Source organism: Acomys minous (assembly GCF_964271855.1).
Source record: "Acomys minous genome assembly, chromosome: 20".
Classification (NCBI taxonomy): Eukaryota; Metazoa; Chordata; class Mammalia; order Rodentia; family Muridae; genus Acomys; species Acomys minous.
Window position 1 is genome coordinate 7,709,876 of NC_140502.1, and position 72,089 is coordinate 7,781,964.

Sequence of the window (72,089 nt, forward strand, 5' to 3'; positions counted from 1 at the left end):
TGCTTTGCACCATGTCCATATCTCTCACCTAGGAATCTCCAGGTCTTGTGGTCTCTAGCTCCCTTCCTATCTCTAGGCTCAATCCTGCCTCTCAAATAGAGTGAATAATTGGTACTGCCATATTTGATGTCCCCAGGAGATAATATATTTAATGAAACTTTTAAGATTCTAAAATATATTACAAATAACAAATGAATATGCTATGAATATGATATGAAGGTAAAAATCACAAAATGTTTGATGTTATTTTTTATTCATTTTATCATCTGTTGTGATCCATTAAATTTTATTACATGTATTGGTTATTATGAATAATGCTTAAATAAACATGGCAGACAAGTATCTATGTTCAGTGCTAACTTATTAAAATAAAAATTGTTCCATGAGAGGCTTAATGGAGCAAAACTTACTCCAAAATTTGCCAAATAAAGTAGCTGTATCCTGCTTACCACACTGGAGCCCTCAGTTTCAACTCACACTAGTAACTCCCCTACTCTCACTAACCTATTTGGTCATTTTTATTTTTTAATAATTTGCTTAGATTATATCCCGAATGTTGTGTCTTCCTTTGTACCTTCCTGCTCCCCCTCTCTCTTTTACCCTCTTCCCTTCCCCTAGACCTGTGACAGAAAGATAACTCTTTCACACACCCTAACATCATAGCCTATCAGGTCTCATCAAGATAACCTGCTTCCCCTTCTTCTAAGTGCCACCATGCTTCCCCAACAAGAGGAAGTGCTCAAATTAGGGGCACCAGTGTTCATGTCAGAGGCCGTCCCCACTCTCACCACAACCATGGAGAATGAGCTGTCCATTAGCTATATCTGATAAGAGTGTCTAGAATTCCTACATGCGTTGACCTTGCTTGGTCCAGCAGTTTGAGCAGCAGCCCACTCCCTGAGTGTCTAGACCTGCAAGCATTGCAGTCTTCTTGTTGGGTTCCTAGACTCTCTGGAAGCTTCTTTTTTTTTTACTTTATTAATTTATTCTTGTTACATCTCAATGGTTATCCCACCCCTTGTATCCTCCCATTCTTCCCTCCCTCCCTTTTTCCCCTTATTCCCCTCCCCTATGACTGTTCCTGAGGGGATTTCCTCCCCCTGTATATGTTCATAGGGTATCAAGTCTCTTCTTGGTAACCTGCTGTCCTTCCTCTGAGTGCCACAGGGTCTCCTTCTCCAGGGGACATGGTCAAAGTTGAGGCACCAGAGTATGTGAGAAAGTAAGTGTCCATCAGTAGAAGAATGGATAAAGAAACTGTGGTACATATATACTATGGAATACTATTCAGCTATTAAAAACAAGGAATTCCCGAAATTTGTGGATAAATGGATTCACCTTCAAATGATCATAATGAGTGAGTTAACCCAGAAGCAGAAAGACTCAAATGGTATATACTCACTTATATCTGCATATTAGCCCAAGGGGCATGTTCCCCGAAAGCCTTCACTTACCAGGAAACTGAGACAGAGGGGAGGAAATTCTAGTGGGACTCTAGATGAGAGAAGCATGGGAGAATGGCAAAGTAGAAGGATTCAGAGGGTCCTAGAAGCCTACAAGTAGAACATTATGATAGGCAGATTTGGGCACAGGGGTCCCGCTCAAACTAAGGCACCAGCCAAGGAGGATACAAGGGATGGGATAACCATTGAGATGTAACAAGAATAAATTAATAAAGTAAAAAAAAATAGAATGAAAATACTCAAATGGATTAAAATTGGGCTCTGATTTTTAGATATTTATCCAAAATGTGCTTTTTAAAAGAAGTTTAAATGGGAGGGAGGGAGAAATGGGAGGATACAGGTAAGTGATAACCATTGAGATGTAATATGAATAAATTAATAAAATTTTTTAAAAAAGAAAAAATAATACAGGCGGTAAACCTTAAACCCCTACCAGATCTAGACAATGGACAGAGCACTCTCCACAGTAGAGTGGACTTTCTGGAAGCTTCTATCTCTCCATTCTTCCACATCACTCTCACCTGGAGTTCACTAGAAAGTCCCACCATCTGATTCGATCCCTTGTGAATGGGCACTCTCAGAAGATATCCATGTCAGGCTAATATTCATTTATGAGTTAATATATGCTATGCATATCTTTTGAGTCTGCGTTATCTCACTCAAGATAATAATTTGTAGTTTCACCTACTTGCTTGCTAATTTCAATTTTTCCTTTCTTTTTAATAACTGACAAATATTCCATTTTATAAATGGACCACAGTTTCTTTTTCCATTCTTTAAATGAAGGACATCTAGGGAGTTTCACAATTCTGGCTATTATGATTAAGGGTGCCATCAACATACTTGACCAAATTTCCTTCTTGTGTGGTTGACCATCTTTTGGATATTTGCCAAGAAGTGTCCTAGGTGGGTCTTGAGGTAGCATTACTCCTAATTTTCTGAGAAAGTGCCAGATTGATTTCTAAAGCGGGTGCACAAGTTTGCACTCATACACACAGTGGAAGTGTATTCCTCCTCTTTCTACACATCGTCACCACCGTGCACTGTCACTTGAATTTTTGAACTTAGCCATTCTGATGAACGTAAGTTGGAATCTCAGAACCATTTTGATTTGCATTTCTCTAATGACTAAGGAGGTTAAGTATTTCCTTAAGTGTTTTTCAGCCATTCAATATTCCTCTGTTGAGAATTCTCTTTTACGATCTGACCCTCATTTCTTTTTTTTTTTTCAATATGCTCAAATGTCATTTTATTTTATTTTATTTTATTTTTTTAATTTTATTTTATTTTTTTATTAATTTATTCTTGTTACATCTCATTGGTTATCCCATCCCTTGTATCCTCCCATTCTTCCCTCCCTCCCATTTTCCCCTTATTCCCCTCCCCTATGACAGTTCCTGAGGGGGGTTACCTCCCCCTCTATATGATCATAGGGTATCAAGTCTCTTCTTGGTAACCTGCTGTCCTTCCTCTGAGTGCCATCAGGTCTCCCCGTCCAGGGGATATGGTCAGAGGTGAGGCACCAGAGTGTGTGAGAAAGTAATATCCCACTCTCCACTCTACTGTGGAGAGTGTTCTGTCCATTGCTCAACCATGTTCATAGCAGCCTTATTCATAATAGCCAGAACATGGAAACAGCCTAAGTGTCCCTCAATAGAAGAATGGATAAAGAAACTGTGGTACATATACACTATGGAATACTATTCAGCTATTAAAAACAAGGAATTCCCAAAATTTGTGGATAAATGGATTGAGCTAGAAATGATCATAATGAGTGAGTTAACTCAGAAGCAGAAAGACTCAAATGGTATATACTCACTTATATCTGCATATTTGCCCAACGGGCGTGTCCCACGAAAGCCTTCACTTACCAGGAAACAGAGACAGAAGAGAGGACATACTAGTGGGACTCTAGATGTGAGATTCATGGGAGAAAGGCAAAGTAGTAGGACCCAGAGGGTCCTAGAAGCCTACAAATAGAACATTATGATAGGCAGATTTGGGCACAGGGGTCCCACTCAAACTAGGCACCAGACAAGGACAATACAGGCGGTAAACCTTGACCCTCATTTCTTAATTATGTTGCTTTTATTGGTGATGTTCTATTTCTTGAGTTCTTTGTAAATTTTGGATATTATTTGTCAGGTGTAGGATTGGTGGTGGTCTTTTCCTAGAATGTAGGCTCTTGGTTTGTTCTGTTGGCAATGCCCTTTGCCTTACAGAAGATTTTCAAATTCATGATGTCCCATTTATTAATTGTGACCTTAGAGCCTGACCTATTTATATCATCTCAGGAAGTTTCCCCCTGTGACAATAGATTAAGGCACTTTCAAAATTTTTCTTCTGACAGATTTAGTGTGTCTGTTTTCAATGTTGAGGTTTTTAATACACTTGACCTGTAGTTTTGTTCAGGGTTATAAATATGGACCTTTTTGCACTTCTCAATGTGTAGACATGCAGTTAGAGCAGCACCATTTGTTGAAGACCCTATGTATTATCCATTGCATGGATTTTACTTCTCTGTAAAAACTCAAGTGTCCATAGGTGTGAGGATTTATTTCATGGTCTTTGATTTGATTCCATTGATGAACCAGCATATTTCTATTCCAGTACCATGGTGTTTTTATTACTGTTGTTGTATACCACAGCTTGAGATCTGGGGTAGAGATTCCTTCACAAGATATTTTATGGCAAAGTATGGTTTTAGCTACTCTTGGTTTTCTGTTTTTCCATATGAATTTGAAAATTGATCTTTCAAGGTCTGTAAAATATTCTATAGCTGTTTTGATGGGAATTGCATTGAATCTATTGATTTCTTTTGGTAACATGGCCAGTTTTACTATGTTGATTCTTCTCATCCATTGACAAGGACAATCTTTCCATCTTCTAATATATTCTTCTATTACTTTTAGAGAATTGAAGTTTTAAGATTGTTTTGCAAGGGGTCACATGTCTTACATGATCCAGCCTTGTTTTAGTAGGATATCTGCATTCTGATGAATCTGTATTTCCCTGGGTTTTGTGGAGTATGTTCCTATGCTATTCATTAACCATCTAGTTTACCCTGGTTGTGGCACACTTGAAGATCCGTGGTAGTCCTTGGTGGCTGATGCTTCTGCAATTGTACGTAGAATTGGGCCCTGGGAATTGGCATGATGTGCTGCTGGTAGTTAATCCCTGTTGGGTACTGCCAAGGAAGTCCCTGATAGCTGCCACCTCTGAGATTGCAGGCAGACGTGGGACCCTGAAGGCAGTACATGGAAGTTGAGAGGTAGATCTCACAGTTGCTGGCAATCTCCTATGAATGCTGCCTCTGGAGGTGCAGACATATCTGCGGCCATGGTAATCATGCAAAGAGGACACAGAGAAGTCCTCATCTCTTCTGATAGACCCCAATGACTGATGTCTCAGCAATTGCACATAGAGCAGGCGATTGGGTAGTGGCATGCAAAGATCAAGGACATGCCTCACTACTGTTGGTAGTCCCCAATGCCTTTCACCTCTGGAACTGAAGGCAGAGTGATCCTGAGATTGCCTAAGTCTGCCACCTTTGGAATACAAATGGGTGGAACTAGAAAAGATCATTCAGTATGAGGTAACCTAGACCCAGAAAGACAGATATGGTATATAGTCATAAGCAGATTTAGCCATATAGTTCATGATAACCATACTACAATTCATAGACTGTGGACTGGTGTGGAGATATGAGATCAGATCCACACTCTAACATCCCACTGGACCCACTGACTCTGATGCTATTACTGTGTGACTCACACATCAGTCAGAGAGGTAGGGAGAGGGCGCAGGTGAGGCAAACACATTCGGCTGCTTTGGGCTTTGTATTTTGTGCTGGTGTAGTTGCCAGCACCTGGGTCTTTCTGTGGACTCATGGGTGGGTGTGAGGTCAGATCCACCTGTTTTCCTGAGATTTTTCTAGGAGACCATCTCTGGAGTTCAGCGCTTTAGCATGCACAGTTCAGTCCCACATACCAAGTCCATACTATAGAGCACAGCTGCAGATCATCAGAGCGGGTGCACACCTAGACTCTAGGGACTGTCTCCTTGCCCTCCGGGAGCCAGTTGGAAGACCAGAGGCCAGACCTACCTGTGCTCTGCACTTTGTGGACCCATTTCACCTAAGGCTCTTCAGGACTTATGGGTCTGTAGGCTCCATCTTGCAGTGCTCGGGATCACCCTCTTGGATCTTCCTGAAAAAAAGCTTGCTTTTGCAGACTCTTTAAAATATTATCCTACAATGTTTTAAAGACTACATGTTTTCAGTTATATATGTCAATTTGTGTATACATGTTTGTTTGTTTTTGTTAGTGTGTGTTTTCTTTTTTTGTTTTGGTTTGGTTTGGTTTGTGAGACAATTTTTCTCTGTGTAGTCTTCGATGTCCTGGACTCACTTTGTAGACCAGGATAGCCTCGACCTCTCAGAGATCCACTTGCCTCTGCCTCCCAAGTACTGGGATAAAGGCGTGTGCCACCATTCCTGGCTATGTGTGAATTTTCAAATCTTGTTTTGTACACAGGTGAGCTCGCATAACCATATAAGCCAGAAGAGGACATCTTCTACTTTGGAGCTATTGTAACATAGTGTTGATAACATAATTTTTTCAAGGCTGAGCAATGAATCAGGCCTTATTACAGAGCTAGGTATGTTATTAACTGAGAAGGGTAAGACACAAAGCCATCTTCTTTAGTATTCTTTATGTTTGTCAAACAATCAATCTTCTAAGTTTAAATCTTCGACTTCCTTGGATAACATCAATATTCCCTTACCTTCCCCTTGTAAGGAATAAAATTGGTTTACCTTCATGTGCAAACATGAGTTCACACTCCCACAAACTTCCTCAAATTTTTAATCACCATTCCACTGGCATCAAGGTCATTCACCCAGAGATTATAAAGTTTGATTTGAGTTTGAATGTTTTTATTCTAAAGAAGAAAAGAACATCTGCACTCAGCACTATGCCCCAATAGTTATAAATTGTGAAATAAGTAGATCAGGGCAAGATGATATGGAAAACATAGAACTCCAGTAGCCATCAGACTGCTATGCAACGTCATTAGAGGAAACAGTGAACATCATCCTAAGAAGAGACAGATCATGCTCTACAACCCAATATTTGGTGGTTATATACCAAATTTATATTTCTCAGTTAGATTTCATTTACCAGTCAGACTACCTGGCACAGACCAAGAATCAGTCCCTGGACAGATGCAAGCCCTGACATTATTAATGAGACTCTGCTGTGCTTGTAGACAGAAGCCTAACTGTGTTGTCCTCTGAGAGGCTGTGCTAAACACAGGTTGAAAACAAGTGCTGAGACTCATAGCCAAACATTCGGTGATAATAGGGAGTCTTGTGGAACAGTGGTAGGAAGGAGAAATGGACTTGAGGTGACAGGACTTCCCCAAAAAGACCAAAAGTACCAGCCATCCAGGGCACAGAGAGGCTTGCTGAGACTGAGGAAACAACCAAGGACAATGAATGAACTGGACATGTGCCAACAACATATATGTAGATGATGGACAGATCAGGCTTCATGTGGCTCCTCTAGGAAGAAGAACAGGTACTGTTACTGATATGGATTGTGATGCCAGAGTTTTGATCACTAATCTGAGGCATAACGGAGAGGGAATGGAGAAAGGGAGGAAGGGTAGGACTGGAAGGAGAGTAAGGATAGAATCGATAATCACGATAAAAGTTGGATAAATGAATTAACTTAACACAAAATATTAATGATATACAACCTTACGAATATGATTTCTCCCTGATCTTTTGAAGAGAATTTTTGTCGGGCCTTAATAATATTATGTAACACTTGGGAAGAAAGATGCAGCACAGCATGCCTGCACTGGAAGACAAGATGGAAAAAATCTCCACAGCCACCATGACCTTGCCCTTGGTGCTGTGGTAGACAGGGAGGAAAGTAATCCAAACAGTGCAAAACACCAGCATGCTGAATGTCAGAAACTTGGCTTCATTGAATGTGTCAGGCAGGTTCCTGGCCAAGAAAGCCACAGTGAAGCTTCCCAGGGCCAAGAAGCCTAAGTATCCTAAGACACAGTAAAATGCTATAACAGAACCCTTGTGGCAGACAATAATAATCTGGCCATGCTCAGAGTGTGCATCAGTATTAACAGAGGGAGGAGAAGCTCCAAGCCAGATTGAACAGAGAATAATTTGGATGAGTGTACAGAGAGGAATGATGTAGTTAAGTGTTCCTGAAACCAGAATGTACCTCATCCTTCTTGAAGGAGCTGTGATTTTGAAAGCCAGAACCACTGTGATTGTTTTGGCCAACACAGTGGAAATAGTCACAGTGAATACAATTCCAAATGTGATTTGCTGCAGGATGCAGGAGACGGAGTTTGGATGGCCAATGAAGAGCAAGGAGCAGAGGAAACAGAACATGAGTGACACGAGTAAGATGTAGCTGAGAGCACGGTTATTGGCCTTCACGATGGCTGTGTCATTGTGCTTCAAAAATACCCCAAGAACCAGAGCTGTGAAGGCAGAGAAGCCCAAGGCCATTAAGGCCAGAGCCATCCCTAAGGGGTCTGCATAGCTCAGAAATATCACAGCCTTTGGAATGCAATGATTCTGCTCTGTATTGGCATACTGGTCTTCTGAGCACTTCACACACTGGTCCATGTCTGAATGAGAAAGGAAAGATTTGTTTGTGCAGCTTCAGCAGTTTATTGACAATATATTTCAATAAGTCTGTTGTGAAAGCTTTGCAATACCTCCATTTTATTGCTGATAATATAATTGAAGGACATTGCTGTACAACAATGATTCTATTTATTAATTCTTATTATTTATATTAGTGTGTCCAAATAAATGTATCATATGTGGGGAAAATTTAGTAATCATTTGGAAGAAGTAGGAATGTACGTATGAGAAGTACAGTTTACCGGTATATAAATGTAATATAAAGGATTTAAAACTGTAGAAAATTAAAAATTATGATTAATATGTCCTTACTTATGTTCTAATCTGGCAGTATTGAGAAAGAATTACTAAGTCTTGATCATAAGAAGCACTAGCTCTATCACTGAAGGTAGAAACCTCTCTACAGACTGAGCACTACAAAGCCCTTCATCTTGACTCCACCTTCATGGGAAGCATCCAGCACATACCCACTTCCTTCGTTTCAATCTCTTGAGACCCAGACTCTGTGACTATACTCTGATGTAAATACGTATATTGATAAGAAGCATGGGAAAAGTAAAACAAAAACCCACATACAAAAATGACCTAGTTTTTTTTGTTGTAGTTGGTTTTTTTCGGGTCAAGGTTTCTCTGTGTATCCTTCACTGTCCTGGACTCGCTTTGTAGACCAGGCTGGCCTTGAACTCACAGAGATCCACCTGCCTCTGCCTCCCGAGTGCTGGCATTAAAGGCAAGTGCCACCACGCCCGGCAAATGTTCTCACCAAAAAAATCCTGAGTTCAGTTCCCAGAACCTGTGTGAGGTGTTTCACAACAGCTGCAAATTAATTGTAGAGGTACTAGTTGCCTTTCACCTACATCTGCCCTTATGTTCACACACCAACACATCACACACACACACACACACACACACACACACACACACACACACACCTATAAATAATATTAACATTTTCTGTTTTGATGTAATTACCATTAGTTCTTATTCAGTTTTACATTTAAAACAATTTTATTACAGTTTGTTTAATAATTATGGATGTGATTTGAGCACATAGATTTCAGAAGCCATTTCTGAGAGTTCTTTGCCTCCTCTTACTCTATGGGTCCTGGGGATGAACCCCAGCTATCAGTCTTAGAGGCAAATGATTTAAATGTTGAGCCATGTTATTGGCCAGAAATGTCTTTTAAGAACTTAATTTCATTGCATAGTATGACAGGCAAATGTGGAAAAACTATTCATTGTCCATTTCTATTTAGCCAAATAAATATATAATCATTTTACTAAACTGGCTTTGTAGGTTGCAATAAAATGTTACTGTTTGTGATTAATTGTTTTCAATACAAAAGCATTCTAATCTATTCTTTCATGAAATTATTAATTGGACTCTATTTATAAAATATTTGACATAAGACTCCTTATATTTTGTACACCATGAACAATTATCCTCACACTCCTAGAAAATATTACATCAGACATTTGAAAATGGGTGCGGGAATAACAATTGGGATATAATCAGAATAAATTAAAATAAAGAAGGGAGAAAAATAAAATGGGCCTCTACAAATCACACAAATTCGGTCTCATACTAAGCAGTTTCTGATAATTTTGCAAGTAATTTTTTAATCTCTATACTAATTTTTCTAAGCATAAAGACTTTGTTACTAGCACCTCCATTACACAGTCCATCATATCTGGTGACATATTCTGTCCTCTGTTAGATTCTGTGCATATGCAGTGTACATAAACATATGTAGGGACACATATATGCATGCAAAAGAATAAATACACAGATTAAAACTTTGTGACTGGAATCTGCCATTCATTTAGTTATATGAGAAATTAATAACAAGGACAGATCTCATACAGAATGTGTTCACAATACAGTTAGATTTTGTTTCTTAGAGAAAATATGATGTGGCAGAAATTGAATCAAAATATACATCTAGGCAAAACGGTTTTTTCTTGTTATGACATTGTTAGTGTTTGCATTCCTATGACTGAAAACAGAGAAAAAGGTATGTTTTATTTTTGAGGTTGCTTTTTGGACTCCTTCAGCATCCTTTTGTTGGTTGAGAGGATTATTAATGTAAAATTACCACAGCAGCAAACACTCACTTGTTCCATTAGAAATTTCATTTTCCGGGCAGTGGATACAAATAAAACAGCAGGCTGACATTCCCTCCTGCCTGAATTTTCTGAATCCAGGACGACAGTCAGCACTACATACAGAGGTCACCATCTGAGGAAATAAAATTCATATTAAGTTTTACCTACTCCATTCATAGCAATATTATATTAGGATGTTGAGATATCAATAAGCTTATTTTATATACAGAAGCTGAGGTACCACATGTCAGTTAGCACTTTATATAATGCCAAATGTGTGAATATATTAAAACAAGTTGATGAAAAGTGGAGTTCTTTACCAAATTTTAGACATTATGGAAACAGAATTTTAGTGTACTTTGTGCAGACACTACAGAGCTTGCTACCTGGTCTTCTTGTTGATTTACATCAAGCTGACACAAAGTCCAGTAAAAAGATAGGGAACATGGAATGAACCTTTCCTGAGAAATTCTCCCTATCAGAATAGCCTGTTCTAACACTAATGCGTTTTATTACTTGGTATTCATTGTAGGCATGCCCTGTCTACTAAAGGCAATGCTCTTGCTAAGCAAGCGTGTGTGAGAAATGACACAGGGCAAGCCAGTAAGCAGTGTTCTCTCAAGGGCCTGTGCTTTTGTTTCAGTGTCCAAGGTCTTTCCTTCTCTACCCTTGTCTATAACCCATGAGCCAAAGCAACCATTCCTCCTCACTTTGTCCTTGGCCAACATTTAATCAAAGCAATGACTTAGCAAGATAGGACTAAACCACATCTAAAATGGGAAATATCTCAATTCTAAATTGTTATCCCATCCCTTGCATTCTAACGTTCCTCCATCCCTCCCACTTTCACCCTAGTGTCCTCCCTTATGTCTGTGATTGAGGGGGACCTTCTGCCCCTCTATAAGATCATAGAGTATCAAGTGTCTTTTTGAAATCCTGTTATCCTTCCTCTGAGTACCACCAGGCCTCCCCATCAAAGAAACCAGATTAAATTGGGGCACTAGAGTTCATGTAAAACTTAGTCCCTGCTCTACACTCCACTGTGGAAAATGCCCTGTCGATTCTCTAGATCCGTGATGGGGTTTGATGATTACTGTACATATTGTCCTTGCTTGGTGCCATAGTTTGAGCCAAACCCTGGGGCCCAGATCGGCCCATCATAATGTTTTTCTTGTAGGTTTCTAGGGCCCTTTGGATACTTCTATTTCTCCATTCTCCCATATTTCTCTCACCTAGAGCCCCAAGAGGATGTCTTCACATCTGTCCCATTTTCCTGGTAAGTGAAGACTTCCATGAGACACGCCCCTTGGGCTAGTGTCCAATTATATGTGAGTATATATGACTTTAGTCATCAGGGAAATGCAAATCAAAACAACTCAGAGGTTCCATCTTACAACCATCAGAATGGCTAAGATCAAAAATTCAAGTGATATCACATGCTGGTGGGGATGTGGAGAGAGGGGAAAACTTCTTTATTGCTGGTGGGCATGCAAACTTGAATAACCACTTTGGAAATCTATCTCAGAAAATTGAGATCCAGCAATTCCACTCATTGGAATATATGTAGAAGATGCTCTAGCACAAAAGGGCATATGCTCAACCATGTTCATAGAAGCCTTCTTCATAATAGCCAGAACCTGGAAAAAGCCTAAGTAGTTCTTAGTAGACGAATGAATAAAGAAACTGTGATACATCTACACTATAGAATACTTCTCAGCTATTAAAAACAAGGAATTCCCAAAATATGTGGACAAATGGAAGGAACTAGAAATGATCATACTGAGTAAGTTAACCGGAAGCAGAAGGACTCAAATGGTATATACTCACTTAAAATTGGACATTTTCTCTGTTTTTAAAATATATTGGCACATGGTAAAAATTACTTTATTGAAGTAATTTATTCAGGTTAAATCTAATTTTTATCCCTTCACTTGTATCTTTCAATTCTCCATCCCTCACACTTTCATCCTATTCCCCTCCCCCAAGTTTGTGAAAGAAAGGGACCTTCTTCTCTATTATAAGATAACAGTCCCAGGCTGGAGAGATGGCTCAGTGGTTAAGAGCACTGCCTGCTCTTCTAAAGGACCTAGGTTCAATTCCCAGCACCCACATGGCAGCTCACAACCGTCTGTAACTCCAAGATCTGAAACCAACGCACATAAATTAAGAAAATTAAAAGTAAAAATTAAAGAAAATAAAGATCACAGCCTATCAGGTCTTTTCCTGGGAGCCTGCTTACTTTTCCTCTGAGCATGAACAGGTCTCCTCACCAAGGGGAAGTGGTCAAATAGGGGATACAGAGTTCATGACTGAGTCAGTCCCTGCTATCCCCACAGTTGTGGAGGTTGTGGTGTCCATCAGCTAGATCTGGATAGGTGTTCTAGGTTTTCTATATGCATTGTTCTTTGTTGGTACAGTATTTTTAGCTGACCCGCCTGGGTCCAGATCTGCCAGCCTTAATTGTCTTCTTGTTGATTTCTAGGACCCGCTGGGTCCTTCTATTTCACCATTCATCCTTACCTCTCTCACCTAGAGTACCAATAGGAAGTCCCAGTATCTATCAAAATTTCTGGCTAGACACTTGGTAAGAATTTAATGACCATTTTAAAGAAGAGTGGAGACAGTGGATATTCTTGCCCTATTTCTGTGCAATATGTTAAGGCGTGGTCTCTATGTCTCACTGCCAGCCTTGGATTAGCTATCTAGGCCAAATTGGTCACATATCAACAGAGAATTTTCTAAATCTACCAACAAACTGTTTGTTTTAAAACATGGGCCACACATACCTGGCTTCATTCTTAGTTTAATTGAATTTTTTTTATATTTTCCCCTCCATCTAGTACAAAGCTTTCAGTCAGCTTGCCATAAAATATTTATTCTATCAAGATATTACCTGTTCTACCAACAGCCCAGGCCTTAACATCAACAATTAATAAATGGGACCTCATGAGGCTGAGAAGCTTCTGTAAGGCAGGTGACACTGTCAAGAGAACAAAGTGACAGCCTACAGACTGGGAAAAGATCTTCACCGACTCTTCATCTGACAAAGGTCTAATATCCAAAATATATAAAGAACTTAAGAAATTAAACACCACCAAACCAAATAACCCAATAGAGAAATGGGGCGCAGAGCTAAACAGAGAATTCTCAACAGAGGAATATCAAATGGCTGAGAAACACTTAAAGAAATGCTCGACCTCCTTAGTCATCAGAGAAATGCAAATCAAAACGACACTGAGATTCCATCTTACACCCATCAGAATGGCTAAGATCAATAACTCAACTGACACCTCATGCTGGCGAGGGTGTGGAGAAAGAGGAACACTCCTGCATTGCTGGTGGGAATGCAAACTAGTACAACCACTTTGGAAAGCTATCTGGTGCTTCCTCAGAAAAATGGGAATAGGGCTTCCTCAAGACCCAGCTATTCCACTCCTTGGAATATACCCAGAGGATGTACTACTACAAAACAGGGACATATGCTCAACCATGTTCATAGCTGCCTTATTCATAATAGCCAGAACTTGGAAACAACCTACATGTCCCTCTATAGAAGAATGGATAAAGAAACTGTGGTACATTTACACTATGGAATACTACTCAGCTATTAAAAACAAGGAATTTCCAAAATTTGTGGACAAATGGATTGAACTAGAAATTGTCATAATGAGTGAGTTCACACAGAAGCAAAAAGAGCTAAATGGTATATACTCACTTATATTGAGACACTAGTCCAAGGTGTACGTCCCCATGAAAAACTGTACCTACCAGAATAGTGGGTAAGAGGAGAGGACATCCTATTGAAACTTTAGGTGTGAGAAGCCTGGGAGAAAGAGGAAATGGAAGGACCCAGTTGATCCTGGAAAACTACAGGCGAGTCTGGGCCCTGGGGCCCTCCGCAAACTGTGGCAACAGCCAAGGAAAAAATAGGCAGTAAAAACCTTGAACCCCTACCCGGACTAGCCGATGGACATTCTCCACTGTTGAGTGGAGAAGGAGATCTAACTTTCACACAAACTCTGTGCCCCATATTTGAACATGTCCCTTGGACGGAGATGCCTGGTGGCACTCAGAGGAAAGATAAGAGGTCACCAAGGAGAGACTTGATACCGTATGAGCATATTCAGGGGGAGGAGGTCCCCCTCAGACACAGACTTAGGGGAGGGGAGGGGAGTAGGGGGGAAGTGGGAGGAAGGGAGGAATGGGAGGATACATGGGATGGGCTAACAACTGAGATGTAATATGTATAAATTAATAAAAATGTATTTAAAAAAAAGACAAGTCCTTTACCCTGAAAAGCATTCTTAGGGTCCATCAGAGAATTCATACAGGAGAAAAACCTTACAAATGCAGAGAATGTGACAAATCCTTTACCCAGAAATGTAGTCTTGGGGTTCATGAGAGAATCCATACAGGAGAGAAACCTTATAAATGTAGGGAATGTGACAAATCCTTTACCCATAAAGGCCATCTTAGAACTCATCAGAGAGTTCATACAGGTGAGAAACCTTATAAATGTACACAATGTGAAAAATCGTTCACTGAGAAAGGCAGTCTTAGGGTTCATGAGAGAATTCATACAGGAGAGAAGCCTTACAAATGTATGGAATGTGACAAACCCTTTAACCGGAAAGGCAGTCTTACGGTTCATCAGAGAATTCATACAGGAGAGAAACCTTACAAATATAGGGAATGTGATAAATCTTTTACCCAGAAATGTAGTCTTGAGGTTCATGAGAGAATCCATACAGGAGAGAAACCTTACAAATGTGGGGAATGTGACAAATCCTTTACCTATAAAGGCCATCTTAGAACGCATCAGAGAATTCATACAGGTGAGAAACCTTATAAATGTACACAATGTGAAAAAGCTTTTACCAAAAAAGGCATTCTTAGTGTTCACGAGAGTATCCACACAAGAGAGAAGCCTTACAAATGTATGGAATGCGACAAATCCTTTACCCAGAAAGGCAGTCTTAGGGTTCATGAGAGAATTCATACAGGAGAGAAACCGTACAAATGTAGGGATTGTGACAAATCCTTTACTCTGAAAAAAAGTCTTAAGGTTCATCAGAGAATTCATACAGGATAGAAACCCCAAGGGCTGGGTGTGGTGGTGCAAGCCTTTAATCCCAGCACTGGGAGGCAGAGGCAGGCAGATTTCTGTGAGTTTGAGGCCTGCCAGGTCTATAAAGTGAATCCAGGACATCAAGGCCATGCAGGGAAACCCTGTTCTGAAAAACCAAAAAATTAAAAAAAATAAAGGAGACAAGCTCCACAAAGCTATTGACTCTGACAATTCGTTTATCAAGAAAAGCTATCTTAGAACTCATGAGAGAATAAGAGAAACCTTAAAATGTAGTGAATATGGAAATCCTTACTATCGGCTCAACTCTTAGCATACATCAGAGAACACTACAACAGGGAAACCTTACATAATGTATGAGAAAATACCTGCATCTTGTGTGTGAGAAGCATTTGAAAATTCATGAGAAGAAAAGTTTCCACAGGAAGGTATGTGTTATGTGCTTTATTAAAGCCCTGTTGTGTGTGACACTTGATGCTCCACAGTAGAGAGTTATGTGCATAAGAAACTTGTGAAAGCATCAAGTATTTATGCTGAGGAAATTTCTCAAATGTGACAATAGATGAATTTTTCAAAAAAACGTTTTGTATTTGTTCACCCATAACTGCTTGATAATGAAAACAAAATTGAGAAGGCACAAGAATGTTTTTGTTTGACACTTTCCAGTATACTAAAATGATCCATTTTGAAGGGAAGCTGATTAAAAGCAGCAAATACATCCCTCAAGATTGCTCCAAGAGATCTCTGAGACTGACAGTATTCAGTGTCCTAAATTCAAATGAAGAAACAGGCAAATGGTACCAGTTTCAAGAGGATTAAACTGACTGAGCCAACAAGACAGGCTGCTCTTTAACCTGTAGCTATGCCTACCAGATGCAATGTGCTTCCAGGGATCAATGTTCATGAGCTGTATCACATGCTGTTTCCAAGTTTTATGTTAGCAATTGTCTTTGACCTCACAGTCCTGTAAGTAACTCTAATAAAAGTCATTGGTTCAGCAAAAAAAAAAAAAAAAAAAAAAAAAAAAAAAAAAAAAGATATTACCTGTTCTTTGTATTCTGACATGTTTCTTTTTTTACTCTGAAGAGATAATGGACCTTATAATAAATTTATGAATATTTTATATAATCATATAATTCCATCTTAGAGTGCATTTACGTGACTTATCTCACTTAACTGTATTTTTTATTCAGACTTGCATTTCTGAGTGAAACACACTTGGGTGTAGAGAACAAACATTTTGTTGTGTTGTTGAACTGTTTTGATAGGTGCTTATGTAAGAATTATTCCATCCATGTCCATAAAAGTGAATGTTTTCATGGATTTTGTTTGTTTCTTTGTTTCCACTTCATAATGATGTATCACCTACATTTATATAGAAGGATTCCATTCAGGTTAAAAATAACATTTTCCCATGGAAGTAACAAAACATTTTTGGGGTGTTGTTGTTGTCTTATTGAACCAATCTTGTTGTCTATGGATTTTTATTAGAGAATGTGATCATTAACAATAAATTATTATTGTCGATTATTTGGTGAGTATTGTCTACTTGTTGATATTGTAGTATTTGATCGTTTTCTAATAGTTGCTTTTCTCTGGAGCTTAGTGCTTTCTATGTGTTCCTTGGATCCTTGCATTCATCATGTGAAGTGGTTCAACTAGCATCTTTCATGGTAATTTTTCTGTGCTTATAAATTCCTGTGATTGTGTCTATTATTGAACTCTGTTCTGTATCCTTCTATTATGAGGAATAACTTTTCTGTTTTAGTTACTGTGGTTGGCTGTTAAATGTTTGAAATACATCACTCTTACTCTCCTCCTGTAAGAATGTCCATGGTGACATTGACTGATATACAGATGGGAACTTGCTATGACAGAGTCTTCTGTACTTCAGCCTTCAATGTTATGTCTTTGTTACAAAATAAATTTTAAGTTAAATATGCCAAGGTGTGTTCATTTACTGATCTTAAATGTTTGCTATATAAATGACTGTTGTATCTCGATGGGCAAACATCTCACATGAAATTTATGATTACATTATACTGGATATAGTGTTGATGATTTGAGTGTGTCCTTCTTTTCCCCTTGTGACTCTGGACTGTAAATCTATTCTTTTAATCAGGAACCCTCAAGTCTCCTATATTTTGACTCTTATGTTTTGTTTTATTTTTGTTGTAGTCTGAATGTTCTAATATTATGCCTAACATTCAAGCTTTGCCATCCTGTCTTTATCTCAAACTATTGTCTTGCTGAGATTTTTTATTTAGAATTTTATTTCATTTATTTTATTTTTTCTTTACATATTTTCTGTTTGAATATTTTTATTATTTTGTACTTTCATGGAATTCCTTTTTCTCATGCTTTTTCAGTGACTTATTTTATGTTAGGTTTTGTGATCCCTTTTATCCTTCCCGAGGTAATTTATGTCACTTCTTCCTACTTTTCATAGAACATTCAAATAATCATTCTTTGAATCATATATTAAGCATATCATTGAACATACTCTCATTTAAGACTATGACTGTCACATTTTGAGCTAGGTAGATTTGATATCATCATTTTTATGTTTGTTAGTTAGCATGTATCGTCATATGCATAACTGGGAGCAGAACAATGGGTCTATATATTTTTAGTATTGAGTATTATTCCGGTGCATGTTTTTGTAATATGCAATCAAGCTGTGTTTAGAACACATGTGATATTTCACTGCTGCCTTTGAATATATATGTATTTCAGTAGCTAAATTTCAGATCCTGTGTTCCTTTACATAACAATGACTCCCCGTATCAATCTGAGAAGGACTATTAACTGCAAATGCCAGAGTACATGAGCAACCAGAATTCCTGGACTTAACATCTTTAAAATTTAAACAACTTTGCGCTTGTATAGTTCGAATAGAATACCCTAAAAGAAACCACTTCAGAATTCACACCTATAACATACCCTGAACATATGATGGAATTTTTTATTCACAAATTTCTGCACAGCAAAAATATATTACTACCAAATACCTCCAAACACAGAGAAGGAAACTAGATACTGCTTCCTTAGTTTGAATGAACTATACAACAATTAAGAGGACCAAGCAAGGATACTGTAGTGAACTGTTTCTTTACATGTCATAATTTAGAGCTGAGTCATGGAAAAACTGTGAATAACAATTGATTTCTTGCACCCATTCTGCATATCAAGCTGTCTGACATTTCCATGAATATGCATCACCCTTCTAATGTCCATATACACCACATACACCAGTGTTGCATGGTCATACATCCAGACATAAAACCAATAACATATAAAAAGGAAATAAAATACAAAGTAATAATTCATAGAATATTTAATGTGTATCAAAAATTATGAATTTATTATTAGAAGGGTTGACAATTTAGAGACTCTGTGTCAGAGGTTTAAGGAAACATATAAAATAAAACTGTTGCTTTCTCTTTGAACATGTCCCCATGATGGGGTACCTTATCATCTCACAGAAGAAGAGTATGCAGGCAGTCCTTATGATGCTTGATAGGCTGGGGTCAGTGAGTAGGGGAGAAGGGTTCCCCTCTCTGAGGACTAGAGAAGGGGCATAGGGGGAAGGAGGAGAGAGGATGTGCCTGGAAGGGCACAAGGAATGGGGCTAGGGCTGGAATATAACATAAATAAAATAAAAAATTAAGATAAAAAATAATTAAAATTAAAAGACATGATGAGTTTGTTTTCTAATGCCTTTGGATTTTTAATTTACTACATCATTACACTTAGCTTCAGTCTCTGTAACTTTTTTATCACAGATTCATAATAAGTGAGGAAATCACTATATGGTAATAAGAATGGTACCATGAGTCTATTGCTCTATTTATTGGAAATATTATAAATAAGTGGTCAAAAGTTGTTTCATATTCCTATTAAAAAACAAAAACACAGTTCTTTGATAGTAAAATACAGTGTAACTATTACATGAACTCCTCGAAGGACTAACAAAAGGTCACATAAGAAATAGGAAAATAAGAAACATAACATAGGAGACTAGAAGTAGGTTCCTAATGTGACAATTTATTTCATTTCACTAATGTATAAAAAAGCATAAATGGACCAACTAAACACCCAGTGTTTACTGGTATGGAATGGAAATCAGTACAGTTCTTTCAACCCACCTGTCGACTTCCTGTGGCCCACTCTAGCATGTCTTCAGATAAATGCAGCTGTTGACCATGTGGAAAATCTAGGCTAAACTTTCCTATCTTCACCTTAAGTTCCACATCAGGTGGGAGATTCCAAATGTAGAAAATGTCATACTCTTTCTGAACTTTTTCTTTCTTGTTCATGGTAACTTTGTCTCCATTAGGGCTAGTAAAGTGTGTCTTTCTCATCAAGGAGTGCATCTGAAATGAAGACAGTATTATATACTACATATGCCCTTCATTAAAGGAAGAAAATGTATAATGATTTTATCTGAAAAGCAATTTTATTGAAGGTATCAGGTGGAAAATCTCAATAAAAGCAAAATGATATATTAATTTGTCATAATGTTTGTAGAATTTTAGTTCTCTGTAAGTAAACTAACAAACACAAGCATAGAAAAGCACATATACATCATAAAGATGTGCAACACACACACACACACACACACATGCATCTGCACACAAAAAGACCCACATCTATATAGAGATATTCATATGATAAAGCCGCATATTTGTTTATACACATTAACATACATGGACACATCTGAACATACAGGAATAGACAACCTTATACACCCAAACAGACACACAAGTGTAGAAGTATATCAAACACATGCATAGACACACACATGCACAGACAAATACAGGGAGAAATAATGAGATACAAACATTCACAATCAGAGAAATTGAAACAAAATCAAATTTATGCTCACAATATCAAAGGAGAGACAGACAGAACACACACACACACACACACACACACACACACACAGAGCAAGAGATATACATATTGCAATCCAAGATACACAACACACAGACACATGAATTAACAAATACAATCAGAAACATACACAAAAACAGAAACAAACATACACATGGGCATTGAAACACAGACAATTTAAGCTCACTTCTACAAACAGACAGATAGACAGATGGACAGAAACACACACACACACACAAACACGAGTGCAATCATATCTCTGTACACACATAAACACAGATATACACAAAGACACACAGAAACACACATAGAAACACTAATACAGTGAGAAATATATATTCACAAAATGAGTGTGTGTGTGTGTGTGTGTGTGTGTGTGTGTAATAAACTGATTCACATAACTCTGCCTGTGTAATTACACTAAGCCTTGGAGGTAGGTGAACAGAGACTACATTTGGGGAGAATCAATTGAGAAAACAATCCCCTGAACTTATTACCTCAATTTTCAGAATTAATGAACAAACAGTCATCTCTTCATCATGGTGACAATTAATGAAAGAGACTAATTATCTCTCCAGTATTAGAACAGGTATGATTATATTCAGTGGCTCTGGTACAGAGTCACTTATTTTCACTGATAAATGGTGTCTTTCATTCCAATACCTGTGTATTAAATTTTATACAAAGCTCTAGATTTATTGTGACAGCATAAAAACATTTAGAAACCTAGGTTTTTGGGAAACATTTCCGAGTTCACTCAGTTAAACATCTGAGAGACTCTTAAAAACTATGACATTGATAAGAACATGGATAATCCAATAGAAAAAAACAGTACCTTTGAGCAGCTATGATCATGTATTTTTCCATTGTCAATTGGCTGATTTTCTACTTGTTGAAGAAGCACCTCATGAATAACGTGCACCAAAAAATATGCAGCATTGTATATGTCATAACTGCTATCACTGAGGGCCATGTCAAAAGTCTGTGCCATTAGCCATTCCAATGACACATTGGATGAGCAGTTCTTCGTTGTCTTACAGTTAGATCCTAAGGATTCACAGTTAACGTTCATCCACTTCACACTTGCCAGATATTTATCTGAGTATTTGAGAGGGTTCAATGTCTGGACAAAATGTTTAAAACCTGAAATCTTACCATGGTGGTGTGTAAAAGCAAGAGTTCCATGGAATGGGTCAAGTGTGAGATCTCTCTTACTTGTAGGAACATCCCACTGTGAGGTGGTGATCCATATTCTCTGTATACCTAGAGATTCCCACATTTTAAAGGCCACAGCAAGAGTACTGTCTGTGTCACCATAAAGGATAACAACATCTGTGGAAGATGTCATGATTTGGTTATAATACACGTCAGCTTTTGACATGTAAACCTCCGTGTTCACTGGGATCATGTTCACAAAGGCAAAGCAGACTATATTCTTTTCCATTTCTCTTTTGAAAACTGAGAGAAATTGTGTACCCTGTTCATTGTCAGAGATGGCCAGCCCTACCCAGTTGCAGTTTACATAAAGTAAGAAGGCGACGAGGGCCATGGCGATAGATGTATCCGCATGGGCCATCTGATAAATATAGGAAAATTGTACACGGTCATTCAGGAGAGGATGGAAAGGCCCATAAGAAAGATGGAGGGCCTAGGACACAAGAAACAGCATGAGGTAGCATGTACTTTTAAGAACTTGTAAACACATTTTATCTGTAAAAAGTTCTAGAAATCCCCCTTACCAGTTACTTCTCCTCTTATCCCTATTTCACACAGAGAAATTCCAGATCCCCATCAAGTATCTGAATAACACCACTGAACTAACAGGTTGACATAAGGCCAGTATGACCAATCTCCTCTTTACACCCTTTTTCCATCTTATCAAAGCCACCAATGGAGACACAATTTCATTAATTTTAACCCCACAAAAATTTCACCTGCTGAGGTTCACGGCTGTACATTAATCTGTGATGTAGTACAGATGCTTCCCAGTTTGGTCCTGTAAGAAGTATTGTACAACCGCCACCTTTGGTACAGTCATAATTAGGATGAGTCCGATCAGGTGGTTGAGAAAGATGAATAAGATCTTTTACTAGTGAAACATTTAGACAATATGTTACTCGAAATACTAAAGACATGTTTGGTAGAAGATCAGGGTTTCTGTTTATTTCATCCAAGGAAAAAGTCAAAACCAAGGGAAACAGGCTTTCAGCTGGTGCTCTGTAAAATGGTACAATATTTATTATGTACAGAAGTATACACATAAACATTGGCATTCAATACAATGACTATCCTGTACTTGGAGATATTGTCTTTATCCCTATGTTTGGGACAAGTATCCCAAGTAATAAGGTTTACAAATAAGAAAATATGGAATTTTATAACACCTATAAAATTTCATGTGAGTTCATCTACACAAAACATGAATATTTCATGGAAAGCTTTTTCATCTGTGGTTGTTGAGTACTTGCTCGGAAGGGAAAGACAAGGCCACAGGTTATGACCAAGCTGTAAACCTGATCAATCATTCATTTATTAATTATAAAGAAATGTGAAAATTACACATGATGTTTGAGCCTCTGATTTTCTGGTATTTCCATATGAAATTAACTGAATTGGCTAAGGTAGTGAAAGAGTGACTGATGAGTGCACACGAGTGTTTCTGGGGCAATATTTGGTACCTGTACTAAAGATAAATTATAATTAGTTGGAAATATATCGTATTCTTCTCTATCCATCTTCATATTGTTGTTTTTCTTTTTAGATTATTTTTCAGAGAGAGCATCTTTTTACTGGTTTACTTTCAAACACATTCACACACAGGAGATGCATATTTGAATAGATGTATGTCTAACTTTGGAATTCAATCTGTTTCTTTATCAGAAAACTGGTAAAAGCTTAACCTCCAGACATAGCTATACTATACCTGGACATATACCCTATGACATTTGCTCAATTATGTTCATAACAGCATTAATCACAATAGCTAGAACCCAGAAAAAATGATGTCACTCAAACAATGGAGAATAAACAATGAAACACTACTCCAATATAAAACAAAGAAAATCACAAATTTTTCAGGCAAGTAAACTAGAAAACATCTGCTGAGTATGAAAACTCAGACTAACAAAAACACACATGGATGTATTTACTTAGCCATATAGTACAGGATAAAAAAATACTGGAATTACTGATCCAAGGATAATGAGTAAAAAGGAGGAACACAGACAAGATGCTTTATTCTAACTCAGAAAAAGAAATATAATAGATGGCAGAAGAAGTTGAAGATAAGGACAATGTAGGAGAGAGAGCTCAGATAGAAATGAGGGTGAATGACAGACCTGGGGAGAGATGATGCAGCAGGTCAGAGGGCCTGAACAGTAAAAATAAGGCAGGGGTAGAGATAACTCTCTGACAAGATGGATAAATGAGACACTTCTGGGATAATATGGTGGTGACTCAGTTGAGAGGACACCCTCTAACTAGACAGAACTCCTAATGGAGAGAGGGGAATACCAATCAATCCACAAGAACTAGGACTCAAAATTTACCTTTCCTACAAGATATACAGCGATAAAAAATAGAACAGAGCTTTAGGGAATGTCCAAGCAATGCCTGGCCCAAACTGAGACTCAGAACACACGAGAGAGACAACCTCTGACACTATTATTGATACTCTGCTGTGCTTTCAGCCAGGAGCCTGGCATAGATGTCTCCTGAGAGTTCCAGACATCAGTGAATCAAAACAGATGCTGAAAATAAAACCCAAATATTAGACAAAGAGTGTTGGGAGTCTTATCGAAAAGTAGGGGGAACTGCAGAAGAATAAAGAACTAACACGAACTACACAAGAAAATCCAGTGTCAATTTATCAAGGCACAGAGGGGGTTGTGGAGACTCAATCATCAACCAAGGATCCTCAAGAGTCTGGTCCTAGGACCCCTAAACAGATGTAGGTGATGTGTAGTTCAGGCTTAGTGTGGATCCCCTAGTAAGAGGAACTCGACTTTCTCTGACATGTACTCTCTTGCCTGTCTTTTTACTCTCTTTCCCTTGGTGGGGCTTCTATTTCAGGCCACATGGGAAGAGTACACACTCAGTCCTGATGTGATTCATGAGTTAAGGTGACTTAGTCGGGGACTCCCCTTCTTTGAAAAACAGACAATACACCTGGAGTAGATGGAGAGAGCATATGACAAGGAATAGAGGAGGGCGAGGCCATGATCAGTAGGTAAAATACATGAACAAATATATTATTTTAAACTGATGTACGCCTGTATGCATCTAGATGTATGAACCTAAGCAATGTTCTTTTATGACATGAGCAAAAATTAAATTGAGTGGTTTTTTTATTCTCTTCTTGGGAAAAAATCATTCCTGTCTATTGCTAGTTATTTCCTACCATCTGAACAATAAGTGTCAAATATAATCCTTCGCTTGGAATGATTCACTCATATTTAAATATAATTAGATTTTCACTTTGAAATTGTACCTTTGAGTTATCTGTCTCTATACAAATAGCTGCTTTTAGAAGACCCTTCATACAGCACAGAAAAAATTGCCATTGGAAATTTCAGTAGAACACATTAGAAAGTGAGAGTAGAACTTGTGTGACACAAACACTAACTCTTGCATACTAAACATAAACAGCATCAATTACTTGGGCTACCAGAGTGGCCTAGTAGTCTAAAGTGCTTGCTGTGCTTGGAAACAACAGTCAGAAATCCACAGAGTAAAAGTGTGTAGAGTATTCACGTGGTAAAATGTGCAATTATACATAGTAAAATTACTGAAAGAGAAATATAATTGGCAAATGTGATAGAAGTATCAGATATAAACAACTTAGACTTAAAAAGGAAGACACAAATTTTTTTCTTTTTCTTTTTATTATTATTATTATTAATTATTATTATTATTATTATTATTATTTATTATTATTATTAATTCATTCATATTACATCTCAATTATAATCCCATCCCTTCTATCCTCCCATTTCTCCTTTGCAATTTCTTGCTATTCCTCCCTCCTATAACTGTGACTGAGGGGGACCTCCACCCCCTTTATGTGATCCTGGGGTACAAAGTCAAATCTTGGTAGCCTGCTATCCTTCCACTGAGTACCACCGAGCCTTCCCATCATGGGGAAATTGTCAAATATGGGGCACCAGAGTTCATGTGAAAGTCAGTCCCCACCCCTCACTCATCTGTGAAAAATGTCCTGTCTATTGGGAAGAACTGGGTAAGGGTTTGATGTTTACTGCATGTATTGTCCTTGGTTGGTGCCATTGTTTGAGCAGAACCCCTGGGCCCAGATCTGCCCATCATAATGTACATAATTCTTAAATAATTGAAGAGATGAGCTACTAGGAAACTCCTCTAATCATGTTCTCAAGTACTGTCAACTACCTACACATGCTACAAACGTAACCCAGTCAGATCACAAGGAAAGTAAGTGATCATCACAATTAGAGATAGCCTCAATTTTCAAACATAAAATTGATAGTCTAAGCATTCCTTCTTTTTGCTAAATAGAAAAGGAAGAAAATGAAGAACTGGGCTTTCTAATACTTAAAAGCCAATAGTTGGGTATGTATACAAGTTAAGATGGAGATATAAGGACATATTTAAAGTTCACATTGGACAGAAATCCTACTTACGTTTCTGATGCAGGTTCAAAAGTCATATAGAGTGACCACATCCAGATAATTTTAGAGAGTAAATGAACATCTATGTGAAAGCTTTCTGTGTCTAGGTGTACTCCAAATAGGAGGTGCACACACACAGGAACTGATAGATACACACTGACAGAAACACACTCTATGGCCATTTAATTTTACCTTCTCAGGATGAAACATATTGAAATAACACGGGATATCATTTGATAATAATGGACTGGGTACTGTGTAATGGAAACTGTCAAAAACAGGGCTAATATTTATGATCATGGTAGAGATTGTTTGTCCACTCAACTCTTGTCCTTGAAATCAGGAGGCTAATTGGAAGAAACATAATAGTTTATTGACCAATTTAAGTTCATAAAATAGCATTGAGTTTATAAAAGAATTTGGTGTTGTTTCTTTGAGTACACATTGGAAGAAAAAGACAACATTCAAAGCATTGTTCTGTTTCTCATCTTCAAACCTCTCCAGAAATACGTGTGATGAAATCTACAAGAGAATTAAAAAGCACTTACAGCTTATCCAGAATGTTGCTTAAATAGTCTTTCTCCACAGACCATTGCACTGCATAAAGGAAGATAATACACACGTCCCTTAACTCTCTGTCCTTTTCTTCATTCTTCATTCTCCAAAAGCACCTGGAAGGAGTGAAACTCATCATGAGAAGTGGAGTGTTCCGAAGCAAGGAGAACAAAATCAAAGTAAACATCTTTGTCCTACTATAAGCCTCAGTGTTGTGGATTGTGAAGTGTCATGCATATCAGTCTAACAAATGGACACCCATGTGTTCCTATCTTCTTTTATGTTTCTGGACAATGGAAAGTTTACTTGCACATTCATGATTCCTTTTTCCCTTAGGCCCTTCCTCATTCCTGGAGGAATCTTCCCTGGGACTTGTCATCTGAGGTCCACCGTCCATGTGGTAAACATGAGTTGATAAATATATTTGATAATAGTTCTGTCTGTGGTTCCATGACATCATTCAGGTTTATTGATGTTAAAATCCCTGAGCAGAGGCTGTTTAGTGAAAGTTTTGTTTCAGTGCTATCTTATATATCTGTTTATGTGTACATCAATAGAAATTATGTCAGTAGATATTTCTTAGATTGTGCACAGTGAAATATAAATTATTGATTCAGAAGGGGCATATAAGATGGTTCATGACTATATAGTGAGCACTGTATCACCAAGTCTATATGATGCACAGGTACCCACTTGTCTGGACCATCTTAGAATCTCAGAGCATACACACTGTGAAATATGTCACACCAGTGACAAATAAAGAATATCTACCCAAAGTCTATGTTTCTAGTTTTGGAGAACCAACAATCAGGTGAAATACAGAAATTTCTTGAGTCCTGTTGTACCATAAACCATCCCACTCCTCACCCAATAGCACCTCATGCACACTTTAAATGTTGATTTTTAAAAGTTCAACAATATGCACAATATTCAAAGAAACCCAAGACTTTTGTGTATCATTTCAAATATTAAATGAGACTTATCCCTCAACCAATGTCTACATTATTAGTAATAAACTAGGTTAAATGTTTTAATTCTAACACATGATCTCCATCCTAGAGCTTCGGTTCTCACAGATCAATAAAATGTGATAGCCCATTTCTTGTACTGAATCTCTGCTTTTCAGTATTGTTTTATACTCATTTCTATTCAAATAGTATCTGTAAGGAATTCTTGTGCTGAGTATCTTAGAAGCAAATAATAACTGGGAAACAACTGTGGTTTTAATGTGTAAACTCTTTCTATACAAATTGCAAAGTAATCTATTCTTCGTTGCAGTGTAAAATCTGCATTGCCAGTATAAATGTATACTGCTGATATTTTCTTCCCACTAGTGTCACAAGATATTCCATCCCTAATTCCTGTAGGCCTTTGCACTTCTCACATAATGCCTGACCTAATTTTTGGTGTAAAGATGTGTGTGTCACACACACAAACACACACATCAACAAACACTCCTACATACATAGATACAAGACATACACTGTTGAAACTGGAGTCAATGATAATTTAGAATTTCAAAAGTCTGCATGTGTAGCTTAGCGTAATGACCTTCTGTTCCATTACAAATTCCTGATAATAACATCATTATTTTTTCCATGTTGAGGTCAAATCCGTTATTTACATATAGACTACCATGTGCTTTTCCTCTGAATTCAAATAGGTCTAAGAAAAGTATGGACCTAATAATTGTATTTCTTTAGTTTCTTCTTTTATTTGTGCTTTAAATCATTTATGAATTATATATAAGCTAATTTTAAATATCTGTCTGTTGTATCATATAATTAAAAAACAACACTGTATGTATTTAAAATATAAGAGATAATATATATTTAATTTTATTTAAGTAATTCATTCAGATTACATCTCAGTTGTTATTCCCTTGCTTGTAACTTCCCATTCCTTTCTCCCCCACTCATTCACCATGTTCTCTGCCACTAGGCATAGGCCAGAAGGGAACTTCCTCATCTACCACATGAATATGGCCTATCAGGTCTCATCTGGATAGCCTACTTACCCTTCCTCTGTGTGCCACCAGGCCTCCCCACCAAGGAGAAGTGCTGAAACATGGAGCACCAAAGTTCATGTCAGAGTCAGTCCCACTCTCCATACAACTGGGGAGAATGTGCTGTCCATTGACTACATCTGAATAGGGAGCCTATGTTTATCGCTTGCCTTCTCTTTGCTTGGTACAGCAGTTTGAAAAGACCCCACTAGGTCTCAATCTGCCATCCTTGATGGTCTTCTTCTAGGGTTTCTAGAACCTTTGTGTCCTAATATGTCCCCATTCTCCAAGGCCCCTAGCGCCTGGGGTTAAAATAGGAATTCTCAGCATCTGTCCCCATCTCCTGCTGATTTAAGACTCTAGAGGACATCCCTGTGGGGCTAGTGTCCAGTTATTAGTGAGTATGTACCATGTGTATCTTTCTGGGTCTGCATTAACTCACTCAGTACGATCATTTCAAGTTCCATCCATTTGCCTGCAAATTTCTATATTTCCTAGTTTTTAATACCTGAGTAGCATTCCACAGTGTAAATGTGCCACAGTCTCTTCATCCATTTTTGACTGAGGGACATCAAGGTTCTTTCCAGAATCTGGTATTATGAAGAAGGCTGCTATGAAGAAGGTTAAGCATATATCCTTGTGTGGTGGAGGATATTTTGGGTGTATTCTAAGGAGTGGAATAGCTAGGTCTTGAGGTAGTCCTATTCCTAGTTTTCTGAGAAAGTGCCAGATTGGTCAGTTGGATCAAAGTGGTTGTACAAGTTTGCACTCCCACAAGCAATGACGAGTATTCTCCTTTCTCCACATGCTCAGCAACCTGTGCTGTCACCTGAGTTTTTGATCTTACCCATTCTGATAGATGTAAGATGGAATCTCAGAGTCATTTTGAGTTACATTTCTTTGATGACTGAGGACATTGAGCATTTCTTCAAGTGTTTCTTAGGAATTCGATATTTATCTGCTGAGAATTCTTTGTTTGACTCTCTACCCCATAACTTAATTGAATTATTTGCCTTGGTGGTATTTGGTTTCTTGTGGTCTTTATATATTTTGGATTTGGACATTTGTCAGATGTAGAGTAGGTGAAGAACTTTTCCTGATCTGTAGGCTGTTGCTTTTTTCTGTTCACAGCATCTTCTGCCTTACAGAAGCTTCACAACCTCACAAGGTCTCATTTATTAATTGTTGACCTTAAGTCCTGAGCTATATGGTCTCTGACCAGGAAGTTGTTTCCCGTGTCAATGGGTTCAAGGCTCTTCACCAATTTTCTCTTTTTTTCTCCTTTATTAATTTATTCTTGTTACATCTCAATGGTTATCCCATCCCTTGTATCCTCCCATTTTTCACTCCCTCCCATTTTCCCTTTATCCCCCCCATGACTGTTCCTGAGGGGGATTACATCCCCCTGTATATTCTCATAGGGTATCAAGTTTCTTCTTGGTAACCTGGTGTCCTTCATCTGAGTGCCACCAAGTCTCCCCCTCCAGGGGACATGGTCAAAGGTGAGGCACCAGAGTATGTGAGAAAGTAATATCCCACTCTCCACTCTACTGTGGAGTGTTCTGTCCATTGTCTAGATCTGGGTAGGGGTTTAAGGTTCACCGCCTGTATTGTCCTTGGCTGGTGCCTTAGTTTGATCGGGACCCCTGGGCCCAAATCTGCCTATCATAATGTTCTATTTGTAGGCTTCTAGGACCCTCTGGATCCTTCTACTTTGCCATTCTCCCATGATTCTCTCAGCTAGAGTCCCACTAGAATGTCCTCCCCTCTGTCTCAGTTTCCTGGTAAGTGAAAACTTTCGTGGGACATGTCCCTTGGGCTAATATGCAGATATAAGTGAGTATATACCATTTGAGTCTTTCTGCTTCTGGGTTAACTCACTCATTATGACCATTTCTAGCTCAATCCATTTATCCACAAATTTCGGGAATTCCTTGTTTTTAATAGCTGAATAGTATTCCATAGTGTATGTGTACCACAGTTTCTTTATCCATTCTTCTATTGAGGGACACTTAGGCTGTTTCCATGTTCTGGCGATTATGAAGAAGGCTGCTATGAACATGGTTGAGCAAATGTTCTTGTTGTGTGCTGGAGCATCTTCTGGATAAATTCCAAGGAGTGGAATAGCTGGGTCTTGAGGAAGCCCTATTCCCATTTTTCTGAAATAGCACCAGATAGATTTCCAAAGTTGTTGTACTAGTTTGCATTCCCACCAGCAATGAAGGAGTGTTCCTCTCTCCCCACATCCTCGCCAGCATTGGTGTCACTTGAATTTTTGATCTTAGCCATTCTGATGGGTGTAAGATGGAATCTCAGAGTTGTTTTGATCTGCATTTCCCTTATGATTAAGGAGGTTGAGCATTTCTTTAAGTGTTTCTCAGCCATTTGATATTCCTCTGTTGAGAATTCTCTGTTTAGTTCCAAGCCCCATTTCTCAATTGGGTTATTTGGTTTGGTGGTGTTTAATTTCTTGAGTTCTTTATATATTTTGGATATTAGACCTTTGTCAGATGTAGGGTTGGTGAAGATCTTTTCACAGTTTGTTCTCTTGACAGTGTCTCCTGCCTTACAGAAGCTTCTCAGCCTCATGAGGTCCCATTTATTAATTGTTGACATTAATGTCTGGGCTGTTGGTGTTCTGTTCAGGAAGTTGTCTCCTTTGCCAATATGTTCCAGGCTCTTCCCCACTTTTTCTTCTAAATGACTTAGTGTCTCTGGTTTTATGTTGAGGTCTTTAATCCACTTGGATTTGAGCTTTGTACAAGGTGACAAATATGGGTCCAGTTGCATTTTTTTACACATAAACATCCAGTTAGACAAGCACCATTTGTTGAAGATGCTATCCCTTTTCCATCAAATGGATTTGGCTTCTTTGTCGAAAATCAAGTGACCATGTGTGTGTGGATTCATATCTGGGTCTTTGATTCGATTCCACTGATCAACCAGCCTGTTGCTGTGACAGTACCATGCTGTTTTAATTACTATTGCTTTATAGTAGTTTGAGATCAGGTATGGAGACTCCTCCGGAGGACCTTTTATTGTACAACATTGTTTTAGCTATTTTGAGTTTTTTATTTTTCCATATGAAGTTCAGAATTGAACTTTCAATGTCTTTTAAAAATTGTGAAGGTATTTTGATAGGGATTGCATTGAATCTGTAGATTGCTTTTGGTAGGATGGCCATTTTTACTATGTTAATTCTCCCGATCCATGAGCAAGGAAGATCCTTCCAACTTCTCCTGTCATCTTCTATCTCTTTCTTTAGAGTTTTGAAATTTTTTTCAAACAAGTCCTTTCACTTGCTTAGTTAGAGTAACTCCTAAGTACTTAATGTTGCTTGTGGCTAATGTGAAGGGTGTAGTTTTCCTAATTTCTTCCTCTGCAAGGTTGTCATTTGTGTATAGGAAGGCTACAGACTTTTTTGAGTTAATTTTGTATCCAGCCAATTTGCTGAAGTTGTTTATCAGCTGTAGGAGTAATCTGGTGGAATTTTGAGGGTCACTTATGTAGACTACCATATCATATGCAAATAGGGATAATTTGACTTCCTCCTTTCCCGTTTGAATACCCTTCATCTCCTTTTGTTGTCTTATTGCTCTGGCTAGAACTTCGAGTATTATATTGAAGAGATATGGAGAGAGTGGGCAGCCTTGCCTTGTTCCTGATGTTAGAGGAATTTCCTTGAGTATCTCACCATTTACTTTGATTTTGGCTATTGGCTTCCTATATATAGCCTTTATTATGTTGAGGAAAGTGCCTTGTATTCCCGATCTCTCTAAAACTTTAAACATGAATGGGTGTTGGATATTATCAAACGCTTTCTCTGCATCTTAAGAGATGATCATGTGGTTTTTTTATTTTCAGTTTGTTTATGTGGTGAATTACATTGATGGATTTCCGTATATTAAACCATCCCTGCATACCTGGAATGAAGCCTACTTGGTCATGATGAATGATATCTTTGATGTGCTCTTGTATTCGTTTTGCAAGTATTTTATTTAGTATTTTGCATCGATGTTCATCAGAGAAATTGGTCTGAAATTCTCTTTCTTTGTTGAGTCTTTGTTAGGTTTATGTATCAATGAGACTATAGCCTCATAGAATGAATTTGGTAATGTACCATCCCTTTCTATCTTTTGGAGTAGCTTGAAGAGTATCGGTATTAGCTTGCCCTTAAAGGTCTGGTAGAATTCTGCACTGCAACCGACTGGCCCTGGGCTTTTTTTGGTTGGGAGACTATCAATGATTACTTCTATTTCTGTAGGGGAAATGGGACTATTTAGCTTGTTTATCTGTTCTTCACTCAACTTTGGCAAGTGAAATTGATCAAGAAAATCATCCATTTCCCTTAGATTTTCAAATTTTGTGGCATATATGCCTTCAAAGTAGGATCTTATGATTCTTTGTATTTCTTCAGTGTCTGTTGTTATGTCTCCCTTTTCATTTCTGATTTTGTTGATTTCAATACTGTCTCTCTGCCTTTTAGTTAGTCTGGCTAATGGTCTGTCTATCTTGTTGATTTTCTCAAAGAACCAGCTCTTTGTTTTGTTGATTCTTTGGACTGTTTTCTTAGTTTCTAATTTGTTAATTTCACCCCTGAGTTTGAATATTTCCAGCTGTCTACTCCTTTTGGGTATTTCTGCTTCTTTTTTTCCTAGGGCTTCCAGTTGTGTTGTTAAGGTGCTTATGTGAGATGCTTCCAATTTCGTTTTAAAGGCTCTTAGTGCAATGAATTTTCCTATTAGAACTGCTTTCAATGTATCCCACAAATGTGAGTATGTTGTTCCTTCATTTTCATTGAATTTCAGAAACCTCTTGATTTCTTTCTTTATTTCTTCCCTGACCCAGGTGTCATTTAGCAGAGAGTTGTTTAGTTTCCTCATCCATGTAGGATTTTTGTTATTTCTGTTGTTGTTGAATTGCAGCCTAAGCCCATGATGATCTGATAGGATACAAGGTATTATTTCAATCGTCTTGTATCTGTTGAGGCTTTCTTTGTGAACTACAATGCGATCCATTTTGGAGAAGGTTCCATGGGGTGCAGAGAAGAAGGTATATTCTTTCTTGTTTGGGTGAAAGGTTCTATAGATATCTGTTAGATCCATTTGACCCATGGCCTTGGTTAATGATGTTATTTCGCGGCTTAGTTTCTGTTTCAATGACTTGTCCTTCAGAGAGAGTGGGGTGTTGAAGTCTCCCACTATTATTGTGTGGGGATCGATGTGTGGTTTAAGCCTTTTTAGCAAATCTTTTACAAATGTGGGTGCCCTTGTATTGGGAGCATGGATGTTCAGAATTGTGATGTCATCTTGGTTGACTTTACCTTTGATTAGTATGAAGTGTCCATCCTCATCCCTTTGGATTAATCTTGGTTGAAAGTCTATTTTGTTTGATATTAAAATGGCTACGCCTACTTGCTTCTTGTGACCATTTGCTTGCAATATTTTTTTCCAACCTTTTATCCTGAGGTAATGCCTATCCTTATGGGTGAGATGTGTTTCTTGAATGCAGAAGAATGTTGGATCCTGTTTATGCACCCATTCAGTTAGTCTGTGTCTTTTTATTAGAGAATTGAGACCATTGACGTTGAGAGATATTAATGACCAGTTACTATTTAGAGTCTTAATTTTGATGTTGGTTCCAGTCGAGCGTTTGTGTAGTTGTGTTTTTGCCATGGTATAGTTATCTATTTCCTGAGTAGTTTTGGTTGTAGCTTGACCCTTTGGGGTAGAGTTTTCCTTCTAGTATCTTCTGTAAAGCTGGGTTTGTGGATAGGTACTGTTTGAATTTGGTTTTGTCATGGAATATTTTGTTTTCTCTATCAATGGTTATTGAGAGTTTTGCTGGATAAAGTAGTCTGGCCTGGCATCTGTGGTCTCTTAGGGTTTGCAAAATCTCTGCCCAGGCCCTTCTGGCTTTGATGATCTCTGCTGAGAAGTCGGGTGTAATTCTGATAGGTTTGCTATTAAATGTTATTTGGCAATTTTCCCTTGCAGCTTTTAATATTTTTTCTTTCTTCTGTATGTTTTGTGTTTTGATTATTATGTGATGGGCAGTTTTTCTTTTCTGGTCAATTCTATTTGGTGTTCTGTATGCCTCTTGTATGTTTATAGACATCTCTTTCTTTAGATTGGGGAAATTTTCTTCTATGATTTTGTTGAGAATAGTTTCTGGGCCTTGGAGTCTGATATCTTCTCTTTCTTCAATGCCTATTATCCTCAGATTTCTTCTTTTCATGGTGTCCTTAATTTCGTGGATGTTTTGTGTCAGGAGTTTTCCAGATTTGGCATTTTCTTTAATGGTTGCTTCAAGATCTGTTATTGTGTCTTCTAGACTTCAGATTCGTTCTTCCATCTCTTGGATTCTATTAGAAAAGCTCAGCACTGTGTCATTCGCCTTCTTCTCTGAGGCCTCACGTTCTCGTTTTTCTTCTGTCTGTGTGTTAATCATTCAATCCATTTTGATCTTCATATATTGAACAGATTTTTTTTTTCATCTGGTTGTTTACATTTTCCTGAAAATTTTCCAGTTCCACTCTATGTGCTTCTTTTATGTCTCGCATCTGCTTGGCTGCGTCTTCCTGCATCTGACTTCGAATTTTATTTGTTTCCTCCTTTATCATCCTCATTACCAAGGATTTGAGGTCATTTTCTTGTGTTTCCCTTGTATTTGAGTTCTCCAAGTTATTTTCTTGGGATAGCTGGGAACTGGAGATGCCATGTTGTTTTGGGGTTTTTTGTGTATGCTTTTACACTGTCCTTTACACATCTTTCCATCTCTGTTTTTGTTGGGTAACTTCCAGAGTTGGGTGGAGGGAGTCTGATGATAAATTCACTTGTTTTCTCACGATTTCCATAAGCTGGAAGCCCTGATACTTCACTGGTATGGATGTTAGGAGTTTAGCCCTGTCGTTTTGGGCTCTCACCGCCAGTGATCCTCAGGCCCCTTTGCTGTGTGTCTTCTAATTGTTCTGGGTATCTGAATGAGCATTGGATCAGGCCAAGGTATCCACAGCCTTTTGGGTTCCCTGCGAAGTCCAGCCAGGGATACTGGGCCCGAACCACACATCATGCTCAGCTAGTTTCTCAGGGCCTGAAGTGTCTGCCACAGCAGGAGAACTGCAACTGCACTGAGCAAGCACCTAGGGTGGAAGTGAGTGCTCCGCCCAGCTTACTTCACATCAGGAGAACTGTGTCTGTGCTAAGCATTCACCTAGAGTGGAAGTGAGAGCTCCGCTCAGCTTGCAACACAGGAGGGAAACTGTGACTGTGCTGAGCAAGCGCCTGGTGGAAGTGAGCGCTCTGCCCATCTTGTGTCACAGCAGGGAAAATGCGACTGTGCTGAGCAAGCTCTTAGGGAGGAACTGAGCACTCTGCCCAGCTTGCATCACAGCAGGAGAACTGTGTCTGCGCTGAGCAAGCACCTAGGGTGGAAATGAGCGCTCCGCCCAGCTTGCGTCACAGCAGGGAAACTGCGACTGCCCTGAGCAAGCACCTGGTGGAAATCAGTGCTCTGACTAGCTTGTGTCACAGCAGGGAAACTGCAACTGAGCTGTGCAAGCACCTAGGGTGGATGTGAGTGCTCCGCCCAGCTTGCATCACAGCAGGAAAGCTACGGCTGCGCTGAGCTGGAGCCTAGGGTGTAAGTGAGCACTCAGCCCAGCCTGTGTCACAGCAGGGGAACTGTTCCTCAGGCAGAATTGCTTGCTGAGCTGAGCCAGCTTCTCCACGGCACAGCTCACTGAGCAAACCCAGGACTCTGGGGCTGAACTGTCTGCTGAGTCCAGTTTGGGTCTCAAGGCACCACGCGACCCAAATCCTGTCCAGAGTCCCCTCTCCCGCAGCAACTTCCACCATCCACCACACCAGTCACCTCCACTGGAAGGCTCTGAGCTGCAAACCTCAGCCACCACCGCTGGTGCTGCTGGTGGCACTGCTGTCTCTGCTGCTGCTGCTCTGATCCGAGAAAGTCCACGCTCCTCCCATGTGCAGGGGAGGGACCTGCTCCCTCCGAACCCAGGAGCACTTCTGCTGCCGTGGTGTAATGACCTTAGTGTTCGTGGCTCAGAAATCTGTGCAATTCCCTGAATTGTTCACTGGAGCTTTCAAACATGGTCCACACTGCTCCCCGCCATCTTGGATCTCCTCCATCAAATTCTTTTATTGCAACTTCTGCACCTAAGATTCTTTACTCCATCTCTTGAATTTTGTTAAGAAAGCTTACCTCTGCATTTCCTGTTTTCTTCTATAATTTCTTTTATTCCCAGCTTTCTTCTGTCTGTGCTTTTATCATTTTTTCGATTTTCATTTTCAGGTCTTGAACTGTTTTGTTGATTTTCATCATCTGATGGTTCACATTTTCCTGAATTTCTTCTAGTGATTTATTCATTCCACTGTCATGGCGTCTCTAAGGTCCTCAATCTCTTTGTCCACATCTTCCTCTATGTCTTTAGGGATTTTGTTTGTTTCCTACATTATCATCTTCATTACTTAGAATTTAACGACATTTCTTGTGCTTCAGTTGTGTTTGAAGTCCCAGGGTTTAATTATTTGGGATAATTTTGTTCTGGAGATGTCATATTGTTTTTGGTTTTGAAGTTTGTGTTTTTATGCTGGTCTCTAGCTGTCTTGCTCTTTCTGATGTTAGGGTGTAGTTTTGGTGTCCTTCACTGGTCATTGAGGGTAGTTGGCTAGACCCCTCACCTGTGGGTATCAGGGTATCCTTCAGTGACTTGTTTTCAGCTCCAAGGGACTTTGCCTCACACCTTGGGTTTGTGACTCGGCCAACAGAGGCTGATGATGGTGCTCTGTTACCCAAGGTTCAGTCTGAGATAATGAAGGTAATATCTGCTTTTGGCTGGGTTTGGAAATCTTCCACTTGGCCACAGGGCACCTAGGACCTCAGATTAGTATGTGCGAGACTGCAGAGCATTCTATCTTGGGTCTTCCTCTTCTTGCTCCAGACCTGGCCATGGGACCTAGGTTCAGTCTGACAGAGTGTGGAAGCTGTCCGCTGGCCTGAACTTCTTCCTGACCATTCTTGCTCCTGCCATGAGACCTAGCTTAGAATCTGTCAGTATCCATCAGGGCCTCTATGTGAACTGGCAGGTTGATCTAAAGTCAGATCTATCCCATATACACCCTGTGATCCCTTCTGGGCTAGCTGATACTAAGGTTAGAGTGTAACCCACACTTCAGCCGGAGTGAGTGTAGGTACCACCCATGTGCCTTTGCTGGGCTTTAAAGACACAGGACTGCATGTGTGTTGTCTGGGGTCTGATTCACACATTCGACTGGGTTCTCCCTTGGGCCATCAGATCTAAAAGCTGGTGTTTCATCACCCACAGTTCAGTCCTAGATACACAGTCCAAGATATAGAGCAGAGCTACAGCTGAAAACATCATATGCAGCCAGTCTCTGGAGACTGAGCACCCATCCTCCCGAGACCAGTTGGTTGGCCTGAGGACAGACCCACCTGTGCTCTGCACCACGTCCATATCTCTCATCTGGGGATCTCCAGGTCTTGTGGTCTCTAGCTCCCATCCTATGTCTAGGCTCAATTCTGCCTCTCAAATACAGTGAATAATTGGTACTGCCATCTTTGATCAACCCAAGAGATAATACATTTAATGAAACTTTTAAGATTCTAAAAATGTATTACAAAGAACAAATGAATATGCTATGAATAGGATATGAAGGTAAAATCACAAAATGTTGGATGTTATTTTTTATTCATTTTATCATCTGTTGTGAGCCATTAAATTTGATTACATATATTGTTTATTCTGAATAATGCTGAAATAAACACGGCAGACAAGTGTCTATGTTCAGTGCTAACTTATGAAAACACAAAATGTGCCATAAGAGGTTTAATGGAGCAAAACTGACTCCTACATTTGCTAAATAAAGTAGCTGTATTCTGCTTACCACACTGGAGCCCTCAGTTTCAACTCACACTAATAATTTCCTTCCTCTCATTGACCTATTTGTCATTGTTATTTTTTTATAATTTATTTAGATTATATCCTGAATGTTGTGTCTTCACTTGTACCTTCCTGCTCACCATCCCCCTTTTACCCTATTCCCTTCCCCTAGACCTGTGACATAAGGATACCTCCTTCACACACCCTAAGATCATAGCCTATCAGGTCTCATCAAGATAACCTGCTTCCCCTTCTTCTGAGTGGCACCAGGCCTCCCCAACAAGGGGAAGTGCTCAAAATGGGGGCACCAGAGTTCATGTCAGAGGCAGTCCCCACTATCACCACAACCATGGAGAATGAGCTGTCCATTGGCTATATCTGAAAAGATGGACTAGATTTCCTACATGCATTGACCTTGGTTGGTACCACAGTTTCTGAAACACCCCACTCCCTGATCTGCAAGCCTTGACAGTCTTCTTATGGGGTCCTAGACTCTCTGGATCCTCTATCTCTACATTCTTCCATACCACTCTCACCTGGAGTTCAGTAGAGAGTCCCAGCATCTGTACCAATCATCTGTGTGTGAGCACTCTCAGGGGATATCCATGTGGGACAAATATCCACTTATAAGTGTATATACACCATGCATATCCTCTGAGTCTGGGTTACCTCACTCAAGATGATAATTTGTAGTTCCACCTACTTGCTTGCAAATTTGAGGATTTCCTTTCTTTTTTAAAAACTGAGTACTATTCCATTTTATAAATGTACCACATTTTCTTTTTCCCTTTTTTTAATGAAAGATATCTAGGGAGTTTCAAGATTCTGGCTATTATGATTAAGGCTGCCTTCAACATAGTTGAGCAAATTTCCTTGTTGTGTGGTGGACCATCTTTTGGATATTTGCCAAGAAGTGTCCGAGGTGGGTCTTGAGGTAGCATTACTCCTAATTTTCTGAGAAAGTACCAGATTGATTTCTAAAGTGGATTCACAAGTTTGCACTCTCACATGCGGTGGAAGAGTGTTCTTCCTGTTTCCACACATCTTCAGCACAGTGCACTGTCACTTAAATTTTTGAACTTAGCCATTCTGATGAATATAAGGTGGAATCTCAGAGCCATTTTGATTTGCATTTCTCTGATGTCTAAGGAGGTGAGCATTTCTGTGTTTCGCAGCCATTCAATATTCCTCTGTTGAGAATTCTCTTTTTAGATCTTAACTTCATTTCTTAATTATGTTGCTTTTATTGGTGGTGTTGAATTTGTTGAGTTCTTTGCAAATCTTGGATATTATTTGTCAGGTATAGGATTGGTGGCAAACTTTTCCTAGGATGTAGGCGCTTGTTTTGTTCTGTTGACAATGTCCTTTGCCTTACAGAAGATTTACAGATTCATGATGTCCCATTTATTAATTGTGACCTGTTTGTGGCATCAACAGGAATTTTTCCACTGTGACAATAGATTAAGGCACTTTCACAAATTTTCTTCTGACAGATTTAGTGTGTCTGTTTTTAATGTTGAGGTTTTTAATACACTGGGCCTTTAGTTTTGTACAGGATGATAAATATGGACTTTTTGCATTTTTTAATGTGTAGACAGGCAGTTAGAGCAGCACCATTTGTTGAAGACCTTCTGTATTTTCCATGCTATGGTTTTGCTTCTCTGTAAAATCTCAAGTGTCCATAGGTGTGAGGATTTATTTCAGGGTCTTTGATTTGATTCCATTGATGAACCAGCATGTTTCTATTCTAGTACCATGTTGTTTTTATTACTGTTGTTGTATAGCATAGACTGTGCACTGGTGGGGAGATATGAGATCAGATCCACACTCTCACATTCCACTGGGCCCACTGACTCTGATGTTATTACTGTGTGACTCACATATCTGTCAGAGAGTGAGGGGGAGGGCACATGTGAGGCAAGCACATTCGACTGCTTTGGGCTTTGGATTTTGTGCCTTTATGGTGGCCAGCACCTGGAACTTTCTGTGGACTCATAGGTGGGTGTGAGGTCAGATCCACCTGTTTTCCTGAGATTTCTCTAGGGGAGCATCTCTGGAGTCTGGCACTTTACCATGCACAGTTCAGTCCCAGATAACAAGTCCATGCTATAGAGCACAGCTGCAGATCATCAGAGCTGGTACATGTCCAGACTCTGGTGACTGGGAACTGGCCATCCGTGGGCCAGTTGGAAGACCAGAGGCCAGACCCACCTCTGCTCTGCATTTTGTGGATCCATTTCACCTAAGACACTTCAGGACTTGTGGGTCCGCAGGCTCCATTTTGCAGTGCTCGGGATCACCATCTTGGATCTTCCTGAAAAGCAGCTTGCTTATGCAGACTCTTTAAAATATTCTCCTACATTCTTTCATAGACTACATGTTTTCAGTTTTATATGACAATTTGTGTATACATGTTTATTTGTTTGTGTTTGTGTGTGTGTGTGTGTTTCTTTTTTTGTTTTGTTTTTTGTTTTGTTTTCTTTTTTGAGATAGGGTTTCTCTGTGTAGTCTTGGCTGACCTGGACCCTTTATAGACCAAGATGGCCTCAAACTCTCAGAGATCCACCTGCCTTTGCCACCCGAGTACTGGGATTAAAGGTGTGTGCCACCACGCCCGGCAGTGTGTGAATATTCTTGTCTTGTTTTTTACACAGGTGAGCTCAGGTAAAATGTAAGCCAGAAGAGGACAGCTTATTCTTTGGAGCTATTGTAACGTAGTGTTAATTACATAAATTTTTCAGGGCTGAGCAATGAATCATGGCTTATTAAAGAGCTAGGTATGGTATTAACTGCTAAGACACAAAGCCATCTTCTTTAGTATTCTTTATGTTTGTCAAACCATCACTCTTCTAAGTTTAACTCTTCAACTTCCTTGGATAACGTCAATATTCCCTTACCTTCCCCTTGTAAGGAAGAAAATTGGTTTACTTCCATGTGCAAACATGAGTTCACACTCCCACAAACTTCCTCAAATTTTTAATCACCATTCCACTGGCATCAAGTTCATTCACCCAGAGATTATAAAGTTTGATTTTAGTTTGAATGTTTTTATTCTAAAGAGAAAAGAACATTTGCACTCAGCACTATGCCCCAAGAGTTATAAATTGTGAAATAAGTATCAGGGCAAGATATATGGAAAATATAGAACTCTAGTAGCCATCATACTGCTATGCAACATCATTACAGGAAACAGTGAGCAACATCCTAAGAAGAGCCAGATCATGCTCTGCAGCCCAATATTTGGTGGTTTTGTACCAACTTCATATTTCTCAGTTAGATTTCATTTACCAGTCAGACTACCTGGCACAAGCCAAGAATCAGTCTCTGGACAGAGCCAACCCCTGACATTATTAATGATACTCTGCTGTGCTTGTAGACTGAAGCCTAACTGTGTTGTCCTCTGAGAGGCTCTGCTAAACACAGGTTGAAAACAAATGCTGAGACTCACAGCCAAACATTCGGTGATAACTTGTGGAACAGTGGGAGGAAGGAAAAATGGACTTGAGAAGACAGGAGCTCCACAAAAAGACCAAAAGTGCCAGCCATCCAGGGCACAGAGAGGCTTGCTGAGACTGAGGAAACAAACAAGGACAATGAATGAACTGGACATATGCCAACTACACATATGTAGATGATGGACAGATCAGGCTTCATGTAGCTCCTCTAGGAAGAAGTACAGGGGCTGTTATTGACATGGATTACGATGCCAGAGTTTGGATCACTAATCTGAGGCATAACGGAGAGGGGATAGAGAAAGGCATGGAGGGTAGGACTGGAAGGAGAGCAAGGATAGACTCTACAATCAGGATCAAAGTTGGATAAATGATTTAACTTAACACAAAATATTCATGATATACGACCTTACGAATATGATTTCTCCCTGATCTTTTGAAGAGAATTTTTGTCAGGCTTCAATAAAATGATGTAGCACTTGGGAACAAAGATACATCCCAGCATGCCTGCACTGGAAGACAAGATGGAAAAAATCTCCACAGCCACCATGACCTTGCCCTTGGTGCTATGGTAGACAGGGAGGAAAGTGATCCACACAGTGCAAAACACCAGCATGCTGAAGGTCAAGAACTTGGCTTCATTGAATGTGTCAGGCAGGTTCCTGGCCAAGAAAGCCAAAATGAAGCTTCCCAGGGCCAGGAATCCTAAGTATCCTAGGACACAATAAAATGCTATAACAGAACCCTTGTGGCAGACAATAATAATCTGGCCATGCTCAGAGTGTGCATCAGTATTAACAGAGGGAGGAGAAGCTCCTAGCCAGATTGAACAGAGAATAATTTGGATGAGTGTACAGAGAGGAATGATGTAGTTAAGTGTTCCTGAAACCAGAATGTACCTCATCCTTCTTGCAGGAGCTGTGACTTTGAAAGCCAGAACCACTGTGATGGTTTTGGCCAACACAGTGGAAATAGCCACAGTGAAAACAATTCCAAATGTGATTTGCTGCAGGATGCAGGAGACTGAGTTTGGATGGCCAATGAAGAGCAAGGAACAGAGGAAACAGAACATGAGTGACATCAGTAAGATGTAGCTGAGAGCACGGTTATTGGCCTTCACGATGGCGGTGTCATGGTGCTTCAAAAATACTCCAAGAACCAGAGCTGTGAGGGCAGAGAAGCCCAAGGCCATTAAGGCCAGAGCCATCCCTAAGGGGTCTTCATAGCTCAGAAAGATCACATCTTTGTGGATGCAGTGATTCTGCTCTGTGTTGGCATACTGGTCCTCTGGACACTTCAAACATTGATCCATGTCTGAATGAGAAAGGATACATTCATTAGTACAGCTTCAGCAGTTTATTGACAAGACATTTCAATAACTCTACTGGAAAAGCTGTGCAATACCTTCATTTTATTGCTGATAATATAATTGAAGGAAATTGGTATATAACAATGCTTCTATTTAGTAATTCTTATTATTTTTATAGAGAAAAACAATCCAAGGTTTGTCTATTTAACAGTGTTGATGATTTATCATGTCTTCAGAAAGCAGATTTCTTACATCATTCTGGATGCTATCATGAAATGGCTGTGTCTGGTAAATTCACAAAATCTAAATGCACTAACCACACTGTAAGTGAGTGTCTTTTAAAATCTCCGTTCCCATGCATTCGGCGCCTCCTGAGTTCACTGACTGTTCATTTAATGCTTTATGAGAGATGGAGACTGAGTTCTGCTTGGGGAAGAAAAGTGACTGCTTTTCTAGTTCCCCGCCCAAACATAATGATATCTAAGGAACAGTAAAAGAAATCATTAGGGGTGTGTGTGTTTGCACGTGCGCGCACACTTGTGAATGGAAAAACCATTCATTGTCCATTTGCATTTAGCCAAGCATAAATAGATAATCATTTTACTAAACGGGCTCTGTAGCTTGCAATAAAATTTTAATGTTTGCATAAATTACTTTCATTACAGAACTGTTCTAATCTATTATTTCATGAAATTATTAATTGAGTGTTATTTATAAAATGTTTGATATAAGACTTGTTATATTTTGTACACCATGTGTAAACAATTATCTTCACCTTCCTAGAAACAATTCACATCAGACATCTGAAAATGGGTAAGGAAATAACAATTGAGATGTAATCAGAATAAATTACAATTAAGAAGGGGGAAAGAAAATGGGCATCTATGAATCACACAAATTTTTTCTTATACTCAGCCGTTTCCGATTATTTTACAAGTAATTATTTTATCACTACTCTAATTTATCTACGGATAAAGACTTGTTTTCTAGCACCTCCATTACACAGTCCATCAGATCTGGTGCGATATTCTGTCCTCTGTTGGATCCTGTACATATAAGTGTACATAAACATATGTAGAAACACATACATACATGGAAAAAGAATAAATTCACATTTTGAACATTCACGACTGGAATCTTTTATGCATGTAGTTACAGGAGAAATTAATAAACAGAACAGATCTCATGCACTATGTGCTCACACTGCATTTTGATTTTATTTCTTTGAGAAAATATGATGTGACAGAAAATGAATCAAAATGTAAAACTAGGCAAAAGGGTTTTTGTTGTTGTGGTGGTGGTGGTTAAGACATTGTTAATGTTGGTATTCTTGTGACTGCTAATGGAGAAAATGGTATATTATATTTTTGTAGTTGCGTTATAGATTCCTTCAACATGCCTTTGTTGATGGAGAGGATTATCAATGTAAAGTTTGTCACAGCAGTAAACACTCACTTGTTCCATTAGAAATTTCATCTTCTGGGCAGTGGATACAAATAAAACAGCAAACAGACATTCCCTCCCGCCTGAATTTTCTGAATCCAGGACCACAATCAGCACTGCATACAGAGGGCACCATCTGAGGAAATAGGATACATATTGAGTTTTACCTACTTCAGCCATAACTATATTATATTTGCATGTTGAGATATCAATAAGCTTATTTTATATGCAGATGCTGAGGAACCACATGTCACTTGGTACTTTGTATAATGGCAAGTGTATGAATATATTAAAACAAGTGGATGAAATGTTGAGCTCTTTACAAAATCTTAGACATTATGAAAACGGAGTTTTAGAGTACTTTGTGCAAACACTACAGAGATGCTATCTGGTCTTCTTGTTGATTTTCACCAAGCTGACACAAAGTACAGTAAAAAGAAAAAGAACATGGAATGAACCTTACCTGAGAAATTTTCTCTATCAGAATAGCCTTCTTTCTAATGCTAATGCATTTTATTATTTGGTATTCATTGTAGGCATGCCCAGTCTACTAAAGACAATGTTGATACTAGGCAAGCATGTGTGAGAAATGACACAGAGTAAACCAGTAAGCAGTGTTCTCTCAAGGGCCTGTGCTTTAGTTTCAGTCTCCAAGTTCCGTCCTTGTCTTCCCTTGCTTATAACACATGATCCAAAACAACCTTTCTTCCTCACTATGCTCATGGCCAAAATTTAATCAAAGCAACGACTTTGCAAGAAATGGTGAAAGCACATCTAAAACAGGGGAAATATCTCCTCAAGTCTTAAATAACAAACACATCCTCCAATCAATTAAGACTGCAAATCTTCACAAACTTAATGTAAAGAAAAACACAGTTGAAAAGACAATCCTAGTGACAAGGTACCGAGTTGATGTGTAAGAAGCTGTAATGTGATCTGTTTCCTGAAGTGAGAAGACCTTAAGGAGCATATAAATACTGTGGGAACCAGAGTAAAAGTTAGTTGGTTTGATGTTAATTGAAGATTTTCTTAGGTTAAAGAAAGGTATGTTTTTATTACACTGAACTTTATGATGGGGCTCTGTAAGAAGCATTAGAAATCTGCTGATAGGGATAACAAGAAGACACCTGATACCCTATGAGCATGTACAGGGGAGGAGGTCCCTCTCACTTACAGTCATAAGGGAGAGATGGAGGAGGGAAACAGGAGGGAAGGAGGAACAGGAGAATACAAGGGATGGGATAACAATTGAGATGTAATATGAATAAAATAATAAATATGTTTTTAAAAGGAAATTTGCTGAGTGTTGCATGCTCTTTTGAATCGTTCATTCAGTATTAAGGTCTATGTGAAAACCACGTTGTCACTGGTACACAGATTCATCTCATGTTCTCCACATACACAGTTAAGTAGAACACTTCCCTTTGCTGGGGTGGTTGTGAAACAGGGTCTCACTCTGTAGCATTGAGATACCTCAATTCCCTATCTAAAAGAGGGAACATTACTTTCTCTTTTTTTACTTGTTCTATTAATTTATTCATATTACATCTAAATTGTTATGCCATCCCCTGTATCCTCTCAATCCTCCATCCCTTCCACTTTCACTCTAGTCCCCTCCCCTATGTCTGTGACTGCGGGGGACCTCCTGTCCCTATATATGATCATAGGGTATCACGTCTCTTCTTGATATCCTGATATCTTTCCTCTGAGTACCACCAGGCCTCCCCATCAAAGGGATGTGGTCAAATATGGGGCGCCAGAGTTCATGTGAAAGTCAGTGCTTGATCCTCGCTCAACTGTGGAGAATGTGCTGTCCCTTGTCTAGATCTGGGTAGGGGTTTGATGATTACTGCACATATTGTCCTTGCTTGGTGCCATAGTTGGGACAGAACCCCTGGAACCAGATCCAGCCATCATAATGTTCTACTTGTAGGTTTCTTGGACCCTCTGGATCCCTCTATTTCCCCATTCTCCAATACTTCTCTTACATAGAGTCCCAAGAGGATGTCTTCACATCGATCCCATTTTCCTGGTAAGTGAAGACTTTCATGGGACATGTCCCTTGGGCTAGTGTAAAGTTATAAGTGAGTGTATATGCCTTAAGTCGTCAGGGAAATGCAAATCAAAACACCTCTGAGATTCCATCTTACACCCATCACAATGGCTAAGATCAAAAATTCAAGTGATATCACATGCTGGTGAGGATGTGGAGAAACAGAAACACTTCTTTATTGCTGGTGGGAATGCAAACTTAAACAACCTCTTTGGAAATCTATCTCAGGAAACTGGGAATAGGGCTTCTTTAAGCCTCAGCAATTCCACTCCTTGGAATATACCTAGAAGGTGCCCTAGCACACAACAAGGGCATATGCTCAACCATGTTCCCAGCAGCCTTCTTCATAATAGCCAGAATCTGGAAAAAGCCTAAGGGTTTCTACGTAGAAGAATGGATAAAGAAACTGTGGTACATCTACACTATAGAATACTACTCAGCTATTAAAAAGAAGGAATTCTTGAAATTTGTGGACGAATGGATGGAATGAGAAACTATCATACTGAATGGCTTAACCTAGAAGCAGAAAGACTCAAATGGTATATACTCACTTATAATTGGACACATTCTCTCTTTTTAAAATATACATTTACAGTTGTTTTGGTACATAGTAAAAATTTCCTTATTTACGTAATTCATTCAGATTAAATCTCATTTTTATCCCTTCATTTGTATCTTCCAATTCCCCATCCCGCCCACTTTCATCCTATTCCCCTCCCCTAGGTTTGTGACAGAAAGAGACCCTCTCCTCCACTATAAGATCACAGCCTCTAAGGTCTCTTCCTGGGAGCCTGTTAACTTTTTCTCTGAACATTAGCAGGTCTCCCCACCAAGAGGAAGTGGTCAAGTAGGGGTCCCCAGAGTTCATGTCTGAGTCAATCCCTGCTATCCACACAAGTGTGGAGAAAGTGGTATCCATTGGCTAGATCTGTATAGGGGTTCTATGCTTACTACATGCATTGTCCTTTGTTGGTACAGTATTTTTAGCTGACTCGCCTGGGTCCAGATCTGCCAGCCTTAATTGTCTCCTTGTAGGTGTCTACGATCCTCGGGTCCTTCTATTTCCCCATTCATTCTTACTTCTCTCACATAGGGTACCAGTAGGAAGTCCCAGTATCCATCCCAATCTCCAGCTAGGCACTTGGTAATATTTTAATGACCATTTTGAAAAAGAGTGGAGACAGTGCATATTGCTGCCCCATTTCTGTTCAATATTTTAAGGTATGGTCTCTATGTCTCACTGCCATCCTTGGATTAGCTATCTAGGCCAAACTGGTCACCTATCAACAGAGAATTTTCTAAATCTGCCTACAAACTGTTTGGAATAACACATGCACCACACATAACCTGGCTTCATTCTTATTTTAATTGACATTTTATGTTTTTCTCTGTATCTAGTACAATTCTTCCAGTCGGCCATAAAAATCCTATTCTATCAAGATATTGCCTGTTCTTTGTATTCCACCATGGTGTTTTACTCTGAATAGATGATGGATTCTTTTTAATCCATTGATGAATATTTTTGTATAATCATATAATTCCATCTTAGGGTGTGTTTACAAGATTTATGTCATTTAACTTATCTGCATTTTGAAATAACGATTGCATTTATGGAATGAAATACAAAAGGGTATAGCGAACAAACATTCTGGGGTGTTGTCGAATTCCCTTGATATGTGTAGACGTCAGAATTATTCCATCTATGTCCATCTAAGTGAATGTTTTCATGGATTTTGTTTGTTTGTTTGTTTGTTTGTTTGTTTCACTTCATAATGATGTATCACCCACATTTTTATAGAAGGATTCCATTCAGGTTAAAAATATCATTTTTCCCATGGAAGTAACAAAAAAAGTTTTGGGTTGTTTTTGTTGTTTTATTGAACCAATCTTGTTGCCTGTGGATTTTTATTAGAGAAGGTGAACATTAACAATAAATTATTACTGTAGATTATTTTGTGAATATTATCTAGTTGTTGATATTGTAGTACTTGATAGTTTTCTAATAGTTGCTTTTCTCAGGAGCTTAGTGCTTTCTATGTGTTCCTTTGATCCTTGCATTCATCATGTAAAGTGGTTCAACGAGCATCTTTCATGGTAATTTTTCAGTGCTTCTAAATTCCTGTGATTGTGTCTATTATTGAACTCTGTTCTGTATCCTTCTATTATGAGGAATAACTTTTCTGTTTATAGTTACTGTGGCTGGCTGTTAAATGTTTGAAATACATCACTCTTACTCTCCTCCTGTAAGAATGTCCATAGTGACATTGACTGATATACAGATAGGAACTTGCTATGACACAGTCTTATGTACTGCAGCCTTCAAATTTATGTCTTTCTTACAATATAATTTTTATGTTAAATATGCCAAAGGTTGTTCATTTATTGATTTTCAATCTTTGCTAGGTAAATGACTGTTGTATCTCGATGGGTACACATTTCACTTGAAATTTATGATTACATTATACTGGAAATAGTGTTGATGAGTTGAGTGTTTCCTTCTTTTCCTCTTGTGATCTGGACTGAAATTCTGATCTTCTGATCAGAAAACCTCAAGTCTCCTATATTTTGAATCTTAGTTTTGTTTTATTTTTTATACTCTGATTTTTCTAATACTTATGCATAATATTCAAGCTTTGCCATCCTGTCTTTATCTTGAACTATTGTCTTGCTGAGACTATTTACTTAGAATTTTACTTCATTTATTTGATTTTCCTTTACATATTTTCTGTTTGAGTATTTTTATTATTTTGTGATTTCCTGGAATTTCTTTTTCTCATGCTTTTTCAGTGACTTATTTTATGGTAGTTTTTGTGATCACTCTTATTCTTCCCGAGGAAATTTGTGTCTCTTCACTTATCATAGAGCATTCTAATAATCATTCTTTCAATTATGTTTTTAACATATCATTGAACATACTCTCATTTAAAATTATGACTGTAACATTTTGAGCTAGGTAGATTTGATATCATCATTTTTATGTTTGTTTGCTTCTGCATGTGTCCTGATATGCATATCTGGAAGCAGAGCAATGGTTCTATATTTTTTTAGTATTGAGTATTATTCCGGTGCAGGTTTTTGTAATGCCCAAGCAAGCTGTGTTTGGAACACACATGAGAAATCACTGCTGCCATCGAGTGCGTGTGTATCTCAGTAGCTAAACTTCAGATCCTGTGTTCCTCTGCATAACAATGATTCCCCTCATCACTCTGAAAAAGACTATTAACTGCAAATGCCAGACTATATGAGCAACCTGAATTCCAGGACTTAACATCTTTAAAATTTAAACAACTTGGTGGTTTTATAGTTCGAATAGAATACTTCAAAAACAACCACATCAGAATTCATACCTATAACATGCCCTGGAACTATGATGGAAATTTTTTTACAAACTTCTGCACAGCAAAAATGTATTACTACAAAATACCTCCAAATACAGAAAGGGAAAGCAGATAATGCTTCATAAGTTTGAACGAACTACACAACAATTAAGAGGACCAAGCAAGGATACTGTAGTGAACAGTTTCTTTACATGGCATAATTTAGAGCTGAGGCATGGACAAACTGTGGATAACAATTGATTTCTTGCACCCATTTTGCATATCTAAGCTGGCTCACATTTTCTTGAATATGCATCACCCTTCTAATGTCGATATATACCACATACGCCAGGGTTGCATGGGCATATATCCAGACAGAAAATCCATAACATATAAAAAGGAAGAAAATACAAAGTAATAATTAATAGAATATTTAATATTTATCAAAAATTATTAATTTAGGATTAGAAGGGTTGACAATTTAGAGACTCTGTGTCAGAGGCTTAAGCAAACATATAAAATAAAACTGTTGCCTTCTCTTTGATCGCTTCCCCCTGATGGGGAACCTTATGATCTCACAAAAGAAGAGTATGTAGGCAGTCCTTATGATGCTTCATAGGCTAGGGTCATTGAGTAGGGGAGAAGGGTTCTCCTCTCTGAGGACTAGAGAAGGGGCATAGCGGGAAGGAAAAGAGAGGGTTGCCTGGAAGGACATGAGATAGGGGGCTAAGGCTGGAATTTAAAATGAATTAAATAAAAAATTTAAATTAAAAAAATAATTAAAATTAAAAGAAATAGTGAGCTTCATTTCTAATGCCTTTGGATTTTCATTTTACTGAATCATTACACTTGGCTTCAGTTTCCTTAACTTTTTTATAACAGATTCATAATAAGTGAGGAAACCACTATATGGTAATAAGAATCGTACCATGAGTCCATTGCTCATATTACTGGAAATATTATAAATGAGTGGTCAAAAGTTGTTTCATATTCATATTAAAAAACAAAAACCACAGTTCTTTGATAGTAAAATACAGTGTAACTATTGCATGATCTCCTCAAAGGACTAACAAAAGGTCACATAAGAAATAGGGAAAAAATGAAACGTAACATTGGAGAATAGAAGTAGGTTCCTTATGTGACAATTTGTTTCATTTCACTAATGTATAAAAAAGGATAAATGGACCAACTAAACACACAGTGTTTACTAGTATGGAATGGAAATCAATACAGTTCTTTCAACCCACCTGTCGACTTCCTGTGGCCCACTCTAGCATGTCTTCAGATAAACGCAGCTGTTCACCATGTGGTAAATCTAGGCTAAACCTTCCTATCTTCACCTTAAGTTCAAAATCATGTGGGAGATTCCAAATGTAGAAAATGTCATACTCTTTCTGAACTTTTTCTTTCTTGTTCATGGTCACTTTGTCTCCATTAGGGCTAGTGAAGTGGGTCTTTCTCATCAAGGAGTGCATCTGAAAAACAGACAGTATTATATACTACATATGCCCTTCCTTGATGGGAGAAAATGTATAATGATTGTATCTGAAAATCAATTTTATTGAAGGGATCAGGTAGAAATTTTCAATGAAATCAATATGATATATTAATTTGTCATAATGTTTGCATAATTTTAGTTCTCTGAAACGAAACTAAGAAACATAAGATTAGAAAAGCACATATACATCAAACATAGATGTGCAACACACACACATATACATCTGCACAAAGAGAGACCCACATCTATATAGAGATACTCACATAATATAGCCATATATTTGTTTACACACATATTAACATACACGTCCAGACACACATCAGAGCATAGAGGCATAGACAGACATATACACCCAAACAGACACACAACTACAGACATACACCAAACACATACATAGACACACACATGCACAGACAAATACACACAGAGAGACATAATGAGATACAAACATTCACACAGAGAGACATTGACACAAAAACACATTTATGCTCACAATATCAAGGAGATACAGACAAACACACACACACACAGAGCAAGAGATATATACATATGTGCAATCCAATATACAGAAACACAGTACACAAAGACACATGCACTGACAAATACAATCAGAAACATACACAAAAGCAGAAACAAACACACATGGGCATTGAAACACAGACAACTTATGCTCACTTCTACAAAAAGACAGATAGTCAGATGGACAGAAACACACAAACACATAAACACATACACACAAGTGCACACACATTTGTGTACACACATAAACAGAGATATATACACAGACACACAGGAACACACATAGAAACACAAATACAGTGAGAAATATATATTCAAAAATGAGTGTCTGTGTGTGTGTGTGTGTGTGTGTGTGTGTGTGTGTGTGTGTGTGTGTAATAAACTGACTCGCATAACTCTTTCTGTGTAATTACACTAAGCCTTGCAGGAAGGTGAACAGAGACTACATTTGGGGAGAATCAATTGAGAAAACAATCCCCTGAACTTATTACCTCAATTTTCAGAATTAATGAACAAACAGACATCTCTTCATCATGGTAACAAGTAATGAGAAGAGATTATCTCTCCAGTATTAGAACAGGAATGATTATATTCAGTTACTCTGTTACAGAGTCACTTATTTTCACTGATAAATGGTGTCTTTCATTCCAATACCTGTGTATTAAATTCTATACAAAGCTCCAGATTTATTGTGACAGCATAAAAACATTTAGAAACCCAGGTTTTGGGGAAACACTTCCTAGTTCACTCAGTTAATCATCTGAGAGACTCTTAAAAACTATGACATTGATAAGATCATGTATAATCCACTAGAAAAAACCCTACCTTTGAGCAGCTATGATCACGTTTTTTCTCATTGTCAATTGGCTGATTTTCTACCTGTTGAAGAAGTATCTCATGAAAGACACGGGCCAAAACATATGCAGCATTGTATATGTCATAAATACTATCACTGAAGGCCATGTCAAAAGTCTGTGCCATTAGCCAGTCAGATGAGGCACTGGATGAGCAGTTCATCATTGTCTTACAGTTAGATCCTGAGGCTTCACAGTTAAAGTTCATCCAGTCCTGGCTTGCCAGATATTTATCTGAGTATCTGAGAGGGTTCAATGTCTGGACAAAATTTTTAAAACCTGAAATCTTACCATGATGGTGTGCAAAAGTAAAAGTCCCATGGAATGGGTCAAGTGTGAGATCTCTCTTACTTGTAGGAACATCCCACTGTGAGGTGGTGATCCATGTTCTTTGTATACCTAGAGATTCCCACATTTTAAAGGCCACAGCAAGAGTACTGTCTGTGTCACCATAAAGGAAAACAACATCTGTGGATGATGTCATGATTTGGTTATAATACACATCAGCTTTTGACATGTATACCTCCATGTTCACTGGGATGATGTTCACAAAAGCAAAGCAGACTATATTCTTTTCCATTTCTCTCTTCAAATCTGAGAGAAACTGTGTACCCTGTTCACTGTCAGAGATGGCTAGCCCTACCCAGTTGCAGTTTAAATAAAGTAAGAATGCGATGAGGGCCATGGCAAGAGATGTATCCTCATGGGCCATCTGATAAATATAGGAAAATTGGACACGGTCATTCAGGAGAGGATGGAAAGGCCCATAAGTAAGATGGAGAACCTAGGACACAAGTAAGAGCATGAGATAGCATGTACTTTTAAGAACTTGTAAACACATTTTATCTGTAAAAAGTTCTAGAAATTCCCCTTACCAGTTACTTCTCCTCTTATCCCTATTTCACACAGAGAAATTCCAGATCCCCATCAAGTATCTGAATAACACCATTGAACTACCAGACTGACATAAGGCCAGTAAGACCAGTCTCCTATTTACACCCTTTTTCCATCTTATCAAAGCCACCAATGGAGACACAATTTCATTACATTTTAACCCCACAAAAATCTCACCTCCTGGGGTTCACGGCTGTACATTAATCTGTGAAATAGTACAGATGCTTCCCAGTTTGGTCCTGTAAGAAGTACTGCACAACCGAAACTTTTGGTACAGTCATAATTAGGATGAGTCCTTTCAGGTGGATAAGAAAGATGCATGAGATCTTTTACTAGTGACACATTTAGACAATATGGTACTCGAAATACTAAAGACATATTTGGTAGAAGATCAGGGTTTCTCTTTATTTCATCCAAGGAAAAAGCCAAAACCAAGGGAAACAGGCGTTCAGCTGGTGTTCTGTAAAATGGTACAATATTTATTATGTACAGAAGTATACACATAATCATTGGCATTCAATACAATGACTGTCCTGTACTTGGAGAAATTGTCTTTATCCCTATGTTTGGGACAAGTATCCCATGTAATAAGGTTTACAAATATAAAAATATGGAATCTTACAACACCTATAAAATTTCATGTGAGTTCATCTACACAAAACATGAATATTCCATGGAAAGCTTTTTCATCTGTGGTTGTTGAGTACTTGCTCAGAAGGGAAAGACAAGGCCACAGGTTTTGACCAAGCTGTAAACCTGATCATGCATTCATTTATTAATTATACAGAAATGTGAAAATTACACATGATGTTTGAGCTTCTGAATTTCTGCTATTTCCATATGAAATTAACTGAATTGGCTAAGGTAGTGAAAGAGTGAGTGATGATTGCACACGAGTGTTTCTGGGGCAATATTTGTTACCTGTACTAACAATAAATTATAATTAGTTGGAAATATTTCGTATTCTTCTCTATCCATCTTCATATTGTTGTTTTTCTTTTTAGACAATTTTTCAGAGAGAGCATCTTTTTACTGGTTTATTTTCAAATACATTCACACAGAGGATTCATATTTAAGTAGATGTATGTCTAACATTGGAAATCAATGTGTTTCTTTATCAGAAAACTGGTAAAAGCTTTACCTCCAGACATAATTATACTGTACCTGGACATATACCCTAAGACACTTGCTCAATTATGTTCATAACAGCATTATTCATAATAGCTAGAATCTAGAAAAATGATGTCACTCAAACAATGGAGAATAAACAAAGAAATACTACTCCAATATAAAACAAGGAAATCACAAATTTTTCAGGCAAGTAAACTAGAGAACATTTGCTGAGAATGAAAACCTAGACTAACAAAAACAGACATGGATGTATTTACTTAGCCATATAGTACAGGATAAAAAATACTAGAATTACTGACCCAAAGATAAGGAGTAAAAGAAGGAGGAACCCAGACAAGATGCTTTATTCTAACTCTGAAAATGAAATATAATAGACGGCAGAAGAAGCTGAAGATAAGGACAATGTAGGTGAGAGAGAGCTCAGAAAGAGATGAGGGTGGATGTCAGACCTGGGGAGAGCTGATGCAGCAGGTCAGAGGGCCTGAACAGTAAGAATAAGGCAGGGGTGGAGATATCTCTCTGACAAGATGGATAAATGAGACAGTTCTGGGATAATATGGTGGTGACTCAGTTGAGAGGACACCCTCTAACTAGACAGAACTCCTAATGGAGAGAGGGGAATACCAGTCAATCCACAAGAATCGGACTCAAAATTTACCTTCCTACAACATATGCATGGATTAAAAAATAGAACAGAGCTATAGGGAATGTCCAAGCAATGCCTGGCCCAAACTGAGACTCAGAACACAGGAGAGAGACAACCTCTGACACTATTATTGATACTCTGCTGTGCTTTCAGACAGGAGCCTGGCATAGATGTCTCTAAGGGTTCCAGACATCAGTGAATCAAAACAGATGCTGAGAATCAGAACCAAATATTAGACAAAGAGTGTTGGGATTCTCATAGAAAACTAGGGGGAAGTATAGAAGGATGAAGACCTAACACGAACTTCACAAGAAAATCAACAGTCAATTTATCAGGGCACAGAGGTGGTTGTGGAGACTCAATCACCAACCAAGGATCCTCGAGAGACTGGACCTAGGACCCCAAAACAGATGTAGGTGATGTGTAGTTCAGGCTTAGTGTGGATCCCCTAGTAAGAGGAACTGGGACTTTCTCTGACATGGACTCTGTTGCCTGTCTTTTTACTCTCTTTCCCTTGGTGTTGCTTCTATTTCAGGCCACATGGGAAGAGTACACACTCAGTCCTGATGTGATTCATGAGTTGAGGTGACTTAGTCGGGGGCTCCCCTTCTTTGAATAACAGAGAATGCACATGGAGTAGATGGAGAGAGCATGTGAAAAGGGGTAGAGGAGGGAGGGGCCATGATCAGTAGGTAAAATACATGAACAAATATATTATTTTAAACTGATGTATGCCTGTATGCATCTGGATGTATGGACCTAAGCAATGCTCTTTTATGGCATGAGCAAAAAATAAATTGAGGGCTTTTTTTATTCTCTTTATGGGAAAAAACCATTCCTGTCTCTTGCTAGTTATTTCCTACCATCTGAACAATAAGTATCAAATATAATCCTTCGCTTGGAATGAGTCACTCATATTTAAATATGACTAGATTTTCATTTAGAAATTGTACCTTTGAGTTATCTGTCTCTATACAAAATAGCTCCTTTTAGAAGACCCTTTATACAGCACAGAAATTCCAATTTGCCATTGGAAATTTCAGTAGAACACATTAGAAAGTTGAGACTAAAACTTGTGTGACACAAACACTAACTCTTGCATACTAAAAATAAAGAGCATCAATTACTTGAGCTACCAGAGTGGCCTAGTAGTCTAAAGTGCTTGCTGTGCTTGGAAAGAACAGTCAGAAATTCGCAGAGTAAAAGTGTGTAGAGTATTCACATGGTAAAATATGCAATTATACTTAGTAAAATTACTGAAAGAGAAACATAATTGGCAAACGTGATAGAAATATCAGAAAATAAACAACTTAGACTTAAAAAGAAAATACATAATTATTTATTATTATTATTATTATTATTATTATTATTATTATTTATTCAATCATTAATATAACATCTCAATTATTATCCCATGCCTTGTATCTTGCCATTCCTCCTTTGCAATTTCATGTTATTCCCCTCTCCTATAATTTGACTGAAGGGGACCTCTTCCCGCTTTATGTGATCATGGGGTATAAAGTCTAATCTTGGTTGCCTGCTATTCTTCCAATGAGTACCACCGAGCCTTCCCATCATAGGGAAATGGTCAAATATGGGGCACCAGAGTTCATGTGAAAGTCAATCCCCACTCACCACTCATCTGTGAAAAACATCCTGTCCGTTGGCAAGAACTGGGTAAGGGTTCGATGTTTACTGCATGTATTGTCCTTGGTTGGTGCCATTGTTTGAGCAAAACCCCTGGGCCCAGATCTGCCCATCATAATGTACATAATTCTTAAATAATTGAAGAGATGAGCTACTAGGAAACTCCTCTAATCATGTTCTCAAGTACTGTCAACTACCTACACATGCTACAAATGTAACCCAGTCAGATCACAAGGAAAGTAAGTGGTCACCACAATTAGAGATAGCCTCAATTTTCAAACATAAACTTTATAGTCTAAGCATTCCTTCTTTTTGCTAAATGGAAAATGAAGAAAATGAAGAACTGGGCTTTCTAATACTTAAAAGCCAATGGTTGAGGATGTATACAAGTTAATATGGAGACATAAGGACATAGTTAAAGTTCACATTGGACAGAAATCTTTCTCACATTTTTGATGCAGGTTCAAAAGTCATATAGAGTGACCACATCCAGATAATTTTAGAGAGTAAGTGAACATCTATGTGAATGCTTTCTGTGTCTAGGTGTACTCCTAATATGAGGTGCCCACACATAGAAACTGAGAGATACACACTGACAGAAACACACTCTATGGCCATTTAATTTTACCTTCTCAGGATGAAACATATTGAAATAACATGGGGTGTCATTTGATAATAAAGCACTGGGTACTGTGCAATGGAAACTGTCAAAAACAGGGCTAATCTTTATGATCATGGTAGAGATTGTTTGTCACTCAACTTCTGTCCTTGGAATCAGGAGGCTAACTTGAAGAAAGATAATAGTTTATTGACCATTTTAAATTCATAAAATAGCATTGAGTTTATAAAAGAATTTGGTGTTCTTTCTTTGTGTGCATATTGGAAGAAAAAGACAACATTCAAAGCTTTGTTCTGTTTCTCATCTTCAGACCTCTCCAAAAATACTTGTGATGAAATCTACAAGAGAATTTAAAAAGCACTTACAGCTTATCCGGAATGTTGCTTAAATAGTCTTTTTCCACAGACCGTTTCACTGAATAAAGGAAGATAATACACGCGTCCCTTAACTCTCTGTTCTTTTCTTCATTCTTCATTCTCCAAAAGCACCTGGAAGGAGTGAAACTCGTCATGAGAAGTGGAGTGTTCAGAAGCAAGGAGAACAAAATCAAAGTAAACATCTTTGTCCTACTATAAGCCTCGGTGTTGTGGATTGTGAAGTGTCATGCATATCAGTGTAACAAATGGACACCCATGTGTTCCTATCTTCTTTTATGTTTCTGGACAATGGAAAGTCTACTTGCACATTCATGATTCCTTTTTCCCTTAGGCCCTTCCTCATTCCTGGAGGAATCTTCCCTGGGACTTGTCATCTGAGGTCCACTGTCCATGTGGTAAACATGAGTTCATAAATATATTTGATAATAGTTCTGTCTCTGGTTCCATGACATCATTCAGGTTTATGGATATTAAAATCCCTGAGCAGGGGCTGTTTAGTGAAAGTTTTGTTTCAGTGCTATCTTATATATCTTTTTATGTGTACACCAATAGAAACTATGTCAGTTGATATTTTTTAGATTTTGCACAGTGAAATATAAATTATTGATTCAGAAGGGGCATATAAGATAATTCATGACTATATGGTGAGCACTGTAACACCAAGTCTATATGATGCACAGGTACCCACTTGTCTGGGCCATCTGAGAACCTCAGAGCATACACACTGTGAAATATGTCACACCAGTGACAAATAAAGAATATCTACCCAAAGTCTATGTTTCTAGTTTTGGAGAACCAATAATCAGGTGAAATCCAGAAATTTCTTGAGTCCTGTTGTACCATAAACCATCCCACTCCTCACCCAATAGCAGCTCATGCACACCCTCAACCAATACCTACTTTATTAGTAGTAAACTAAGTTAAATATTTTAATTCTAACACATGATCTCCATCCTAGAGCTTCGGTTCTCACAGATCAATAAAATGTGATAACCCATTTCTTGTACTGAATCTCTGCTTTTCAGTATTGTTTTATACTTATTTATATTCAAGTAGTATCTGTAAGGAATTCTTGTGCTGAGTATCTTAGAAGCAAATAATAACTGAGGAACAACTGTGGTTTTAATGTGTAAACTCTTCCTATACAAATTGCAGAGTAATCTATTCTTCATTGCAGTGTAAAATCTGCATTGCCAGTATAAATGTATACTGCTGATATTTTCTTCCCACTAGTGTCACAAGATATTCCATCCCTAATTCCTGTAAGCCTTTGCACTTCTCAAATAATGCCTGACCTAATTTTTGGTGTAAAGATGTGTGTGTGACACACACAAACACACACACCAACATACACTCCTACATACGTAGATACAAGACATACACTGATGAAACTGGAGTCTATGATAATTTAGAATTTCAAAAGTCTTCATATGTAGCTTAGCGTAATGACCTTCTGTTCCATTCCAAATTCCTGATAATAACATCATTATTTTTTCCATGTTGAGGTCAAATCCGTTATTTACATATAGACTACCATGTGCTTTTCCTCTGAATTCAAATAGGTCTAAGTAAAGTATGGACCCAATAATTGTATTTCTTTAGTTTCTTCTTTGATTTGTGGTTTCAATCATTTATGAATTATATATAAGCTAATTTTAAATATCTGTCTGTTGTATCATTTAGTTAAAAAACAACACTGTATGTATTTAAAATATAAGGGATAATATATATTTAATTTTATTTAAGTAATTCATTCAGATTACATCTCAGTTGTTATTCCCTCGCTTGTATCTTCCCATTCCTTCCTCCCTCACTCATTAACCATGTTCTCTTCTACTAGGCATGAGACCGAAGGGAACTTCCTCATCTACCACATGAATATGGCCTATCAGGTCTCATCTGGATAGCCTACTTACCCTTCCTCTGTGTGCCACCAGGCCTCCCCACCAAGGAGAAGTGCTCAAACATGGGGTGTCAGAGTCAGTCCCACTCTCCATACAACTGGGGAGAATGTGCTGTCCATTGACTACATCTGAATAGGGAACCTCTGTTTATCGCTTGCATTCTCTTTGCTTGGTACAGCAGTTTGAAAAGACCCCACTAGGTCTCAATCTGCCATCCTTGATGGTCTTCTTGTAGGGTTTCTAGAACCTTTGTGTCCTAATATTTCCCCATTCTCCAAGGCCCCTAGCGCCTGAGGTCAAAATAGGAATTCTCAGCATCTGTCCCCATCTCCTGCTGATTGAAGACTTTCAGAGGACATCCCTGTGGGACTAGTGTCCAGTTACCAGTGAGTATATGACATGTGTATCTTTCTGGGTCTGCATTAACTCACTCAGGATGATCATTTCAAGTTCCCTCCATTTGCCTGCAAATTTCTATATTTCCTTGTTTTTAATACCTGAGTAGTATTCCACAGTGTAAATATACCACAGTATCTTCATCCATTTTTTGACTGAGGGACATCAAGGCTCTTTCCAGAATCTGGTATTATGAAGAGAGGCTGCTATGAAGAAGGTTAAGCATATATCCTTGTGTGGTGGAGGATATTTTGGGTGTATTCTGAGGAGTGGAATAGCTAGGTCTTGAGGTAGTCCTATTCCTAGTTTTCTGAGAAAGTGCCAGATTGGTCACTTGGATCAAAGTGGTTGTACAAGTTTGCACTCCCACAAGCAATGAGGAGTATTCTCCTTTCTCCACATGCTCAGCAACATGTGCTGTCACCTGAGTTTTTGATCTTACCCATACTGATAGATGTAAGATGGAATCTCAGAATCATTTTGAGTTTCATTTCTTTGATGACTGAGGACATTGAGCATTTCTTCAAGTGTTTCTTAGGAATTCGATATTTATCTGCTGAGAATTCTTTGTTTAACTCTCTACCCCATAACTTAATTGAATTATTTGCCTTGGTGGTATTTGGTTTCTTCTTGTCTTTATATATTTTGGTTTTGGACATTTGTCAGATGTAGAGTAGGTTAAGAACTTTTCCTGATCTGTAGGCTGTTGCTTTTTTCGGTTCACAACATCGTCTGCCGTACAGAAGCTTCACAACCTCACAAGGTCTCATTTATTAATTGTTGACCTTAAGTCCTGAGCTATATGGTCTCTGACCAGGAAGTTGTTTCTTGTGTCAATGGGTTCAAGGCTCTTCACCAATTTTCTCTTTTTTACTCCTTTATTAATTTATTCTTGTTACATCTCAATGGTTATCCCATCTCATGCATCCTACCATTCTTCCCTCCCTCCTATTTTCCCCTTATTCCCCTCCCCTATGACTGTTCCTGAGGGGGATTACCTCCCCCTGTATATGCTCATAGGGTATCAAGTCTCTTCTTGGTAACCTGCTGTCCTTCCTCTGAGTGCCACAAGGTCTCCCCCTCCAGGGGACATGGTCAAAGGTGAGGCACCAGAGTATGTGAGAAAGTAATATCCCACTCTCCACTCTACTGTGGAGAGTGTTCTGTGCATTGACTAGATCTGGGTAGGGGTTTAAGGTTTACCGCCTGTATTGTCCTTGGCTGGTGCCTTAGTTTGATCGGGACCCCTGGGCCCAAATCTGCCTATCATAATGTTGTACTTGTAGGCTTCTAGGTCCCTCTAGATCCTTCTACTTTGCCATTCTCCCATGAATCTCTCATCTAGAGTCACACTAGAATGTCCTCCCCTCTGTCTCAGTTTCCTGGTAAGTGAAGGCTTTTGTGGGACATGCCCCTTGGGCTAATATGCAGATATAAGTGAGTATATACCATTTGAGTCTTTCTGCTTCTGGCTTAACTCACTCATTATGATCATTTCTAGCTCAATCCATTTATCCACAAATTTCGGGAATTCCTTGTTTTTAATAGCTTAATAGTATTCCATAGTGTATATGTACCACAGTTTCTTTATCCATTCTTCTATTGAGGGACACTTAGGCTGTTTCCATGTTCTGGCTATTATGAATAAGGCTGCTATGAACATGGTTGAGCAAATTTTCTTGTTGTGTGCTGGAGCATCGTCTGGGTATATTACAAGGAGTGGAATAGCTGGATATTTAGGAAGCCCTATTCCCATTTTTCTGAGAGCACCAGATAGCTTCCAAAGTGGTTGTACTAGTTTCCATTCCCACCATCAATGAAGGAGTGTTCCTCTCTCCCCACATCCTCGCCAGCATGTGGTGTCACTTGAATTTTTTATCTTAGCCATTCTGATGGGTATAAGATGGAATCTCAGAGTTGTTTTGATTTGCATTTCCCTTATGATTAAGGAGGTTGAGCATTTCTTTAAGTGTTTCTCAGCCATTTGATATTCCTCTGTTGAGAATTCTCTGTTTAGTTCCAAGCCCCATTTCTCAATTGGGTTATTTGGTTTGGTGGTGTTTAATTTCTTGAGTTCTTTATATATTTTGGATATTAGACCTTTGTCAGATGTAGGGTTGGTGAAGATCTTTTCCCAGTTTGTAGGCTGTCGCTTTGTTCTCTTGACAGTGTCTCCTGACTTACAGAACCTTCTCAGCCTCATGAGGTCCCTTTTATTAATTGTTGACATTAATGCCTGGGTTGTTGGTGTTCTGTTCATGAAGTTGACTCCTTTGCCAATATGTTCCAGGCTCTTCCCCACTTTTTCTTCTAAGTGACTTAGTGTCTCTGGTTTTATGTTGAGGTCTTTAATCCACTTGGATTTGAGTTTTGTACAAGGTGACAAATGTGGGTCCAGTTGAATTTTTTACACATAGACATCCAGTTAGACCAGCACCATTTGTTGAAGATGCTATCCCTTTTCCATCGAATGGATTTGGCTTCTCTATTGAAAATCAAGTGACCATATGTGTGTGGATTCATATCTGGGTCTTCGATTCGATTCCACTGATCAACTAGCCTGTTGCTCTGCCAGTACCATGCTATTTTAATTACTATTGCTTTATAGTACAGTTTGAGATCAGGCACGGAGACTCCTCCGGAGGACATTTTATTGTATAAGTTTGTTTTAGCTATTCTGGGTTCTTTGTTTTTCCATATGAAGTTCAGAATTGAACTTTCAATGTCTTTAAAAAATTGTGTAGGTGTTTTGATAGGGATTGCATTGAATCTGTAGATTGCTTTTGGTAGGATGGCCATTTTTATTATGTTAATTCTCCCGATCCATGAGCAAGGAAGATCATTCCATCTTCTCATGTCATCTTCAGTCTCTTTCTTTAGAGTTTTTGAAATTTTTTTCAAACAATTCCTTCACTTGCTTGGTTAGAGTAACTCCTAAGTACTTTATGTTGCTTGTGGCTAATGTGAAGGGTGTACTTTTCCTAATTTCTTCCTCTGCAAGCTTGTCATTTGTGTATAGGAAGGCTACAGACTTTTTTGAGTTAATTTTGTATCCAGCCAATTTGCAGAAGGTGTTTATCAGCTGTAGGAGTAATCTGGTGGAATTTTGAGGGTCACTTATGTAGACTATCATATCATCTGCAAATAGGGATAATTTGACTTCCTCCTTTCCCATTTGAATACCCTTGATCTCCTTTGTTGTCTTATTGCTCTGGCTAGAACTTCGAGTATTATATTGAAGAGATATGGAGAGAGTGGGCAGCCTTGCCTTGTTCCTTATTTTAGAGGAATTTCCTTGAGTAATTCACCATTTACTTTGATTTTGGCTATTGGCTTCCTATATATAGCCTTTATTGTGTAGAGGAAAGTGCCTTGTATTCCCGATCTCTCTAAAACTTTCAACATGAATGGGTGTTGGATTTTTTCAAATGCTTTCTCTGCATCTAAAGAAACGATCATGTGGTTTTTTATTTTCAGTTTGTTTATGTGGTGGATTACATTGATGGATTTCCGTATATTAAACCATCCCTGCATGCCTGGAATGAAGCCTACTTGGTCATGATGAATGATATCTTTGATGTGCTCTTGTACTCGTTTTGCAAGTATTTTATTTAGTATTTTTGCATCGATGTTCATGAGAGAAATTGTCTGAAATTCTCTTTCTTTGTTGAGTCTTTGTGAGGTTTACGTATCAATGAGACTATGGTCTCATAGAATGAATTTGGTAATGTTCCATCCCTTTCTATCTTTTGGAGTAGCTTGAAGAGTATCGGTATTAGCTCGCCCTTGAAGGTCTGGTAGAATTCTGCACTGAAACCATCTGGCCCTGGGCTTTTTTTTTGTTGGGAGACTATCAATGATTACTTCTATTTCTGTAGGGGACATGGGACTATTTAGCTTGTTTATCTGTTCTTCACTCAACTTTGGCAAGTGAAATTGATCATGAAAATCGTCCATTTCCCTTAGATTTTCAAATTTTGTGGCATATATGCCTTCAAAGTAGGATCTTCTGATTCTTTGTATTTCTTCAGTGTCTGTTGTTATGTCTCCCTTTTCATTTCTGATTTTGTTGATTTCAATACTGTCTCTCTGCCTTTTAGTTAGTTTGGCTAATGGTCTGTCTATCCTGTTGACTTCCTCAAAGAACCAGCTCTTGGTTTTGTTGATTCTTTGGACTGTTTTCTTAGTTTCTAATTTGTTAACTTCACTCCTGAGTTTGATCATTTCCCGATGTCTACTCCTTTTGGGTGTTTCTGCTTCTTTTTTTCCTAGGGCTTCCAGTTGTGTCGTTAAGGTGCTTATGTGAGATGCTTCCAATTTCTTTTTAAAGGCACCTTAGTGCTATGAATTTTCCTCTTAGCACTGCTTTCAATGTATCCCACAAATGTGGGTATGTTGTTCCTTCATTTTCATTGAATTTCAGAAACCTCTTGATTTCTTTCTTTCTTTCTTCCCTGACCCAGGTGTCATTTAGCAGAGAGTTGTTTAGTTTCCACATAGGTGTAGGCTTTTTGTTATTTCAGTTGTTGTTGTTGAATTGCAGCCTAAGCCCATGATGATCTGATAGGATAGAAGGTATTATTTCAATCCTCTTGTATCTGTTGAGGCTTTCTTTGTGAACTACGATGTGATCAATTTTGGAGAAGGTTCCATGGGGTGCAGAGAAGAAGGTATATTCTTTCTTGTTTGGGTGAAAGGTTCTATAGATATATGTTAGATCCATTTGACCCATGGCGTTGGTTAATGATGTTATTTCTCGGCTTAGTTTCTGTTTCAATGTCTTCTCCTTCAGAGAGAGTGGGGTGTTGAAGTCTCCCACTATTACTGTGTTGGGATCAATGTGTGGTTTAAGCCTTTTTAGCAGACCTTTTACAAATGTGGGTGCCCTTGTATTGGGAGCATAGATGTTCAGAATTGTGATGTCATCTTGGTTGACTTTATCTTTGATGAGTATGAAGTGTCCATCCTCATCCCTTTTGATTAATCTAGGTTGAAAGTCTATTCGTTCGATATTAAAATGGCTATGCCTGCTTGCTTCTTGTGACCATTTGCTTGGAATATTTTTTTCCAACCTTTTATCCTGAGGTAATGCCTATCATTATGGGTGAGATGTGTTTCTTGAATGCAGAAGAAGGTTGGATCCTGTTTATGCACCCATTCAGTTAGTCTGTGTCTTTTTATTGGAAAATTGAAACCACTGATGTTGAGAGATATTAATGACCAGTTACTATTTAGAGTCTTAATTTTGATGTTGGTTCCAGTCGACCGTTTGTGTAGTTGTGTTTTTGCCATGGTATAGTTATCTATTTCCTGAGTAGTTTTGGTTGTATCTTGACCCTTTGGGATGGAGTTTTCCTTCTAGTACCTTCTGTAAAGCTGGATTTGTGGATAGGTACTGTTTGAATTTGGGTTTGTCATGGAATATTTCGTTTTCTCCATCAATGGTTATTGATAGTTTTGCTGGGTAAAGTAGTCTGGCCTGGCATCTGTGGTCTCTTAGGGTTTGCAGGATCTCTGTCCAGGCCCTTCTGGCTTTGATGGTCTCTGCCTAAAGTCGGGTGTAATTCTGATAGGTTTGCCATTAAATGTTATTTGTCCCCTTTCCCTTGCAGCTTTTAATAATTTTTCTTTGTTCTGTTTGTTTTGTGTTTTGATTGTTATGTGACGGGCAAATTTTCTTTTCTGGTCAATTCTATTTGGTGTTCTGTATGCCTCTTGTACGTTTATAGGCATCTCTTTCTTTAGATTGGGGAAATTTTCTTCTATGATTTTGTTGAGAATAGTTCTGGGCCTTGGAGTCTGATTTCTTCTCTTTCTTCAATGCCTATTATCCTCAGATTTCTTCTTTTCATGGTGTCCTTAATTTCTTGGATGTTTTGTGTCAGGAGTTTTCCAGATTTGGCATTTTCTTTAATGGTTGCTTCAATATCTGTTATTGTATCTTCTAGACTTGAGATTCGTTCTTCCATCTCTTGGATTCTATTAGAAAAGCTCAGCACTGTGTCATTTGCCTTCTCTGAGGCCTCACGTTCTCGTTTTTCTTCTGTCTGTGTGTTTATCATTGAATCCATTTTCATCTTCATATCTTGAACAGATTTTTTTATTTCTTTCATCTGGTTGTTTACATTTTCCTGAAAATTTTCCAGTTCCACTCTATGTGCTTCTTTTATGTCTCGCACCTGCTTGGCTGCGTCTTCCTGCATCTGACTTCGAATTTTATTTGTTTCCTCCTTTATCATCCTCATTACCAAGGATTTGAGGTCATTTTCTTGTGTTTCCCTTGTATTTGAGTTCTCCGGGTTGTTTTCTTTGGGATAGCTGGGAACTGGAGATGCCATGTTGTTTTGCTGTTTTTTGCGTATGCTTTTACGCTGTCCTTTAGACATTTTCCATCTCTGTTTTTGTTGGGTAACTTCCAGAGGTGGGTGGAGGGAATCTGATGATAGATTCACTTGTTTTCTCATGATTTCCATAGGCTGGAAGCCCTGATACTTCACTGGTATGGATGTTAGGAGTTTAGGCCTGTCGTTTTGGGCTCTCACCGCCAGTGATCCTCAGGCCCCTTTGCTGTGTGTCTTCTAATTGTTCTGGGTATCTGAATGAGCATTGGATCAGGCCAAGGTATCCACAGCCTTTTGGGTTCCCTGCGAAGTCCAGCCAGGGATACTGGGCCCGAACCACACATCATGCTCAGCTAGTTTCTCAGGGCCTGAAGTGTCTGCCACAGCAGGAGAACTGCAACTGCACTGAGCAAGCACCTAGGGTGGAAGTGAGTGCTCCGCCCAGCTTACTTCACATCAGGAGAACTGTGTCTGTGCTGAGCATTCACCTAGAGTGGAAGTGAGAGCTCCGCTCAGCTTGCAACACAGGAGGGAAACTGTGACTGTGCTGAGCAAGCGCCTGGTGGAAGTGAGCGCTCTGCCCATCTTGTGTCACAGCAGAGAAAATGCGACTGTGCTGAGCAAGCTCCTAGGGAGGAACTGAGCACTCTGCCCAGCTTGCATCACAGCAGGAGAACTGTGTCTGCGCTGACCAAGCACCTAGGGTGGAAATGAGCGCTCCGCCCAGCTTGCGTCACAGCAGGGAAACTGCGACTGCCCTGAGCAAGCACTTGGTGGAAATCAGTGCTCTGACCATCTTGTGTCACAGCAGGGAAACTGCAACTGAGCTGTGCAAGCACCCAGGGTGGATGTGAGTGCTCCGCCCAGCTTGCATCACAGCAGGAAAGCTGCGGCTGCACTGAGCTGGAGCCTAGGGTGGAAGTGCGCACTCAGCCCAGCCTGTGTCACAGCAGGGGAACTGTTCCTCAGGCAGAATTGCTTGCTGAGCTGAGCCAGCTTCTCCACGGCACAGCTCACTGAGCAAACCCAGGACTCTGGGGCTGAACTGTCTGCTGAGTCCAGTTTGGGTCTCAAGGCACCACGCGACCCAAATCCTGTCCAGAGTCCCCTCTCCCGCAGCAACTTCCACCATCCACCACACCAGTCACCTCCACTGGAAGGCTCTGAGCTGCAAACCTCAGCCACCACCGCTGGTTCCACTGGTGGCACTGCTGTCTCTGCTGCTGCTGCTCTGATCCGAGAAAGTCCACGCTCCTCCCATGTGCAGGGGGAGGAGGTCCTCCGCACCTTGCTCCCTCCGAACCCAGGAGCACTTCTGCTGCCGTGGTGTGGGGACCTTGGTGTTCCTGGCTCAGAAATCTGTGCAATTCCCTGAATTGTTCACTGGAGCTTTCAAACATAGTCCACACTGCTCCCCATCATCTTGGATCTCCTCCATCAAATTCTTTTATTGTAACTTCTGCACCTAAGGTTCTTTACTCCATCTCTTGAATTTTGTTAAGAAAGCTTACCTCTGCATTTCCTGGTTTCTTCTATAATTTCTTTTATTCCCAGCTTTCTTCTGTCTGTGCTTTTATCATTTTTTCGATTTTCATTTTCAGGTCTTGAACTGTTTTGTTGATTTTCATCATCTGATGGTTCACATTTTCCCGAATTTCTTCTAGTGATTTCTTCATTCCACTGTATAGGCTTCTGTCATGGCCTCTCTAAGGTCCTCAGTCTCTTTGTCCACATCTTCCTCTATTTCTTTAGGGATTTTGTTTGTTTCCTCCATTATCATCTTCATTACTTACGATTTGACGTCTTTTCTTGTGCTTCAGTTGTGTTTGAAGTCCCAGGGTTTAATTATTTGGGATAATTGTGTTCTGGAGATGTCATATTGTTCTTGGTTTTGACGTTTGTGTTTTTATGCTGGTCTCTAGCTGTCTTGCTATTTCTGATACTAGGATGTAGTTTGGGTGTCCTTCACTGGTCATTGAGAGTAGTTGGCTAGACCCCTCACCTGTGGGTATCAGAGTATCCTTCAGTGACTTGTTTTCAGCTCCAAGGGACTTTGCCGCACACCTTGGGATTGCGACTTGGCCAACAGAGGCTGATGAAGGTGCTCTGCTGCCCAAGGTTCAGTCTGACATAATGAGGGTAATATCTGCCTTTGGCTGGGTTTGGAGATCTTTCACTTGGCCACAGGGGACCTAGGACCTCAGATTAGTATGTCTGAGACTGCGGAGCATTCTATCTTGGGCCTTGCTCTTCTTGCTCCATCCCTGGCCATGAGACCTAGGTTCAGTCTGACAGAGTGTGGAAGCTATCCGCGGCCTGAACTTCTTCCTGCCCATTCTTACTCCTGCCATGGGACCTGGCTGAGAATCTGTCAGTATCCATCAGGGCCTCTATGTGAACTGGCAGGGTGATCTAAAGTCAGATCTATCCCATATACACACTGTGCTCCCTTCTGGGCTAGCTGATACTAAGGTTAGAGTGTAACCCACACTTCAGCCAGAGTGAGTGTAGGTACCACCCATGTGTCTTTGCTGGGCTTTAAAGACACAGGACGACATGTGTGTTGTTCGGGTCTGATTCACACATTCGACTGGGTTCTCCCTTGGGCCATCAGATCTAGAAGCTGGTGTGTCATCACCCACAGTTCAGTCCTAGATATACAGTCCAAGATATAGAGCAGAGCTACAGCTGAAAACCTCATATGCAGCCAGTCTCTGGAGACTGAGCACCCATCCTCCCAAGAGCAGTTGGTTGGCCTGAGGACAGACCCACCTGTGCTCTGCACCACGTCCATATCTCTCATCTGGGGATCTCCAGGTCTTGTGGTCTCTAGCTCCCATTCTATCTCTAGGCTCAATTCTGCCTCTCAAATACAGTGAATAATTGGTACTGCCATCTTTGATCAACCCAAGAGATAATACATTTAATGAAACTTTTAAGATTCTAAAAATGTATTACAAAGAACAAATGAATATGCTATGAATAGGATATGAAGGTAAAATCACAAAATGTTGGATGCTATTTTTTATTCATTTTATCATCTGTTGTGAGCCATTAAATTTGATTACATATATTGTTTATTCTGAATAATGCTGAAATAAACACGGCAGACAAGTGTCTATGTTCAGTGCTAACTTATGAAAACACAAAATGTTCCATAAGAGGTTTAATGGAGCAAAACTGACTCCTACATTTGCTAAATAAAGTAGCTGTATTCTGCTTACCACACTGGAACCCTCAGTTTCAAATCAAACTAATAATTTCCTTCCTCTCATTAACTTATTTGTCATTGTTATTTTTTAATAATTTATTTATATTATATCCCAAATGTTGGGTCCTCACTTCCTGCTCCCAATCCATCTTTTACCCTATTCTCTTCCCCAAGACACAAGGATACCTCCTTCACACACCCTAAGATCACAGCCTCTCAGGTCTCATCAAGATAACATGCTTCCCCTTCTTCTGAGTGGCACCAGGCCTTCCCAACAAGGGGAAGCGCTCCAATTAGGAGCACCAGAGTTCTTGTCAGAGGCACTCCCCACTATCACCACAACCATGGAGAATGAGCTGTCCATTGGCTATATCTGAAAAGATGGACTAGATTTCCTACATGCATTGACCTTGTTTGGTACAGCAGTTTCTGAAGCAACCCACTCCCTGATCTGCAAGCCTTGACAGTCTTCTTGTGGGATCCTAGACTCTCTGGATCCTCTATCTCTACATTCTTCCATACCACTCTCACCTGGAGTTCAGTAGAGAGTCCCAGCATCTGTTCCAATCACCTGTGAGTGGGCACTCTCAGAGGAAATCTATGTTGGACTAATATACACTTATAAGTGAATATACACCATGCATATCTTCTGAGTCTCGGTTTCCTCACTCAAGATGATAATTTGTAGTTACACCCACTTGCTTGCAAATTTGAAGATTGCATTTCTTTTTTAATAACTGAGTATTATTCCATTTTGTGAATGTACCACAGTTTCTTTTTCCAATCTTTGAATGAAGGACATCGAGGGAGTTTCAAGATTCTGGCTATTATGATTAAGGCTGACATCAACATAGCTGAGCAAATTTCCTTCTTGTGTGGTGGACCATCTTTTGGATATTTGTCAAGAAGTGTCCTAGGTGGGTCTTGAGGTAGCATTACTCCTAATTTTTTGAGAAAGTGCCAGACTGATTTCTAATGTGGATGCACAAGTTTGCACTCCCACACGCAGTGGAAGAGTGTTTTTCCTCTTTCTACACATCCTCAGCACCGTGTACTGTCCCTTGAACTTTTGAACTTAGCCTGATGAGTTCTGATGAGTATAAGGTGGAATCTAAGAGCCATTTTGATTTGCATTTCTCTGATGACTAAGGAAGTTGAGGATTTCTGTGTTTCTCAGCCATTCAATATTCCTTTGTTGAGAATTCTTTTTTAATATCTGAACCTCATTTCTTAATTATGTTGCTTTTATTGGTGGTGTTGAATTTCTTGAGTTCTTTGCAAATCTTGGATATTATTTGTCAGATGTAGGATTGTTGGTGATCTTTTCCTAGGATGTAGGCTCTTGTTTTGTTCTGTTGACAATTCCCTTTGCCTTACAGCAGATTGTCAAATTCATGATGTCCCATTTATTAATTGTGACCTTAGAGCCTGACCTGTTTGTGTCATCTCCAGGAAGTTTTCCACTGTGACAATAGACTAAGGCACTTTCACAATTTTTCTTCTGACAGATTTAGTGTGTCCGTTTTTAATGTTGAGGTTTTAATACACTGGGTCTTTAGTTTTGTGCAGGGTGATAAATATGGACCTTTTCCATTATTTAATGTGCAGACATGCAGTTAGAGCAGCACCATTTGTTGAAGACCCTATGTATTTTCCATGGTATGGGTTTTGCTCCTCTGTAAAATCTCAGGTGTCCATAGGTGTGAGGATGTATTTCAGGGTCTTTGATTTGATTCCATTGATGAACCAGCATATTTCAATTCCAGTACCATGGTGTTTTTATTACTGTTGTTGAATAGCAGAGCTTGAGATCTCGGGTAGAGATTCCTTCACAAGATATTTTATTGCAAAGAATTGTTTTAGCTACTCTTGGTTTTCTGTTTTTCCATATGAATTTGAGAATTGATCTTTCAAGGTCTGTAAAATATGCTGCAGCTGTTTTTATGAGAATTGCATTGAATCTATTGATTTCTTTTTGTAACATGGCCATTTTACTATGTTGATTCTTCTCATCCATGGACAGGGACAATCTTTCCATCTTCTGATATCTTCTTCTATTACTTTTAGAGATGTGAAGTTTTAAGGTTGTTTTGCAAAGGTTCACATATCTTACATGAT

General features: G+C 38.9%; 2 protein-coding genes across 2 annotated transcripts; both read right to left on the bottom strand.

Moving 5' to 3' along the window:
• Positions 1-7,224: 7,224 nt before the first annotated feature.
• LOC311590877 (vomeronasal type-2 receptor 116-like) lies at positions 7,225-26,830 on the bottom strand (the record flags this gene model as incomplete). Its single annotated transcript, XM_084770177.1, has 6 exons — positions 7,225-8,129; positions 10,264-10,387; positions 19,489-19,716; positions 21,072-21,884; positions 22,171-22,325; positions 26,740-26,830. 6 exons carry the CDS (start codon positions 26,828-26,830, stop codon positions 7,225-7,227), a joined length of 2,316 nt encoding a protein of 771 aa, XP_084626303.1.
• Positions 26,831-42,221: 15,391 nt separating this feature from the next.
• Positions 42,222-58,217, bottom strand: LOC311590878 (vomeronasal type-2 receptor 116-like; the record flags this gene model as incomplete). Its single annotated transcript, XM_084770178.1, has 6 exons — positions 42,222-43,126; positions 44,577-44,700; positions 51,182-51,409; positions 52,777-53,589; positions 53,877-54,159; positions 58,108-58,217. 6 exons carry the CDS (start codon positions 58,215-58,217, stop codon positions 42,222-42,224), a joined length of 2,463 nt encoding a protein of 820 aa, XP_084626304.1.
• Positions 58,218-72,089: the final 13,872 nt, after the last annotated feature.